The sequence below is a fragment of the Heteronotia binoei genome, chromosome 5 (assembly GCF_032191835.1).
Source record: "Heteronotia binoei isolate CCM8104 ecotype False Entrance Well chromosome 5, APGP_CSIRO_Hbin_v1, whole genome shotgun sequence".
Classification (NCBI taxonomy): domain Eukaryota; kingdom Metazoa; phylum Chordata; class Lepidosauria; order Squamata; family Gekkonidae; genus Heteronotia; species Heteronotia binoei.
Window position 1 is genome coordinate 69,323,761 of NC_083227.1, and position 51,715 is coordinate 69,375,475.

The 51,715-nt window shown below is 43.7% G+C and overlaps 1 protein-coding gene across 1 annotated transcript; it reads left to right on the forward strand.

The window, feature by feature from the left end:
• The first annotated feature begins 21,239 nt into the window (after positions 1–21,239).
• Positions 21,240–48,246, forward strand: ARL8B (ADP ribosylation factor like GTPase 8B). Its single transcript, XM_060239594.1, has 7 exons — positions 21,240–21,554; positions 37,605–37,685; positions 39,235–39,308; positions 42,638–42,731; positions 43,568–43,635; positions 44,660–44,730; positions 45,921–48,246. Exons 1-7 carry the CDS (start codon positions 21,432–21,434, stop codon positions 45,968–45,970), a joined length of 561 nt encoding a protein of 186 aa, XP_060095577.1. The 5' UTR covers positions 21,240–21,431; the 3' UTR covers positions 45,971–48,246.
• Positions 48,247–51,715: the final 3,469 nt, after the last annotated feature.

The following is a 51,715-nucleotide window of genomic DNA, read 5'->3' on the forward strand; positions in this document are numbered from 1 at the left end:
ATATGACCCAAACTAGGAACCAGGGTAGTTAATAAGCCACATATGTTATATGCTCTTTGTGGTAGAATCTTGTTAATACACTGATTCCAGAAAATAAGACAGACAACATAAAGACACAGCCTAGATCAGTGGTGGCCAAACTTGCTCAGCATAAGAGCCACACAGAAGAAACATCAGATGTTTGAGAGCTGCAAGACATGAACAAATATTACACATACGTCTTTATTAAAACTTTTCATATTTTCTTTGCACAGAAAGATAAAATACATATATATGCACTTTATAACACAACCATGCTAGGAGACTTTTTATAAAACAAAAGCTGGGAATAATAGTCTCCATAAGACCAGCATAGGGAAAGGTTAGGGAATTATTTTTTGGCACCAGTGGGAGAAGGAAACACACATGTTACCATAGCTTTTTTTGTAGAAAAAGCCCAGTAGGAACTCATTTGCATACTAGGCCACACCCCCTAATGCCAAACCAGCTGGAACGGCGTTCCTGTGCTTTCCTACTCAAAAAACCCTCTTCATATATATAAATCAATGACCACTATTTGCATCATTATGCATCTCTCTTTCCCTTGCACCAGGTTAGTAAATACAGCTCCTACAAGAGCTATGAAACTATGGGGGAACCCTGCACAACCCTCTTTAATTCTGTCCCTCCTTCCAGTGGCTCCCTTGGCTCTTGAGTTTTCTTTCCACACTCAAGGTCTCCAGGCAATCTCTGTAGTGGAAGAGAAGAGCTCGCAAGCCTGCCTGTTTTCCCCTCCTTCCTAGCTTTACACAAAGCAGAAATAGCTGCCTACATAGAGGCTGACTGAGGTCCCAATGCTAAGCATGGTTACTTGAGAGCAAGCCTGCATTAAGTTCCTCCTCAACCTCCAGGAGCTGCACAATATATATGAAAGAGCTGCATGGGGCTCCCCAGCCGCAGTTTGGCCACCCCTGGTAAAGATTAATAAACAGCTTCTCCAGAGGTGGCAGACAAATGAAAATCATGACATCTCCATTTCCTAGCTCTGAAAGTTTAAGTTTCTGAAGCACCAAAAATAGCCACCAAAGCAAAGAAATGGTCCTCCTCACACAAGCCTTACTTTCTGTGTCCCTAGATGTGAGGTAGGTGGCAACCAGAGACAGGGCTTTTCAGAGCTGACCTTTGAGCTTTGCCTGGCACATATTTTAATGTCGTTCAGGTGCCAGCCCAAAAAATTATTTCCCCACCCCACACCAACTTTTAACTGAGGAGCTGCATCTTTTTAGCTATTTTAAGGGTCTGTTTCCAGCTTGCCCTGTGGCGCAGAGTGTTAAAGCTGCAGTACCGCAGTCGTAAGCTCTGCTCACAACCCGAGTTTGATCCCTGGTAGAAGCTGGGTTTTCAGGTAGCCGGCTCGAGGTTGACTCAGCCTTCCATCCTTGAGGTCAGTAAAATGAGTACCCAGCTTGCTGTGGGGAAAGCGTAGATAACTGGGGAAGGCAACAGTAAACCACCCCGTAAAAAGTCTGCCATGAAAATGTTGTGAAAGCAACGTCACCCCAGAGTCGGAAATGACTCGTGCTTGCACAGGGGACCTTTCCTTTTTCCAGCTTGAGGGCTGTTTTTTATTATTGAAAGCCACTGGGTGGTTATTATAACTGTCTTAAGACTGATAATTCTTATCTTATTGTTAGGATTTCATTTTTAACATCTTGCGGGCTGCCTTGAGCCAGCCTCTAGAGAGGCAGCATATAAATTATTAATATAAATAAATAAATAAGCTCATCAGATGCCAAAAGAGAGCTGATAACGGTACCTAATAAGTCTTTGTTTGCCATATAAATCTGTTTGTGTTAATGTCTAGTTGTTTCTGACTTATGGCGACCTTATGAATGAATGACCTCCAAAACATCCTGTCATTAACGGCCATGCTCAGCTCTTGTAAACTGAGGGCTGTGGCTTCCTTGATTGAGTCCATCCATCTCCTGCAGGGTCTTTCTCTTTTCCTGCTGCCTTCAACTTTTCCTAGCATTACTGTGTCTTTTCCAGGGAGACTTGACCAAAGTACAATAGCCTCAGTTTAGTCATTTTAGCTTCAAGGTAAAGTTCAGGCTTGGTTTAATCTAGAACCCACTTGTGAAGGACCAAGTGAACACTGAGCTCTATGCTATGTGCAGTTTATTCACCAAGTGCTCGACCACAACCTGGCATAGTCCCAGAATCTGTTACAAAGAAGAGTTCTATACTTAAAACACTGCTGCCAGCTAGATCAGCTCCCCCTCTGATCGGAAGGCTGCGGGGGAGCATCTGTTGACACTCAAGGTCCTGGTCTGAGGAACTGGGGTTGTCTCTCTCTGCCCTCCGAGGTCTTTGGGAGCTTCCTCATCTGCTTCCAGCAGCAGCCTCCTCTCTTGGCTTGCCTCTCCTGCTTAAATCCTTCCTTTTCCCACCTGCTGTCTCACCACTCAGCTGCCTCTCCTTGTCTCTTAATTACAGCAGAGAAGCTGCAGACCTTGCAGCCTTCAGGGGCTTACTCTCCTATTAGCCCACTGCCTCCTTACACCACTTATGTATCTTTTTTGGCAGTCCACAGTGTTCCAAAAACTTTCCACCAACTTTCTTGGTGAATCAACTTTCTTCTTGCCAGTTTTTTTCACTGTCCAACTTTCACACCCATACATAATGAACAGGAATACTATAGTATGAATTTTCTTGAACTTGGTTGACAGCACCACATCTTGAAGAATCTTTTCTAGCTCCTTCAGGACTGCCTTTCTTAGTCTCAATCACCTGACATCTAGGTTGTAGCCTTCCTTTTGATTGATGATAGAGTGAAGGAATCTTGAACAATTTCAATTTCTTCATTGTCAGCCTTGAAGTTGTGAAATTTCCCAGCAGTCATTAACAGCCATGTCATTAACAGAAGACTTTTGTCTTCTTGATATTCAATAGTAATTCTGTTTTGGCATTTTTTGCTTTATCCTTCATCAGTAGTCATTTCAAAGCTTCACTATTTTTTGCCAGTAATGTGATTCCATATGCATATCTCAAACTGTTAATGTTCCATCAAGTGTTACTCCATCTTCATCTAAATTGAATCCAGCTTTCTTTCTGATATGTTCTGCATACAGATAGAAGAGATATGGAGATAAAATGCATCCCTGTTTGGCACTTTTGCCAACTGGAAACCATTCTGTTTCTCCATATTCTGTCCTAACAATAGCTTCTTGTCCAGAGTAAAGGTCACACATCAAAATAATCAGATGACACTGCACACCCATTTCTTTTAAAACCAACCATAACGTTTCATGACCCACACAGTCAAAATTTTTGCTGTGATCTATGAATCACATGTTAATTTTTTTCTGAAATTCTCTCATATGCTTAAGAACATAAGAGAAGCCATGTTGGATCAGGCCAATGGCCCATCCAGTTCGCTGTGTCACACAGTGGCCAAAAAAATTATATATATATATATATATATATATATACACACACATATATATATACACACTATGGCTAATAGCCACTGATGGACCTCTGCTCCATATTTTTATCTAACCCCCTCTTGAAGCTGGCTATGCTTGTAGCCGCTACCACCTCCTGTGGAAGTGAATTCCACATGTTAATAACCCTTTGGGTGAAGAAGTACTTCCTTTTATCCATTTTAACCCGACTGCTCAGCAATTTCATTGAATGCCCACGAGTTCTTGTATTGTGAGAAAGGGAGAAAAGGACTTCTTTCTCTGCTTTCTCCATCCCATGCATAATCTTGTAAACCTCTATCATGTCACCCCGCAGTCGACGTTTCTCCAAGCTAAAGAGCCCCAAGCGTTTTAACCTTTCTTCATAGGGAAAGTGTTCCAACACTTTAATCATTCTAGTTGCCCTTTTCTGGACTTTTTCCAATGCTATAATATTCTTTTTGAGGTGCGGTGACCAGAATTGCACACAGTATTCCAAATGAGACCGCACCATCGATTTATACAGGGGCATTATGATACTGGCTGATTTGTTTTCAATTCCCTTCCTAATAATTCCCAGCATGGCGTTGGCCTTTTTTATTGCAATCGCACACTGTCTTGACATTTTCAGTGAGTTATCTACCACGGCCCCAAGATCTCTCTCTTGGTCAGTCTCTGCCAGTTCACACCCCATCAACTTGTATTGGTAGCTGGGATTTTTGGCCCCAATGTGCATTACTTTGCACTTGGCCACTTTGAACCTCATCTGCCACGTTGATGCCCACTCACCCAGCCTCAACATATCCCTTTGGAGAGTCTCACGATCCTCTCTGGTTCTCACCACCCTGAACAATTTAGTGTCATCTGCAAACTTGGCCACTTCACTGCTTACTCCCAGCTCCAAATCATTTATGAACAAGTTAAAGAGCATGGGACTCAGTACTGAGCCCTGCGGCACCCCACTGCATATCGTCCTACACTGCGAAGACTGCCCATTTATACTCACTCTTTGCTTTCTATTAATTAGCCAGTTTTTGATCCTCAAGAGGACCTGTCCTTTTACTCCATGACTCTCGAGTTTCTTAAGGAGCCTTTGATGAGGAACTTTATCAAAAGCTTTCTGGAAGTCAAGGTAAACAACATCTATCGGGTCTCCTTTGTCCACATGTTTGTTCACCCCCTCAAAGAAATGTAACAGGTTAGCGAGGCAAGATCTTCCCTTACAGAACCCATGCTGAGTCTTCCTCAATAACTCGTGTTCATCAATGTGCCTACTCATTCTGTCCTTGATAATGGTTTCTACCAACTTTCCCGGTATTGAAGTCAGACTGACTGGCCTGTAATTTCCCGGATCTCCTCTGGAACCCTTTTAAAAGATGAGGTGACATTAGCTATCTTCCAGTCCTCAGAAACGGAGGCAGATTTCAATGAAAGATTAAATATTTTTGTCAGAAGATCCACAAGTTCAACTTTGAGTTCTTTCAGAACTCTTGGATGTATGCCACCCGGACCTGGTGACTTATTAGTTTTTAATTTATCTATCAGTTGTAGGACCTCCTCTCTTGTCACCACAATCTGACTCAAGATGTTTAACACCCCTTCCAAAATAAGTGGTTCTTGAGCAGGCAAACACTTCTCATCTTCTACAGTGAAGACGGAGGCAAAAAATGCATTCAGCTTCTCAGCTATTTCCTTACCCTCCTTCAGTAATCCTTTTACCCCTTGGTCAGCCAGTTTGGTGTAGTGGTTAAGTGTGCAGACTCTTATCTGGGAGAACCGGGTTTGATTCCCCACTCCTCCACTTGCACCTGCTGGAATGGCCTTGGTCAGCCATAGCTCTGGCAGAGGTTGTCCTTGAAAGGGCAGCAGCTGTGAGAGCCCTCTCCAGCCCCACCCACCTCACAGGGTGTTTGTTGCGGGGGAGGAAGGTAAAGGAGATTGTGAGCCGCTCTGAGACTCTTAGGAGTGGAGGGCGGGATATAAATCCAATATCTTCATCTTCTTCTTCTTCATCCAAGGGCCCCACTGCCTCCCTTGCTGGTTTCCTGCTTCTAATATATTTGAAGAAATTTTTATTGTTGGTCTTTATGGTTTTTGCAATATGCTCCTCATAGTCCCTTTTTGCCTTCCTGATCACAGTCTTGCATTTGATTTGCCACAGCCTCTGTTCCCTTTTATTAATCTCACTTGGACTAGCTTTCCACCGCTTAAAGGAGTCCTTCTTACCTTCCACAGCTTCCATTACTTTGTTTGTTAACCATGCAGGCCTTTTCTTATACCTGTTTGTGCCTTTCCTAACTTGTGGTATATATTTTACCTGAGCTTCTTGGATTGTAGTTTTAAATAGCCTCCAAGCTTCCCCAAGGGTTTTGACTGTATTTACCTTTCCTTTCAGTTTCCTCTTCACATGCCTCCTCATCTCTGAGAATTTACCCCTTTTAAAGTTAAACGTGATTGTGCTGGTCGTTTGGGGCAACTCTCTATTTATACAAATGTGAAATCAATAACGTTATGGTCACTGCTCCCAAGCGGTGCAATCACTTTTACATCTCTCACCAAGTCTTGGGCATTACTTAGGACCGAATCTAGGATTGCCCCACCCCTGGTAGGTTCTGTTACCATCTGCTCCATAGCACAGTCATTGAGAGCATCTAAAAACTCAATCTCTTTTTCTCGACCTGAACACATATTGACCCAATCAATCTGCAGGTAGTTAAAATCACCTATCATGACACAGTTTTTACATTTAGCCGCTATCTTTAATCCTTCCATCATATTATAATCATCCTCTATCTTTTGATTTGGTGGGCAATAACAAACTCCCATAGTTAAATTTCCTTTTGGGCGCTCTATTTCGACCCAAAGCATTTCTAGAAGGGAATCTAATTCTTTGACCTCAGTCTTACTGGACTGTACCCTCTCTGACATACAGAGCCACCCCACCTCCAACCCTTCCCTCCCTATTCTTCTGATATCTTATATCCAGGAATAACCGTGTCCCACTGATTCTCCTCAGTGGGACAAGTTTCTGAAATTCCACCAAGATTCTGAAATTCCCACAATGTCTATGTTTTCCCCAACACTAAACATTCCAACTCACCAATTTTACTTCAAACACTTCTAGCATTTGTATACAAACATCTATAATTTCCCAGGCAAGTTAGGCCCGCAACCTTCCTCCCGCCTTGAGACTTTGGCAGACATTTCATACCGTTTGTCACCATCTCAGTGGACAACTCTGATCCATTACCCGGTAGAAAAGTAACAGTTAACCCTTCATCTCTTTGAGATGAGTCCTCCCGAACCAGAGACATTTCATCTCCTGTCGGCTTTCCCCCAAGATTTAGTTTAAAAACTGCTCTGCCACCTTTTTTATTTTAAGCGCCAGCAGCCTGGTTCCATTTGGGGACAAGTGGAGACCGTCTCTTTTGTACAGCTCCTGCTTGTTCCAGAAAGCATCCCAGTGCCTAACAAACTTAAACCCTTCCTCCTTACACTATCGTCTCATCCACACATTGAGACTTCTAAATTGTGCCTGTCTCTCCAGCCCTGCACGTGGGACAGGTAGCACTTCTGAGAAGGCTACCTTGGAGGTCCTGGCCTTAAGTCTCCTGCCTAGCAGCCTAAACTTTTCCTCCAGGACCTCACGACTGCATTTCCCCACATCATTGGTGTCAACATGCACCATGACCACTGACTCCTCCCCAGCACTATCAGCCTATCTACTACACGGGTAATGTCTGCTACCTTTGCACCAGGCAGGCAAGTCACCATATGGTCAGCACGTGGTTTTGCCACCCAGCTGTCTACTTGCCTAAGGATCGAATCACCAACTACCAAGACCCCCCCTCTCTCCCTGCCCAGGGATGGTTCCTTGGCGCGAAAGGATTCCCGCTCACCAACTGAAGAAGAGGTCCCTTCTCAGGGTGCATTCCCCATATCCTCAGCACGGTGCCATGTTCCCTCTTGACCCTCATGCTCCCTGGCAGCAACGGGGCTGCCACGTTCAGAGCGGGGTTCATCTAATACGCTTCAGTAACCAATGTAAATTTGCTACATTATTTCTAGTGGCTCTTCCTTTTTCTGCATCCAGCTTGAAGATCTGGCATTTCCTATTCCATATATGGTAACAGTCTTTGTTGTAATATTTTGAATGCCACTTTACTAGAATGAGAAATTAATGTGATGGTCTAATAGCTGCTGCACTCTTTGACATCTCCTTTTTCAGAATACAGATAAGAGCGTTTCTAGTCTATGGGCCATTGTTTCATTCACCATATTTGTTGAAATATTCTTGTTAAGATTCTTGTTAGCTCTACTGTTAGCTTATCTACTCCTGTTGATTTGTTTCACCCAACTGCTTTCAGCATAGTTTTCATTTCACTTCTAAAACTGTAGGTTCTTCTTCAAAAGTCTCTTCTTTGAAGGAATCTGTTATCCTTTCATCTGTTCTGTATATTGTTCCCATCTTTTCTTTATTTTGTCATGTTCAATTATTGCATTTCCATGTTGGTCTTTCAGCGTGCCTAGCTGTGCTTTGAATTTCTCTTGATCTTATAGAACAGATCTCTTTTTCTTCCTTTTTTGTTGTTCTATTTCTTTACACCTATTATTATAATAGTTCTCTTTGTCTCTTGGTGCCAGTTGCTGGAACACTTTATGTAGACTTCTAATTCTATTTCTGTCACTTTTTAATTTTGCTTCTCATCCCTCTTTAGCAATTTTGTTTCATTAGTCATCCACTGTGGCTTTTCATTTCTTTTGGCTACAGGAATAGTCTTTTCACCTTCTTCCTTGATAATATCTCAGGATTCAACCCATAGCTCTTCTGGTTTACATTCACTTGAACTTAGTAATGCAAATCTGTTCTTTACATTCTTCAGGAATGTTGTTTTATGTATGTTGGCACTTTGAATGCTTTGGTGTTTTTGTTTAGCTTTATTCTGGGTTTTTTTTTAAATTAACAATTCATGATCTATTCTACAATCAGCTGCTGATCTTGTTTTAACAAAGCGAACAGATTTCTGATTATGCAATTTATTTGATTTCTATATTGTGTGATATCCATGTATACAATGATCTGTGTGACTGAATGAAATATGTTCGCAATGAACAAATTGTTGTCTTTGCAGAATTCTATGAGTTCCTCTCCTGCTTCATTTCCTGTTCCTAGTCCAAATCTTCTAACAATATTTTATTCTACTTTTGCATTCTAGCCACCTATGATAATCAGCACATTTTGTTTAGGTGTGTGATCAATTTCTTCCTGGACACTTGCATAAAAACTTTCAGTTTCTTCCTCAACAGCATTGGTACAAAAATTTGAATAATGGCTATGGTAATAGGCTTTCCATAAAGTCTGATTGATATTATTTGGCCAGACTTTGCATTACAGCCCTTGATTGCTTGTGCTACATCTTGCCTCACCATTGGAACTCTGTTTCTTCTGTATTTGTAATTTCCTGAGTAAGACACTTCGTAATTTTCTGACTGAAAACGTCCTGAACAGTCCACTTTTGTTCACTTGTTCCTAGGTCTAACCCCCTGTACAGTGCAGGAAAATCACATTATCTGCCTAGTTCACAGAATCTGCATTGCTGTCTGATGGCCATCTAGTCTCAGTTTAAAAACCTCCAAGGAAGGAGCCCACCACCTCCCAAGGAAGCCTGTTCCACTGAGGAACCACTCTGTCAGGTAGTTCTTAACGTTTAGCTGAAAACTCTTTTGATTTAATTTCAACCCACTGGGTCTGGTCTGACCTTCTGGGGCAACAGAAAACAACTCTGCACCATCCTCTATATGACTGCCCTTCAAGCAGGGCTGGATTAACTATTAGGCAAAGGAGGCACGCCTATGGGCCCCTATGCCTTTAGGGGCCTTGGGGCCAGTATTCTCCCCACCCCAGTTTCCCTCCGCGGCTAGTTTGCCTCTTCCCTCTTCACCTGACCCCTCCCCGTTGTTTCCTTCTTTGTCTGCCTGCCCCGCCTCCTCCCCACCTGCCAGCTCAGGCCCAGGGAAATCCATATCTGGAGCGAGAGAAAACCGCATCTGTGTTTGCCGGGCTTGCAAGACACTTTCAGCCAAGTCAAGCAGGGAGGAATGGGAAGCCATTGCAAAACTCTGTCTGGGCTCTGGTTGAGTGGTGGGCAGTGGGCACAGGACACTCCCCCCCCCTGCAGAAATCCAAATTGCCTGCAGCAAAAAAAAAGTGAGAAAGCCAGCCAGGAAAGCCAGCTCCGTCAGACTCACCTGCCCTTCAGCAGCGACTCAGCCCCTCTTCTGCATCTGGCAGCGCCAGGCCAGCCAACACTTTAACTCCTGGGGGGAGCTGGGTGCTACTTTTGCTGCAGGCTCAGCCCCCTAGCCAGAAATTTCTGGGTGGGGCCCAGGGCATAAAATTTTGGGTGGGGGGGGCCATGGAGGCTTGGCTGCAGCAGTGAAAATGGGGCCGCGAGGAGAGTGGGGGAGGTAGGGAAGAGCCCAGGGAGAGCGGCAGTGGGAAAAATGGGACCGTGGGAAGAGCGGGGGAGGCAGGGAAGAGCCCGAGGAGAGCGGCAGCGGGGAAAATGGGGCCACGGAGGAGGCAGGGAAGAGCCTGGGGAGAGCGGCAGTGGGGAAAATGGGGCTGCGGGGAGAGCGGGGGAGGCAGGGAAGAGCTGGAGGAGAGCAGCAGCGGGGAAAACGGGGCCGCGGAGAGAGCGGAGGAGGCAGGGAAGAGCCCGGGGAGAATGGCAGTGGGGAAAATGGGCCCGCGGCGAGAGTGGGGAGGCAAGGAAGAGCCCGGGGAGAGTGGCAGTGGGGAAAATGGGACCGTGGGGAGAGCAGAGGAGGCAGGGAAGAGCCGGAGGAGAGCGGCAGCGGGGAAAATGGGGCTGCGGAGGAGGCAGGGAAGAGCCTGGGGAGAGCGGCAGTGGGGAAAATGGGGGAGGCAGGGAAGAGCCGGAGGAGAGCAGTAGCGGGGAAAACAGAGCCACGGAGAGAGCGGAGGAGGCAGAGAAGAGCCCGGGGAGAGCAGCAGCGGCGAAAATGGGGCTGCGGGGAGATCGGGGGAGGCAGGAATGGGGTGGGAAGAGCCTGGGGAGAGTGGTGATGCGAAAATGGGGGAATGCCTTTTTAGCCACCGGTGCCTGCCAGCTGCAGCAGGAGGTGTGGGCAGTGGGGCGGGTGCTCCAACTCGGAGATAATTTGCGAGGGGGCCCCCAAGATTTCGACTGCCTAGGGGCCTCCACAGGGTTTAATCCAGCCCTGCCTTCAAGTACTTGAAGATGGTTATCATATTGCTTCTTAGCGGTCTCCTCTCCAGGCTAAACATATCTGGAGAGGAGACAACTGTCTTGTCATGGGGGTTTTGAGGTAAGAGATTATCAGAAGTGGTTTATCATTACCTTCTTCTGCACATAACTAAACTGGGTTCAGGTAGCCGGCTCAAGGTGGACTCAGCCTTCCAAGGTTGGTAAAATGAGTACCCAGCTTGCTGGGGGAAAAGTTTAGATGACTGGGGAAGGCAATGGCAATCCACCCCGTAAAAAGTCTGCTATGAAAACGTGAAAGCAACATCACCCGAGTCGGAAACGACTGGTGCTTGCCTTTACCTTTTCAACCAAGGTTACCTGTAATATCACTACCATTGTCTGTGATAGACCCTCCCCCAGCACTACTGCTGCTACCTAGTAGCTACCCTTCAAGGTTTTCTCTGCCCCCATCACCATTAAAACTGTCCATTCTCTTCTGCTGATGTGGCTGTTGAGTCCTGAAGAAGGTGTATCTCAGCTGTGACTTTTCTACACTGAATGACTCTGCTAAGAGTGTAGCCTCTTGACATTGTCTAAACTCATTACAGTATTGCTCTTAGGTTTGCAGTCACATGGTTTTAAATACCTACCTAAAAAGAGCCCTATACACATGGCCTATTGGGATACAGGGCCAATGTACAAGGAGGGGGAAGCAGGAACAAGTACTAAAGCACCACCCTCTCCTATACACACAGCATATACTCATGTACAAATTGTAGGCCTAGGGGAATGTTCATGATCACAGGGACAAAGTATTGTTCATGCAAGGATGCTCTGTCTATGTGGAACCTGGTAGAGAGCTTGGCCAATGTGCTCACTCTCACTTCCCCTCTATGCATGGGATCCCTGACATCAACAAGATTCAAAACTGAAACCAATGAAAACACTCCCCATTCTTTAAATGTTTTAATAACACTCATCAAAACAAATCTGCTGGGATGGGGGTGTGGTCTAGAAAGATCATCTGCTGTCAGAGGCCGATGGATCAGTAAGGTTTAATGATGCTCCTTGAGGGATTTATGTATGGCATGGAGGTAGGGCTGTCACAGCCCTGGCCAATCTCAGAAATAAGGAGGTGACCTGAGCAGCTTGACACAACCACTCCTTTATGTCCTCTCCTAATGACACAGCTCAGTCACAGTGCACTCCCCTAAATAGATTCACATCCTTCTAAGCTCACCGAATTCAGTGGACTGTTATTTGGCTGATGATGGCATGGTTTGTTCCCTGACATATAGGGCCCAGGACATCCTGGCACTAGATATAACTAAACAAAAGGTAGAGTTCATTTTAGGGCCTATTCTACTGCAGTGATGATGGTAAAGTGACCTATTCACTACCAGACCCACCATAGATAAAAAACCCTGTTTAGTGCAGATTCTTTGTGATAATTCCAGTGAACCTTTATCAGCCTGCTGTGAAAGGCTTGCCAGGCTCTTTGAAGTTAAAATGGCATCCCTTCCAATTGAGAGATTACTATTAACAGCAAGTCACTGCTAGAGGTTAGCAGAGCTCCAGATTGCCATGTGGCTTCAGATATTACAGCCCAAGATTGTGAGAGGGTTGGCGTATCACATGCTTGTTTGACCTTCTCAATGCTTGTCCTGCTGTTATGGCTACCTCTAGTTGAAGGGCAGTAACTGGTTGAGTCCAGGAGGTTTTAAGTTAAAAAAGCAAACAAAATTACTTAAATAACCAGCTTGATTCAGGATTATACTTGCTCCCCCCCCCCCACTTATTTAGCCTATTTAGTAAAGGGTGAGGTGACCTTGTTTGTTCAGGGACATTCTAGGACCTTTCCCTAGTTTACAAGCTTATGTATTTACAAGAATATACAGATAAATGGACGGGCAATATGTAACCCCAACTGCAACCCAATAAACAAGTCAAAATGCAGGAAGAATAAACCATGCTGAAGCAGAAAATGCCATACAGAGACATACATTCTCTGAGGAGAAAGCAACATTTAATAGCCTTTGAGTCTAGACAAAAGGTAAAATATAGGTATTTTAAAAACAAATATAGTCAATAAGGTACATTATGTTGTCGAAGGCTTTCACGGCTGGAGTTTATTAGTTGTAGATTTTCTGTATGGCCACAGTTGGCATAGTAGTACCTAACGTTTCACCAGCAGCTGTATTATGCCTCTGAGGATTCTAGTCACAGTTGCTGGCAAAACATCAGGTACTACTATGCCAAGACCATGGCCATACAGCCCGGAAAATCTACAACTAATAAGGTATATTTGACATATATTATGCATTAACATCAAAAACCATATGCATTAAAAAGTCCCAACACATACTGTGTTGGATCCCATGACTCAAGGAATAGATTGCAGATTCTTCCCACATTCCACTTTTGCCTGAAATCTTTTTTGACCCTGGGAAAGTTTATTCCTGGGCCATGGAACCCACATGGACTAATAGCCACATGGTCAGGAGGATGCAGTGGGGATGGGGAAAGGCAAAACTGCTTACTTCTTCTTCTCATATCAGCAGAATTCTGCTCGCAAGACTCCACAGCTTAGAGGGAACATTGGTTGTAATCCAAAGAGATCTCTAGCCACCACCTAGAGGCTGGCAACAGTACACTGCATCCTCTCAAACTGTGCTGCTGTTAATCCACATAGGTCCTGTGATCCTTGGAATCACCTTTCTTGGGATCAGAAAGGACTGCTGGGGAAGGGTAACACAGGAAAGATCTGTGACTATCAGTGCATTCTGCTAATGGAACACAGTGTGATCCAACCACATTACCCAAATAGGCCAGAGTTAGCAAAGGAGACAGAGTGAGAGGCGCATATCTGGGATTCTCTACCTATACCAGAATTTTTACCCTCAAGGGAACTCTCAAATAAACCAGACAGATGTTCAACTGGAAAGTTTTTTTATTAAAAAGAAAAACATTTCAGGTAGGGTTGCCAATCCCCAGTTGAGGGCAGGGGATCCTCCGGTTTGGAGGTCCTCCCCCTGCTTCAGAGTCTTCAGAAAGCGGCGGGGGGGGGGGGATGTCTGCTGGTCACTTCATGATTCCCTATGAAGAACAATTCCCACAGGATATAATGGAGAATTGATCTGTGTGTATCTGGGGCTCTGGGGAGGCTTTTTGAGGTAGAGGCACCAAATTTGCAGCATAGTATCTGATGCCTCTCCCCCAAGCACCCTCCAAGTTTTGAAAAGATTGGACCAGGGGGTCCAATTCTATGAGCCCCAAAAGAAGGTGCCCCTATCCTTCATTGTTTCTAATGGAGGGAAGGCATTTAAAAGGTGTGCAGTCCCTTTAAATGTGATGGCCAGAACTTCCTCTGGAGTTCAATTATGCTTGTCACAGACTTGCTCCTGGCTCCACCTCCAAGGTCCCCAGATATTTCTTGTATTGTACCTGGCAACCCTAATTTCAGGAGGCAAGAGAGAGAACAGCCCACAAAGTGGGGGTGTATGTGGTTGGTACCAGGAACACACACCTGTTGGGTAGCAGAGTGTCATAGTTATATGGTAAAATGAACCCTGAGGCAAGTTCATGGGCTTGGCAGAGAACAATGACAATGGTTTTTATTGGAGGTAGATAAAGATGTATAAGAGGCTGATGGCTCCATAAGCACCCAACAGGAAGGGCAACTGGGAAAGTGAATGAATTTAAGTGCTGATTAATGACTGATTAATCAAGGGTAATGGGTGAAGGGGAAATTGGGCTTGGGTGTTGATGGGATTATATTGACTGAATCAACAGATCTTGTGTGACCCATTGTTTTAAAGTCCTACATCACTCCAGGGAAAGGAGGTGGTAGTAGCTAGCTGGTCGCTCTGACTCATGTCTTGAAAATAGTTTTCCCAGACTGATGCCTGACTGGCATCCATTTTGACCCAAGCACTTAAGGTTTTGAGGTGATATTAGGAAGGGTGTTTCTATCTCTTTTAATCTATAAACTGCCCCCATGCGGATGGAGGGGTCTGACTACTAACAATCATATATAGTGACTCATAAAACACAAAACTAAAATGAAGAATCACAGGAGTTATTATATTTAATAGTAAAGAGGCTGGAAGCAGCAAAACTCAGGCTATCCATAGACAAGGGCAAAGGACTCTATATACTCAGAGGACTCCCAGATAAGCAAATATATATATAATTTTATAATCATAATAAGAAAACAGTGACCAGGCCTGAGGAAGACAATATGCTCCGTGAAGGAGATGAAATGTTAAGAGTAGTTGAAAGTTGGACAGGAGGAGACAGAATCAGTCTGCTCACTCTCTTGAGAAACTACAGAATCCTGGAGAGAAAATCCTGGAAGCAAGGGGATTTCTTAATTGTCGTCATTCCCCCTCGGCCCCGCCGCCGATTTCATGAAGACCCTACCCAGCTTGTAATATTAAAAAAATCAGTGATTCCAATAGGGTTGCCAAGTCCAATTCAAGAAATATCTGGGGACATTGGGGGTGGAGCCAGGAGCAAGGGTGTGACAAGCATAATTGAACTCCAAGGGAGTTCTGGCCATCATGTTTAAAGGGACAGCACACCTTTTTAAATGCCTTCCTTCCATAGGAAATAATGAAGGATAGGGGCACCTTCTTTTGGGGCTCATAGAATTGGACCCCCTGATCCAATCATTTTGAAACTTGAGGGGTATTTTGGGTAGAGGCACTAGATGCTATACTAAAAATTTGGTGACTCTACCTCAAAACACAGGCCCCTCAGATCTCCCGATACCTCCAGATCAATTCCCCATTATACCCTATGAGAATCGATCTCCACATAGGGAATAATAAAGTGCCCAGCAGACATTCCCCCCCCCCCCATTTCTGGCAACTTTGAAGCGAGGGATTGGCATCTCTACTCACAAGTTGCTACCAATTTCTTCAAAGTAACACAGACACACCATCCCAAGAGGAAGCCTTTCCAATCAGAGACTGAAGCCTCCGGATGTTGAAAGTCACATGGTGGCTGTGGGGGCGGGGCTTCCCCCCCTCCCCTGGCCAGCTGACTGGGGGCGGGAAGGAGCCTGGGAAAGCAGAAGAACCCCCCGCTGCGACCTAGATTCCAAGTAGAAAAGTTTCAAACCACTACTTTAATTGTGTAAAATGAAAACAGCCCAGGGCAGGGCTGTTAAACTTAAGGCCCACAGGCCAGAACAGGCCTCTCCAGAGCTCTTATCCTGCATGTGAGCAACTGATTACCTTTATTGAGAGAGTCAGTTTGGTGTAGTGGTTAAGTGTGTGGACTCTAATCTGGGAGAACTGGGTTTGATTCCCCACTCCTCCACTTGCAGCTGCTGGAATGACCTTGGGTCAGCCATAGCTTTCAAAGGAGTTGTCCTTGGAAGAGCAGCTGCTGTGAGAGCCCTCTCAGCCCCACCTACCTTACAGGGTGTCTGTTGGGGGGGGGAGGTAAAGGAGAATGTGACTGCTCTGAGACTCTGAGATTCAGAGTATAGGGCAGGATATAAATCCAATATCTTCTTCCAATTGTCAGATGCTGTGTATTATGTCCCTGTATACTGTCCCAGTGCTAATGTATAACAGGTGGTAGAAATGGGAGGCTGGGCATCAGGTAGATACTGTTAGGAAATCTTTAAAAGTGTTAATGTTTTAAGCATGTTTGTATTTTGAGTAAAAAATAATATCATTAATTGGGTTGGCTTGAGTCTTTATGAAGTTTGTATCTCTGGTACCAGACAGTATGTTTTATGGTATGTGTGGCCCAGCCCACCAAAGTGACATTTATGTCAGCTATGGCTCTTATAACAAATGAGTTTGACACTTCTGGCCTTGGTGCATCACAGACACTTTAGGGGCCCCAACAGGCATAACTGCATTTGAAATCGTAAGTGGAATGAGTTGGCTGTGCTTTTAGAATGCATTTGTGAACTTACAAATATTTCATTTTGTGAAGGTTTTACAGTGTGGTATATTGCATTCAAGACAACTAGCACTTTCACACATGCTAAAATAAAGCAGTGACCTTGCAAGTGGATTTTGCCATTTAACACAGTAAAATCCAGTTGCAAAGTGCATTGAAAGTAGATTGAAAATGCATTATTATGTCTGTGGGAGAAATGTATGGTAAAAACAGCCTTGATTCCTCCTCACCCTTTGCTTGCATTTATTTATTTATTTATTTATTCTATGACTTATATCCCGCCCTTCCCATAAAATGGCTCAGGGCGGCTCACAACAAACGATAAAACAATACACAAAGTGCAAAATTGTTACAGTTAAAAAGTCAAAACATTTAAAAACCTTAAAATCTTAACATTAAAACTATGCCGTATATGTCACTAAAGTCTGATAAGCCACATTAATCTAGTCAGGCGTAGGCTAGCCGGAAGAGGCTTGTCTTACAGGCCCTGCGGAACTGAGTAAGATCCCGCAGGGCCCTCACCTCTTCCGGCAGCTGGTTCCACCATGTGGGGGCCATTGTAGAGAAGGCCCTGTCTCTGGTTGTCTTGAGACGGACTTCTTTGGGCCCGGGGATGGTGAGAAGGTTTTGCGTCCCAGACCTCAGTACTCTCTGGGGAACGTGTGGGGAGAGACGGTCCTTCAGATAGGCAGGTCCCAGGCCATATAGGGCTTTAAAGGTAATAACCAGCACCTTGTACCGGACCCGGTATATTATTGGAGCCCGAAGACCCGGCCGAATGTGCCCCCACTTTGGGAGGCCCAATAACAGCCGGGCCGCGGCATTCTGCACCAGCTGCAATTTCCGGGTCCGGCACAGGGGCAGCCCCATGTAGAGGGCATTGCAGTAATCCAACCTCGAGGTGACCGTAGCATGGATCACTGTTGCTAGGTCGCCGCGGTCCAGGAAGGGGGCCAACTGCCTTGCCCGCCTAAGATGAAAAAACGCGGACTTGGCAGTGGCTGCTATCTGAGCCTCCATCTTTAGGGACGGCTCCAGTAGCACCCCCAAGCTTTTGACCCTGTCCACCGCCATCAGCGGCGCACCGTCAAAAGCTGGTAGGGGGATTTCCCCCCCTGGACCACGACGGCCCAAACAAAGGACCTCTGTCTTCGCAGGATTCAGTCTTAGTCCACTCAGTCTGAGCCATTCAGCCACGGCCTGTAGTGCCCGGTCCAGGTTTTCTGGGGCGCAGACTGGTCGGCCGTCCATAAGTAGATAGAGCTGGGTGTCATCCGCATACTGGTGACACCCCAGCCCATACCTTCGGGCAATCTGGGCAAGAGGTCGCATATAGATGTTAAATAACATCGGGGAGAGAACCGCTCCCTGAGGCACTCCACAATTAAGTGTGTGCCTCCGGGATAGCTCCCCCCCAATTGCGACCCTTTGTCCCCAACCTTCAAGGAAAGAGGAAAGCCACTGCAAGGCCAACCCCTGAATCCCCGCGTCGGCGAGGCGGCAAGTCAGTAACCGATGGTCGACCGTATCGAACGCCGCCGATAGGTCCAACAGCATCAGCACTGCCGAGCCACCCCGATCCAGATGCCGTTGAAGGTCATCTACCAGGGCAACCAACACCGTCTCCGTCCCGTGACCTGGGCGGAAGCCGGACTGGAGTGGGTCAAGGACGGAAGCGTCCTCCAGGAAAGTCTGTAGCTGCCTCGCCACTGCCCTCTCGATAAGTTTGCCCAAGAAGGGCAAATTTGAGACCGGCCTATAGTGTGCCAATTGGGCCGGGTCTAAAGATGGTTTTTTTAAGAGGGGACGGACCACAGCCTCTTTGAGCGGCGCTGGAAAGAGCCCTTCTGTCAGGGATCTGTTTATGATATCCCGTATAGGATATCTGAGATCCCCTTGGCAAGATTTAATAAGCCAGGAAGGGCATGGGTCCAATTTACAGGTTGTTGGGCGGGCAGTTGAGAGAATCCTGTCAACTTCCTCCAGGCTGAGGGGGCCAAAACCGTCCAGAATATGATCCGAAGACATGCTCGGGGCCTCGGTTGCGTTAACTGTCTCTAAGTTGACGGGGAGGTCGAGGCGGAGTGATGCGATCTTGTCCGCAAAATAATTCGCAAAAGCCTCACAGCCTATCTCCAATTCAAAAGAATTTGGTCTGCCCTGGGGCAGCGTAGTAAGATCCCGAATTATATCAAACAATTGTGCCGGGCGCGAAGTTGCGGACGCAATCTTATCCGCAAAGTATGTCTTCTTTGCGGATTTGATTGCCATCTCATAGGTCTTCAAACTCTCTCTATAAGATGTTCGGGTCGCTTCGTCTCGAGTACGCCGCCATTGCCTCTCTAGTCGTCTGAGATCCCGCTTCAATTGCCGCAGTTCCTGGTTAAACCAGGGAGACGGCTTAGGGCGGGGGCGCAGAGGACGCCTAGGCGTGATCTCCTCGATGGCCCTGGAGAGTCCATCGTTCCAGGACTCTACCAGATCATCCAGGGAGTCGCCAGTGGGCCAGGTATCCCGCAGAGCCGTCAGGAACCGTTCCGGGTCCATCAGGCTCCGCGGGCGAGCTAAAATACGCTCTCCGCCTAAACAGGTTTGGGGTGACATATCCATACAAGCCTTGAGGGCAAAGTGATCCGACCATGGCACTGCTTCCATTGCAATATCGTTCACTTGTACTCCAGCCGCGAAGACCAGGTCTAACATGTGTCCCGCCTGGTGAGTGGGTGTTGTAACAACCTGGGAGAGGCCTAGTGTCGCCATGGATGACACTAGGTCCGTCGCCTGGCTGGAGGCCGCGTCGTCGGCATGGACATTGAAGTCGCCCAAGACCAATAGCCTTGGGCACTCCAGCGCCCAGCCCGCCACGGCCTCCACCAGGGATGGTAAGGCGACGGCTGGTGCGTTAGGCGGTCGGTACACCAGCCAGATCGCCAACCCCTCCCCAACATCCCACATCAGGCCGGCACATTCAACACCCGGAATCTCCGGGGCCGGGAGAGCCCTAAAGGAGTAAGCCTCTCGTATGAGTAATGCCACTCCTCCCCCCCGCCCGCTAGTCCGGGACTGGTGAAAGACCGAGTAGCCTGGGGGGGTCATCTGGGAGAGAGCGACGGTCTCCCCATCTCGCACCCAGGTCTCGGTCACGCAGGCCAGGTCCGCGTCCTGCTCCAGCAGATAGTCCCGAAGGACAGTGGTCTTATTATTGATGGACCTGGCGTTGCACAACACCAGTGTCGGAGGCGGGTGAATTCGTCTGGTCCCACTACCTGTCACCATCGGGATGGGACGCAGGCTGGAAGGTGGTCGAGCACTCTCATGTCTCAGCCTCCTTTATTTATTTGATTTGATTTATATCTATTGTCTGCTCTGCTTCCAGATGTTGTCTGCTCTGCTTTGAGATTGGTCCAAAGGGCAGATGCTTCCAGGGAGGGTATACTCTAGGAGTGCCAACTCTGGGTTGGGAAATTCCTGGAGATTTGGGGGCAGAGTCTGCGATGGGAGCTCCATAGGAATATGATGTCATAGAGTCCAAACCCACCCACCCACACCAACAGCAATTTTCTGCAGAGGAACTGATCTCCATAGTCTGAAGATCAGTTGTAATCCCAGGAGAACTCTAGACCTTACTTGGAGGATAGCAACTCTAACATACTCTTTGGCTGACTGCCACTGCTGAGGCTGTGCAAGAGGACATACCCTCTTGCTTTAGTTCCCTTTGGCATGGGGGGCTCTGCCACCCTTTTCAGTTGTGGTACTCCAACTATGTATACAAAGTGTTACCCATAATCCTTCTGATATGTCTTGTGAATATGGCAACACATACCTTACGCACATATAAATTACATCTGTAAACTTATAACATACTTATACTCTGAAGGCCTAAATGGTAGAAATGCAGCAGGGGTGGCCAAATTTGCTTAATGTAAGAGCCACATAGAATACGTGTCAGATGTATGAGAGCCTCAAGACATGAATGTCTAAAAGCCATATGTCTAAGAGCTAGAAGAAAAAAAGGAAGACAGGCAGGCAAATAGGCAGAGAAGGGAGGGAGGACAGAGTGGAAAGAAAGCAACTTTAACTTTAAATGCATTTTCCAAGCTGCCAGCTGGCTTGGTTTGGAGAACTGATTTAAAGGGAGAAAGCAGAACATGTTTAAATTTTACTGTGATCAAGGAAGGGTAATAAGAACTGGGTATTTTTCTTTTTTAAAAAAAGTCACTACACACACTTAGTAATACACTTTTAATCCACTTTCGATGCACTTTCCACCTGGATTTTACTGTATGAACTGGCAAAATCTAGTTGGAAAGTGCATTGGATGTGGATTGAATGTGCATTATTCAGTGTGTGTGTGACCACAGCGTAGTAGCAGTACTAATTCGATATTACATAAGCACTACAGCCAAGTTGATTCAAAGCATACCGCTTCTCTTAATATAAAAAGCTATGGAATGGGTCAGACTCACATAGCTTCTGGTGCAGTCACCATAGTTCCGCCTCCTCTCTCTGTGCTCTTAAAGCCGCTTTAAGGCTATTGTGAGAAGCTAGACGGAGAACTTTAACTCACAGCCCCCACCCTTCCTCAAGCTCCTGCCGGTATTGCCTGTAAGTCCTCCCCACGTGGCGTCCCTCACTTCGCCGGCAGAGGCCGCTGTGAGGCCGGGCTCCCAGCGGCTGACGGGGCGGGACCACTCTTGCCCCCACGGCGAGCAGTCATATGACCACGGCACCGGGAGCGAAAGGGAGCAGCTGCAGCCGGCCCGAGGCGCGGTCGTGAGAAGTGGAACGAAGGCAGGCGGAGGAGTGAAACCGTACCCGGGTTGCTGCCGCCGCCATGCTGGCGTTGTTGTCCCGGTTGCTGGACTGGTTCCGGTCGCTGTTCTGGAAGGAGGAGATGGAATTGACGCTGGTGGGGCTGCAGTACTCGGGCAAGACCACCTTCGTCAACGTCATCGCGGTGAGAGCCTCCCGGGTGGCGCTGCTGGCCTCTCGTGGGACTCCCCCTTCCTGGGGGCTGTCTCTGTTTCGCCCCTTTCTTTCTTCGAACTCCCTTCCCCCTCCCGGCTCGGAGTCTAGCCCTCTATTTCTTTCCCTGTTTTTGCTGTGGACCCTCCGTTTAATGCACGCAACAGAGTCAAGTGGACCATGCTTTCCCCGTGACTCTTGATTCCTTGAAGCTGCAAGTTGCATATCTGGGGAAAAAATAATCCTTGCACATAAAATCACACGCAGCCTCTCGTTACCGTACGAAGCTTTCTATATTTTACGGGTCTTGCCCCCCACCCCGTTCAGTTTTTGTTCTTGTGGTGGTGGAACGTTAAGGCACGCATTCTTTATCTCCTGGAGGGGTACAATCCAGGGAACTCTTCTTTCCCTCTTAAATCCTTTAATTGTAGGTACAAGTTAGGCCTCTGTCAGATGTCTCTAGGATGGGTGGGGCTGGGACTTGAGAGATGGTCTCCTTATCCAGTCGCCGGCCTGAACATAAGCACGGAGTAGGGAGCTTTTTGAAGAAGGGAGGTTGATGTCCTCTTGGGTTGGGCAAGTCTTCACAGCAAGCACTTGTTGGGATGGGCACGCAAGGTCAGGAGCTTTGACTCCCCCTCCCAGCAGCACTTGTGATCCTGACTCCCGTTGTGGGTGTGGCCTTCCCCAAGATAACATTTTTGTATGTTTCCAGTGAGTTGTGAAAGCCTTGAGATGTGATGTCCTTGTGGGCCTGCCTTTTCTGTGCCCATCCTCTGAAGAACTGTGCCTTCTCTGTGTTACTAACCTTTAGGCAGTGGGTGCCACTAGTGCCACATCATGCATTTAGAGTATGATTCTGAGGTGTCTCCTGTGAAGTTAAGCAGCCTGGGAATCCTCTGTATTCCGTCTTGAAGAGTGGGGTGGAAATGTCCTTAAGTTATTCAACTACCACTTGGTTGCATATTTAAAATCCTTTTGCTTGCCTTTCCCAGATGAAGTTGGGGTATTGTTAGGAGAGGAGAGAATTTCTGTCTACTTCATCTTGGGTGAGGATGTAGATCCTGTAGGACAGCCGCTTTGGAAGTGGTAATGATTTCTGAGCAAATCCTGATCATGTTCCCAGTGAGTTCAAGGGCATTTACTTCCAAGGAAGTTTTCATAGGATTTCAAAGTTAATCTGGACCCCTGACACTATATTTCTTAGTACTAATGTTGTGCATTGAAGCACATCTATATATGGCAGGGATTCTAATTGTTTGAAGAAATAGTGAATTTGCGGAATGGGAATTGTTCTAAAATAATAAGAATTAATAGGACTTGATCAAAGAGACCAGGTTTGTATTGTTTGAATTTTCTGGTAGGTCAGAAGAACTTTTTGCTTAGTGCAGCAACAACAAAAGGATTGTGTCCAGGTTATGAAAATCCTTGTTTGTGATGACATGTGGCATGCTTACATTGTGAACCTACCTTCAGAACATGATTCTTCAGCTTAACCATTAACTTATATCTGCTAAAACTGGCTCAGCAAGGGCCTTTTTATTGTCTTTTGAAATTACACATTGAAGCACTGTAATAAATGCTATTCTTTCCTGACCTAGTATGTTTGTGTTATTTCACGATGTATAGTGCTGTCCACTAGATTAAAGCTGCAAACTTGGTGTCTGTCTGCAGGTACTGAGTAAACCAGTATTGTTGTGTTAGTACACTTTAGATCGGGGTGTCAAACTCATTTGTTATGAGGGCCAGATCTGACATAAATGAGACCTTGTTGGGCTGGGCCGTGTGTGTCATAAAATGTAATGCCAGGTAGTGGAGACACAAACTTTATAAAGGACACAAACACAAATATTTTTTTAAAAAAATCCTTTAAATAAAACATGCTTAAAAGATTGGCACTCTTGCGATATTTTGTTTAACAGTCTGATAATTGAAGGAAGCAAGAGAGAGGGTGAAGGAAGCAGATGTGCTTGTAGGCCTGATAGGAGCCCTTGAGGGGGGGCTGATTTGGCCCCCAGGCTGCATGTTTGACACCCCTGCTTTAGATCTTTGAATACTTTTGTTAGGCTTACTGTTGCAGTGAGCTATTGCCGTCAGTGCTGTAGCTTTTAACCAGTAATTTGTTGTAAAGAGGCTTATTATGACTAAGATGCATATTATGGCCTAGCAGTACAGGTTCCTTGCAGGCCTGGGAAAATACTTCATGGTTTGTGCCGGCTTGCTAAGCCAGTTTCATATAACGAGTTTTGCCTTTCTTCTGAGAGCTTGCCTGGAAACATGGGGAATCTTAGGTGCTTCTCCAGTGTGAGCACTTAAAATTAAGAACAAGCAAGGATTAGTCTGCAGAACAAACTGTTCTTAAAGCATTGATGGGAAGTGTGTGGACGTTGATTTATGGGTGGCTGATATTTTCACAGTGGTACTCATGCTTGGCCATCAACAAGATCAATTTAAATCATTCACATTGCTAGAAAATATTGGCAAATGCTTTCACACTTCCCTTGTGTTTGTCAACTACAATTATACTTGTGTAGTTTGGTGATCAGTGCAATCCTAAGAACACTTTCCTGTGAGCAGTCTCTAATGAGTAAACTTGCTGTGGACTGAACTATATGTCCCTTAAGTGATCTGGGAGTTTTTGGATCTTTCCCTCAGTGAGACATTTGTGTTCTGATTCAGAAACTATATTGCAGTACTCTTTGTCCACATGGAGTGGGATATGAAATAGCTTTGCAATAGAAGGTGCAGGTACATCCTCAGCTTAAAGTGCATGAGTATGAGCTGCCATGTGTTGGCTCTTTACAGAGGACATTATATGCATTGTGATTAATGACCGTTGAAGGGAAACAGACATGAGGATGCTGGCCCCACCCTTAACCATAATTGCTGGTTTGTGAGCACAGAAGCCCTTTACACATGGTGTTATGTGCACAAAAGGGGCGTGGTTGCAAGCAGACTGGTCCCTCCTCCCTCCCACATGTCATCATATGAGAATGGAGTATGGGGGGATAGAGGGTAGAAGTGTTCCCTCTGAATTAGTGTGAGCTAGCTCATAGTTTTTTAGCCTTGGCTCACACAGTTTTTTTAGCCTTGGCGCGCACAGTTTTGTCATAACTCAGGAAGGATAGCCCCAGAGCAAATTAATTAATGCAGTAGCCAAATCAATTGCTTGCAACTTTAATGCCAGTAGCTCATGAAGTAGAATTTTTGCTCATAAGACTCCAGAACATTGGAAAATGCCTTCCTTGTATCAGGGATGTTGGGAAAAAAGCAGTATTTCTGATCACAAGGAAGGATTTTGTACATGCATGGACTTCGTGTTCACAAGCAGGCAGTCATGTGAGGCCACCAGACTTTTCCTGTTTCTCCTTGACATCAGTTGCTTTCTCCCCTTATAACGTCATTTGTAACACTAGAAAAGAGCAAGAGTCCGGTAGTGCCTTAAAGAATAACAAAATTTGTGGCAGGGTATGAGCTTTTGTGAGTCTTTAAGATGCTGATGGACTCTTGCTCTTTTCTACTGCAACAGACATGGCTACCGATTTTGATCTAATGTCATTTGTGGACGCTCACAAGATAGGGGGGTCACTGGGAGATAGCAGGCTAACATATGGCCTAATTGTTGATGAGATTCTTGCTGAGAAAGCTGTCCATAATGGACCAATATTCTTAAGTGAGAATCCATTCTCAAGCTCGCATGTATTGGATTATAGTTATGCCTTAGTTGTTAAGAGACCGTAAAAAGCTTCTAGTTGAAGAAAATCCATACAAGACTCAAGTTAGGTTAACTCTTGTTTGATTAGACTGCACATCATTCAAAGAATTGAATGCCACTGTTGGAGTACATGAGGAGTAGCCTGCTAGGGTGGGCTGTTAGTTGTAAAAGGCTGATTGTGTTCTTGAGTGCTACAACAAGGTGCTGCAAACAATCATATTTGTTTTGAAAAATACTAAACGCACAAAATGATGAGGGTGACAAATCTTTCTGAGCTTCTTAAAATTCTGTGTACTGTTTCTCTTTCAGAGTACATCTCTTTGCTGATTTAATAAACTACTTGATTGTGAATCTTAATTTATATAAGAAACATATTATCACCTGGCATTGTTAAGCTGAACATTTTTATTTTGGACAGTTCATATTCAGGTGATTGTGAAGGAGACTCTGTAGTGTTGCTCTTTCTGTAAATTAAACAGCCTGTAAAATTCTCAGCTAATTTAGCAGAAATTAGTATTCTGGAATGTCATACCCTGTTCTGGGATGACATTAGCTAGAATGATACATCTCAAAGCATTATTTTTCCAAAATTCTCCTGGGAACTAGTCTCAGAGGTTAGGCACCCCAGGGATCACCTGTCACTTTTCAGACCATGATTAATAAAATTCAGGTATTTTATCCTGCTTTTCTCCTCAGAGCTTGGAGCAGATTACAAAATACAATAATTAGAAAGAACTACACCTTGGGCACTACAGGCTCTTGGGTGTTTGCCCTTTTGGCTTCCACCTCTGGCTGCTCCTAGACTATTAATATTGCAATAGGTAGGAAGGTGGAAGTTGGGCTTGATCCACTCCAGCTGGCAGTTGTGTTCCCAAGAATTCTGCTCTGGCTGATTAAGGGAAGATAGACTTCTTATTTTGGAAGTAGCAGCTTGTGAGCAAATATAATGGTGTCAGGCAAGTAAAAAGAAATAAGCAGGTAGCGCTGATTGGCTTTCAGCTACCAAACTCAGTTTGTACTACCTTTGTTGGTGTTCTTTGAACATTCTTGTGCTGTCAAGGAAGCTTGATCTCTTATTTAGAATTAGCATATGTGCAGGAGGGTATTACGCAGGAATTGGAAGCAAAATTAGTTAAACTTAGAATGAGGGGAACAGTAGAGGTTCTCATGTTAGAAGGAAGGAGGTGGAGAGGAGGAGTGGTTCTGCCATGAGGTAATGTGGGCCTACGACTGTCCTTGCATATTTGTAAGACTGAAATAGTATCTTCTGCAATTTCATTGGTTAGATTCAGATGGGTAGCTGTATTGGTCTGAAGCAGTAGAACAAATTTTGAGTCTGGTGGCACCTTTAAGGCCAGTGAAGATTTATTCAAGATATATAAGCTTTTGTGTGCATGCACACTTCTTTAGATGCATTAGCATGAATGGACATGAAAGCTTATACCTTGGATAAAATTTTGTTGGTCTTAAAGGTGCCACTGGACTCAAATTTCAGTGGTTTTCAGCATTAAAACAGCATTAAATTGTATCAGTTCTCCAATGTGTATATCCAGTGTATCAAGTAGCTTCTGATTAGTGGCAGCCTGATGAATTAATGACCAAAATGTCCTATTGTTAATAACCTTGCTCAGATTGGAACCTGAGGGCCATGGCTTCCTTGATTGAGTCAGTTCATCTCTTGTTGGGTCTTAGTCTTTAACTGTTACCTTCAACTTTTTAAAGTGCTATTGTCTTTTCCAAGTAAATCTTATCTTCTCATAATGTACCAAAGTAGCCTCAGTGTAGTCATTTTAGCTTTGTGGGACAGTTGAGGCTTGATGTGATCTAGAACCACTTATTTGTCTTTTTGGTGGCCCATGGTATCTTTAACATTCTCTTCCAACACCACAATTCAAATCCATCAACTTTCTTCCCCTCAGCTTTCTTTATTGACCAGTTTTCACACCCATACATAATAATGGGGAATACTGTGGAATAAATTATCTTGGTCTTAGTCACTAGCAATACATCCTTACGCTTAATCTTTCCTATCTCCTTTATGGCTGCCCTTCTCATTCTCCTTTGATTGCAGTCTCATTTTTGGTTGGTGATGGAGCCAAGGAATAGAAAATCTTTCACAATTTCAGTTTTTTATCATGATTTTTTTCATCACCATAAGGTTATGTAGTTCCCCAGTTGTCCTTGATATTCAGCTGTAATCCTGCTTTGATAGTGTCTGATAGAGGTCGCATATCAAAACAGACGACACAGCACACCCATTTCTTTTAAACCCAACCATAACTTTTCATAATCCGCACAGTCAAAACCCATCTATGAAGAACATGTTGATTCCCCCCCCCTGAAATTCTCTCATATGCTTCAGTAACCAATGTAAATTTGCTATATGATTTTTAGTGGCTCTTCCCTTTTCTGAATTCAGCTTGAAGATCTGGCATTTCTCATTCCATATATGGTAAACAGTTGTAAGATTTTGGGCATTGTTTTACTTATGGGAGAACTTAATGCAATGGTCTGATAGTAGGGATGGACATGAACCAGGAAAATGTGGTTTGGTTTGTGGTGTACCCAGTTGGCAAACTGCAAACCATCATGAACTTCTAGCTGTCAAACTGATTTGGTTCATGATGTGGTAAAATGGTCCCCTGGCACACTAGAGGCATTAAACTCACATGGAATATCTAGCTAACTCTCCTCTACCTGGTCTCCAAGCTTGGTGAGAATTGGATTTTTGGGGTCTAAATGATGACCCACCAAAGAAGGTGCCCCCAGGAAAGTGCTTTTTGAGGAAATGACAGACAAAGATTCAGGAGTGTATAAAATGGACTCTGTGCAAGATAGGGACACTAAACTCGCAGGGGATCTCCAACTGACAAGATCTGCTCTTCAAGTTCCTCCACCCTGTTGCTTTGAAGTTGACATTTTGATTGAGCAGAGATAGTCTGTCTGGAAATGTGTCAGTTGATGCACTGACAGCAACAGCTTGAAAGTTTGTGGAAAGTTCATGCTGGTTGACCTGTCATAAACTTCAGTTCCAAACTGGCCACATTTTGTAATTAACATTTCATAAACTGGCTCATGCCCATCCCTATCCTATAGTTGCTGAAATTTTTTGATGTCTCCTTTTTTTAGAACAGAAATGTAGATGGTGTTTCCAGTCCGTAGGCCATTGTTTTGTTTTCCATATTAGTGTATTCTTAAGATTTTGATGGGCTCTGTTTCTGTGGCTTGGAATAACTTTATTGATATCCCGTCTACTCCTAGTGTTTTGTTTCTCTCAGTTGCTGTAAGTGCAGCTTTCACTTCTAAAACTATAGTTATAGTGCTGTATAATATAGTTCTACATGCTATGGTCCTAGTATTGCATTATTAACTGCATTTTTGGGAAAGGAAGAACCATGGAACTCAGTAAGGCTTGTTTCTGCATAGGCAGTCAAATCTTTCACTACTTGTTTGTTATAGTGGAAGGTTTTATCACTGTATGGAGTAAGTTCTTGCCTCATCATTAGTTAAACTTGGATCATGACTTGTTTTCTCTGATAGCATGACTCATTGAAGATGATATAATGAAGTTGTCGTCTGGATGCTGATGCAAGATGCTACCCCATCTATCCAAACTGGGAATATTTTAAGATTGCCAGTATTTCACTAAACAAAATCTTTTCTGTTTGTACAAAACAACTAAAAATACATCTATACCCAATGATGAAGGACAGAAAAACTTCCTGATATACCAGCCTTTCATTATAATTTTGTGACACAATGAATCTTCTGAAATAGAAAATTTCCAGAGGAAAAATAAAACATCAGAAAATTTTAGACTTTTCTTCGCATGACAAAAAGTAGGGGATGCTGCATTAAACTCTATGCAGGCTGTACAATTTTACTGAATGTGGTGGTATTGCTTGGAGCTGTCAGAGTTTGTTGAAGATTTCCATGCTGTGTTTTGCCTTAATCTTGTATCCAAGGTGGTTAGGTACATATTCTAAAGTCTTGTTCTTGGTCATAGAACAACAATATCACCATGCAACATACTGAAATACAGTTTAGTATTGTTTATCAGTACTTTATACTGACTAGCCACAAGCTTCTGTAATACAGCATATTTTTAACTGTGACCTCAACAAGTTGTAGGCTCAGAATTCTTCACTTCAGTTTTCAGTTCTGAAACTTGCTTTCATCCAAAATGGTGGAAAAAATCATATGAAATGAGTTCAGCTTCAGGCTTGTATGACTTCAAGAGAATAGGGGAAAATTGCACTGTGATTTGTAGGAAAACTTTGGCTAATCAGAAACTCTTCAGAAGACTATTTATGTCCATCTCATCTTCTCTGAACGGAAAGATATTTTTGATGGATCTCTCATGATTGTTGAAAACAAACACTAGTGTGTTTGCCTTGGTCATTGAGCAGGCATGACTTGCCAGCATCACTATGACTCTGTAAGTAGCAGATTTTGATCAGCAGCCATGTTTCTAAACTGGAAGCACAAGAATCTTCACTTCAGAAGGCATGGGCACACCGACAAATTCCCAAGTGACGTGAAGGGCTAATTCAAACCTGTAGCTTCCATCACTGTAATCTGTGATGTACCAGTTCTTCTAGAGTTTGTAGCAAGCTGCTTCTTATAACTGAGGGAGCTGCCTTTACTTTCAGAGAGGTTCAGTCTTTGCAAGTACACATTTTGTAATTCTGTCCCATTTTAAATCTTAATCTCAAATTGTACCTGTCTGCAGGCAGTTCAGTGTGTGAAAGGCTGTGGGTGGATTCAACTGGTGAATAGTGGAGCCAGGTTGGGCGGCGGCAGCAGCAACCTGTATGGACAGTGAGGCTTCAACTCAAGTAGCTTGTACAACTAACTGAAATGTAGTCTGACCAGGAGGTGGCTGTTTGCAGTTACACCAGTTTTGTGTGTAATATGTTGAATCATTCATAGGACTAGTCACATGCTAAGGATATTCTTTTTTGCTGATTTTATTGCCTGCCTTGCTACTAAAGTTTTCATACCTTTTCAGAGAGGGGAGGGAGAAAAAAACCCTCATGTGTAAAGCAGATTGCCAGGAAATGCTGTTGCCCCAACAGTGGTCACTTCAGTGTTAGCCAGTCTGGTGAACTGACCTCTCAGGGTTTCATTTTTACATTCAGCTGTGGGCAACATTAGCTCTGATCTAATTGAATGCACTGAGATGACTTCTGTTCTTGAGATCAACTATCTAGGGACAATGCATAATCCATAATTTATCTAGAAAATATATATGCCACCTCTCCAGAGATGATGTGGAGGTTAACATCTAGGCACCTCTTAGGGTCTTTGCAGAACCCTTATGCTGCTCAGAGAAGCTTAATGTGTTAATGTCAGAACTTCCACTAAGGCTGTTGGAATAAGTATCTGTTGCAAGAGTTTAAATAGCTGCTATTACAAAATAGTGAATTGAGCAAGAGAACTGTTCTTCTGGCAGTGCAGCAGTTATCAGTGTGGGAAATTAGAGTGCTCGGTAACGCTTTGCAAATGTCTTCTTCCAGTGATGTCCTGCTGGATAAGCACTTTACTCTTACGTTGGGTCATGTGCTAGAATACCGTAATCCTTAACTATCAACCAGACAACTTGCAGAAACTTCTGCAGTTTATGCTTTGTATATTGGCACTTATGGAGCTCATCCTTATGATGGTGGTAGCTGGAAGCAGAATGGAAGCAAGCAAGCCACACAGCATTTAATATATCACTATGTTCTCCTCCCCACCTAGAACCACCACCCCCAGAAGAAATTCCCATTACTTTAGGCAAAATCCTGCCATAGGTTTAAATTGTAAATAAATCCTATTCTCAAAGATTCTGCCGGGGGAGGGGGGGAGAAGGGGGTTTGGTTCACTTTGGCTTACTGCCTAATTTCCTGTTCTCAGTTCCCTTATCTTTTAGAAGTGTTATAATGCTATAATGAAACAATATGAACAGATACTTATCAATTGATTGCTCCATGGTAAAGAACAAGAAGTAATGAAAGTGGGAACATAAGGAAAGGATAAGAATGTCTTTGGGCAGTACCTTCAGAAAACTAAGTTATCCCTTTTGGCTGTCCATATTGGATAACTAAACTTGCATTTTATGTCAATAGCCACAAATCAAGTCTAATTTATGGAAGATAACAGGGAAAACACAAGAATATAATAGGTTTGCTGTGACATATTTTAGATTCTATTTAAGTGAAGTAAACAAGTCCTGACAGTTACAGGCTAAACAACCAATATGAAAACATTCTTCATTGCACTTATCTTTTATGTAAGTTTTTATTATCTAGGTAGGTGTACTATGAACAATGTTATAGTGGCGGTAGTGTTAGACTTGAGCAGACTAGAGCTGAAATCCTGTTCATCTAGGAAAGTGACTACGTAGTGTAATCTCTCTACCTAATGTTCATTGCAGGAAATACATGAACCTCAATAAATCTAGATTCCTGGAGAAAAGGTAATAATATCCAAGAGTTCTCAATGATAGCTATACATGCATAAGAGAACAAATTCTGTGTCCTATGTAAAGGTCAGATAACTTTCTACAGGATTATATATGTTCACAATGCATGCCAAACAGTCACAAAGTAAATGCTAATCTTTTTAGTAGACTCTTTGTTTTTATGCTGGGTCATTTGTGCTGTGGTTAAATTAGAGTGTTTTTTTAAAAAGTGTACTATGTATTTGGTAGGAACTTATTCAGTAACTAGGGGAGGGACGGTGGCTCAGTGGTATCCCTGGCATCTCCAACTAAAAAGGGTCCAGGCAAATAGGTGTGAAAAAACTCAGCTTGAGACCCTGGAGAGAAGCTGCCAATCTGAGTAGACAATACTGACTTGGATGGACCCAGGGTCTGATTCAGTATAAGGCAACTTCATATATGTTCATAAGGAATTACAATATCTGAAAGGGTCTGTTGTAGAGAAGTATATTGCAAAACAAAAGTATAATCCTACCTATTTTTTTGGGGGGGGTGCCTCATGGCTCTTTTTTTCTGCGGGAAATGCTGTGGAATTGAGTTGTGCAAACTTCTCAAAAAACGTTTAAAAGTTCATGAGGAATATATGTGTGTTTCTCCTTCATATCTCTCTTGAGAGTTCCAGCCCCTCCCCTTTTTTAGGGAAAAAGCCCTGCTCCAAAGTAAGGCAAGTACAACTTTGGTTTCTTGTAAACAGAACTGTGACACTTGTAGCCATATATAATCATCATAATTGCTGAGGTAACCTTCATTCAAATTATGCAGAGGGAGCAGGTCTCTGCTCATTTTTCTGGATGTGTCACAAAATAAATTGTCAGATCTTTCTTAATCACCTGGAAATGATGCTATGTGGTCCGACTCCTTCCCAGCAGACTGGCGTTACATGGTAGCAGTGACTTTCACTCTGTCATGTGGCAGAGGGTCTTCTCCTCCTCCTCCTGTCAAGTCACAGCTGATTTATGGCAGCCCCATGGGGTTTCAAAGCAAGAGATGCTGAGAGGTGAATTGTAGAGTTGGAAGGGACCTCCAGGGTCATCTAGTCCAACCCCTTGCACAATGCAGGACATTCACAAATACATCCCCCTTCCACTCCCCTAGTGACTGACTCCTGTTCCATGCCCAGAAGATGGCAAAAAAAATACCCTCCAGGATCTTTGGCTAAACTGATCTGGAGAAAAATTGCTTCCTGACCCCAAAATGTTACTCAGCATTTCCCTGGGCACGTATGAAAGGCAGCTTAGCATTGCCTGCCTCTGAAACAGCATTCTCCAAGAATTATATGATTCAGTTTGGGGTATGTCTGCTACAACACTTAGATGCTCAGCTTGGGGGTGGTGTACAATACTGCAGATTGTGGCACTTCAGTGTGGCTCAACAGCCCTAATGTCCACAATTTGATGTCCAATGTAATACAACAATGAGCACAATCAGTGGATGTATTAAACCCACTCTGACCTATTGGCTACCTGCATTGTGCCACATTGCTCTCCCACATCTCCAAAGACAAGACGCTTTTCTTCGTGAATATTGAAAACAGAGTTACCTGGCTGTCCAGACTTAAGATCCCGACACCCAACAGTAGGATCAGCACAAATCCTGGAATCACAGCATTTTAGTCTAGGTATCCATAATCTGATAAACAAAGAGAGGCCCTTAAAATTTGACTTGCCATGTAAAGTACAGAAGATGTTTGGCAGTTGTGTAGACCTCTTGTTTAAATGGGGCAAAATTCCAGGACCCAAATATGATTGTGGTACAGCCCGCCAAATTATTTTCCATCTGTCACAGGAATCATGCCTTCCTGGAAGATGTAATAGAGCTCTGATCTCTCCCCGATTGAGTGGGTTGAAAATTTCGATATTAGTATTTAGGGGGATTTCCCAGTTGGTCTGCAATACCTGTTGTATCAGCTTGGTTCCATATTTTATATTATATGCTTCCTTTGCCATATGACAAATAGATGAAGAAGAGATTGGATTTATACTCTGCCCTTCACTTGGAATCTCAGTGGTTTACAGTCTCTTTTCACTTCCCACAACAGGCACCCTGTGAGGTAGGTGGCGCTGAGAGAGCTGTGACAGAAACTGCTTTTGAGAGGAACAGCTCTGAGAGAGTTATGAGTTACCAAGGTCACCCAGCAGCTGCATGTGGAGGAGTGGAGAATAAAACCTGATTCTCCCGGATAAGAGCCTACACACTTAACCACCACTACACCAAATAATAGACAGACTGCTCCACACTTGCTTGCCATATTCATGGTTTCATTTATTCTTTTATGTAGTCAACCAGTAGGAGCAGCCCAATCTCTGCATGCCTAAGCAGTTATGGGTCGGATAAGTGCTGAAAAACTGAAGCCTAATCCACAGCAGAGCAAGATTTATGATAGACTAGTCTAAAATTGGAGAACTGCCAGTTTTACATATCCAGAATGGGGTTATATTATCATTAACATGCAAGAAATGTGGCTCAGAACTTTTCCTGAACTTTGCCTTGTCACTGACTCTCAGGTTGCTGTGATGGTCAGAAGTACTTCATTTAGCTGGTGAGCTAACAGTGAGCAGTTTTCTGGGAGAAATTTGCACTCAGTCATACATGCTGTGTTAACTTTTTGTATTGATTATTGAAACATTTTCTACATGAAGTTGCTTTCTGGAGAGGACTGAGAAACAGCTAATAGAGAACGCTTAGCATTGCCTCCTGAGATGAATGATGGTATGGAGGCTTACAGATTGTTGTGGACAGAATGACTTGAGTTGTAGAGACTCTGAGTTAACTGAGGACTGTTCTATCTCTTTGTAGCAGTGGTTAAACTTAGTAAGACAAGCAAAGTGCATGTACGGTGGAGTGAAGGATGGGATGGAAAGCAGAAATCAAGGGAAATTAGGGAAATGGAAACTGATTCAGTCTACAAATGTGAACAATTTAAAATTTTGCTAGTCCTGTTTCTCTAAAGAGATATATAGGCTTAAAAAACTGCTATTAGCTCTAGAACTTCTGGAATAGATTTCCAATGCTGATAATAAAAGAATACGCTTAGACTAAGACTTTGCTTAGCACTACCCTGCCTTGTTTCAATCTTGGAAGTAGAGTTACGTGAGCTGAATGGTAGTTTTGTTTAACAAAGGAGATTGATAGTTTGGCACCAGTTGAAAGTGTATCTTAAACTGGATACATCTTGTAAATAGACCTTCATTTTGGCAAGTGTGAGCGAACTTGGTGAAAGAGAATTCATTTCAATAGAGGGATATTCCATCATAAGATTTAAAGCATGGCCTATACCAGGCCTATTCCTGCATCGCAGCTTGCTTTTGTACAGTCCCTCCAGCTTCCAGGGAAAGCCAGTACTCCTTTCCCTTGATTGCCTGAGGGCTCCTCCACCTTTGGAAGAGAGCCAGAGACAGAGATGGAGTTCAGTGGCACCTTTAAGACCAACACTGTTTTATTCTGGGTGCAAGCTTTTGTGTGCATACAAAGGGGCTGGGGAGGTGGGAGGGAAAGAAAGAGCCAGAGAGAGCATTCCAAAGAAAGAGAGAGAGAGCTTTAAGACCAACAGTGTTATTCCAGGTACACATTTGCGTGTATGTGCACACTTCTTCAGAATGAGAGGGAGAAAGAGCCAGAGAGAGAGAGCCCCCTGGTACTTGGAGAGATCCCCCTTTCTGATTCTAACAGATGGAGGGGAAAGAAACCTAAAAGCACAGCTTGTGCTCTTTATTAGTGGAAGGGAGCAGGAGTCCAGTAGCACCTTAATGACAAACAAAATTTGTGGCAGGGCAAGAATTTTCATGAGCTCACTTCTTCAGATATAGCTAGAATGCGAATCCATCTGTCCTTGTATCTTGGAGAGTGAAGTGATTTCAGACTCCAAATGACAATAGCAGGCAGTGGTAACGAGAAAAGAAACCTGGGTTTCAGTTCAGTCCAGGAAACTGCATTGTCTTGAGCTTCATTATAAGTTGCAATTCAGCAGTCTCTCTTTCTAACCTCCCTTTGAAATTCCATTGTAAGAGAATTGCTACACATAGATCAACAAGTGAATGTCCTGGAGGGTTAAAATGTTCTCCCACTGGTTTTTTGAATGTTGTGGTTTCTAATAGCAATAGAAAGAGTAAAAGTCCATTAGCACTTCAAAGACTAACAAAATTTGTGGTAGGATATGAGCTTTTGTGAGTCACTGCTCACTACTTCAGATTTACTTCCATTTATTCTTTGCATCCTCCTGTACCAGATTGAGACCTAGGTTTCCTGTCTCATTACCAATGCTGTTATCTCCTCACCTACTACCCCTCTGCATATCACAGCTAATCCATTCAAAGCTGCTTTTGCTGTTCAGCCTCTGAAATCATCTTTATAAAGTTTGTCTCCAGTACCTCGTGTTATATTTTATGGCACACATGACCCAGCCTGACAAAGTGACATTTATGTCAGATCTGGCCCTTGTAACAAATGAGTGCGACACCTCTGGCCTATACTATTTCTGTCTGTGCTTGCCAGTTCTGTAAGCTACTAGTTTCCCCAGCAACGTTGAACAACCTTTGCCAACTTTATTTCCTTCAAAGCATTGTGGTCTTGAAGTACTAGGTTTATCATAGTTTGGTAGCATACTTAATATGTTCCATCTGTTCTTCTTTAAACTCTGTGGAGGCAAGTTGGATGGAATTATTCTTGTAGTATATGCTTATTCTTCCTGAAAGCCTGGCTCTCACATCTGAAGCCTTTACTGAAGATCCATGTAGATGTTCTACTGCAAGTCTTGACCAAGTTTTTAAGATGTATGTAATATGTAAAGCTTAGCACTTGCAGTTAGCCTTTTGGAAATTCTGCTTTTCACCTTTCAAGTTTTGCACTGTGGAATTCCCCTGTAGTTTTTTGAGCATTTGCCTGAAATAAAGTTTTGAGTGCCATGTATTTGCAGTTGATGGTGCAGGTGCCGGACTGTTTCTCTCGTGTTCCACTTTGTTTTAATAGCACTAGCATGAAGAAGTCTTTTGATGTCTCATAGGATAGGTATATTATATTGCAGGAGAATAATGCATACCAGGTTGCACTTCCATAGCCCTATTTCCATTGCACCAATCCACAAGAGATTCGTTACTGTAACTGTGGTTCAGGGAGAACAGAACACAGTCTATGGTATTCCTCCTCTGCTGAAAAAAATGTTGAAATGTGGTCCATGATTCATGCTGTAGCACACTATATTGACACTTTAGAACTTGCGAAACATTCCCCAGTTCATCGGGTCTAGAGACATCTTGAAGCTGACTATCAAGCTGGATATGTGGAAATTGTGCAATTTGTGATGCTAGTATATTTTCGCATGCAAAGCTGTTCAGGTTCTTCCAGATGTTATCTTGTCACCTCAGGTACTTGGGAGGACTTCTTTTTGGGTTTGTACCCAGTTTCAAAAAGCTGAGGCATTTTTCTGACTTGGGTGGCTAGTGCAATTTCTTAACATGCTTGTTAGCTTATGACTCCTTGGGAGGGGTATGCTTGACTTTTGCTGTAATATTGGGGAGTGGAAATGCTTTCCATGCTTGCATCTTGAATTAAAAGTCAACAGGAATCTGCACAGGATTCAGCATGTGCCAATTACTCCTCTTGTGTCATACCTTTGATTTTCATTGTCTCACATACAATACTTCTTGGTATTCTACATTCAGATTTCTTTCAACTGTAAGAAGAAACATTGTTAGCTATTCTGCATTTTAAATAACTGTGGTGTAGCATTGCAGCCATCAAAAAGTGAACAGTAGGCATAGATGTGTGTTTTAAAATCCTGTGAAGCTTCTTGAGAGACCCAGTGCCTGTTGTCCTGCTGATGAGTATATTTTCTGTTTTCTTCTCAGTCAGGTCAGTTCAGTGAAGATATGATTCCTACAGTGGGCTTCAACATGCGGAAAGTTACGAAGGGTAACGTCACAATAAAGGTTGGTACAATTCAGTGCAAAGGCCGATTTGTTAAACTGCTGATATTGCTGTTTGGAATGCACATGAGCACAGGCTGAGGTTAGAAGGAATAAAGGAAAATCATCCCTCTTAAACCCACTTTTTTGTTAGTCCATATGTAATTTACATAGCTACACATTGCACACATCCATGATTTTTATTACTTGCTACAATTACAGAGAACATAGAATATCAAACTGCTTATTAAGCCTATCATGTACAGACTTGTACAATAATTCTGTAGTATGTCCCTTAACTGTTCACTTGGTGTCTTTTTAACAAAACTCCTTTGGGGTCAAGTCTGTTATAATTTAGAACTCCTCAGTCCTGTGCTGCAGATCGTACACTAAATAGAAAGTGAACAATATCTTTAATACTCCGTCTGCAAAGCACTTCATTTCTCCATGTTTCTCTCTGCGTCTGCGGTCCCTTCCAGCTCCTGGAGAGATCATTCCTAGGGACATGGGACTGCATAGCCAACCATATGCATTTGTAGGAACTGGAGTAAAGATGACACTGATGTCAAATTGGTTCTTGTTCTTTGACAAGTGCATAACTACTGAGAAAAGGGATCAGTTTCATTCCCTTATTCCTCCTGGTTCTAGCCTACCAGTGCTTACAGCTGTTCCTCAGCACAGATCCTGTGATCCAAGGAATGATCATCCCAGGGGTCAGTATGATCTGCAGGAAAGAAAAGGCACATTAGAGAGGTCTGTGTTCATTCACACACAGATGGCAGGATACTGCTGGGTAGATCTGTTTATCAGTTGTTGTGTTTATAGTTAAGGATTGTGCTCCTTTCAAGGACTTGAAAAGAAACCTTAGGGTGGCATTTGCTGGCCCCCAACTAATGGAAGAGGAGTGTCAGGGTAGCAGAGGAACAGCATCTGGTGTATCTTTTCTGCCTCCCAAAATTGGCTGCCGAGAGTAGGCTTGTTTAGTCCTTGCCACTTGTCAGGAATGTTGGGTATAAAGATGCTGTCATCACCATTGGTGTGGTATGTGTATGTAGCAGTATGTTTTTGGGCTGTAAAACTCAATACAGAAAACTAGTGACTCATCCAGGTCAGCTCATGATCTTCAGGAAGAGGTACTCCTGCTAACTAAATAACATTCAGGGGGCCTGTTGGCTTGGATTCTGTGGAACACTTTGGCAAACAGGAAGATTTAGGTCAGTGTAGTGCAATTCTATCCCTTCCCCCCAATGTTGCTCTTTCTCCTCCCCCACCCCCCAGCAGCATTTCAGGGGGCATTGGGACTGCAGCAGGAAGGGGGAGGTGAGAAAATTGTGCTGTGCTGATGGAAACCCTTCTGTTGGTGGAAATGATCTATGGGGTTTAAGGCGTTGAGACAGTTACAGATGTCAGCATCTTTGGATATGGATGTCCTGCTTTCTGTACAGTAAGAAGCAGAAGCTCAGCACAGGTTACTCTTGAAGTAGATCATTTTCAGATTTCATTTTCATTTTGTTATGCTTCTTAAATTTTAAATGGAGCTTCTCTCTTCCTCCCCTCACCCATATTTAAAAAGATCTGGGATATAGGAGGACAGCCACGTTTCCGAAGCATGTGGGAGCGCTACTGCAGAGGAGTTAATGCTATTGTGTAAGTATTTGTGGTTGCTTTTTATGCTGTGTTATAAAGCATCTAGGTTTTTTGGTGTTCCCCAGATATTTAATATACAGCTATATTCTATTCTTTGCCTGTTCAGGGATAAGCTTTCATTGCAAGCTATGCAGAACTAGGTTCTTCACCTTTTGCAGAGTTCAGTTATTACATTGATTTTTAGTCTCTAGAGAAGAAAAAACTCTGTTCTGTAAATTTGATCATAATGGCTTGGCTCCAGTATAGCATGAGGAGAAATGGGTGAAAGAAATGCCGTTATCTAATTTTCCCTTTCCTGCTGCATTCCACTGCATTCCTTGAAATGCTGTTCCCAGGAAGCATATACTGCGGAAGAGCTCTAGGGGTGCAGTGGACAGTTGAATTGGTGAAAACGCACCTTCTCCAGAAAAAAGACATTTCTGCCATGGTAGACAAGATATGGATTCAAATCCAATGTGTTCTGCAATCTCAGTTTTCCTAGAGACAAAACTGATATTTATAAGCAATATAAAATACAGAAGACTTGTCTGGGCTTGAATTCCGGCAGTAAATTTCCAGTTTTGGTACAATGTATCATAGCTGCAGCTGTGCCATTAAAATTCCTTGCTTGCCTATTTCAGGATTTTGACAAGGCTATTATCCATAACTAGGAATAAGGCCAGTGGTGGAGAAAAATAAAGTGGGCTCTAGGAGGCTCTGTGTGTGCCCCCCCCTGCTGTCTACTCACCCAAGTGAAGGCATTCATTCCCCCCTAATCTCTGCCATCTGGAGAGCAGTTGTAATTCTGAGTGATCTCCATCCCTCACCTGGAGATTGGCAGCAGTGGTTCCCCAGGAGGAAATAGCTGGATTGGAAGGTGGAGTCTATGGCATTGAAACTGTGTGAGGTCCCACCCCTCCTCAAATGCCACCCTCTCCAGGCAGCACCCCTTAAATCTCCAGGAATTTCCTAACCTGAAGTTGGCAACCCTATCTCCTTCCCTTTATGTGCCCCTCTTGACTTCAGCTTTTTATCACCTCCCCCCTCCCTACAGACTGTACATAGGAAAAGGACAGTTTTTCTCCACAGTGAGAGGAGGCAGAGAAGCTTACATCATTCTCCTCTACCCCCTTTGATCTGCCCCAGAAGGCTAGAAGTTTGTGACTGGTCCAAACTCACCCAGTCAGCTTCTGCAACAAGAACCTGTGTCTGACAGACTCCACTCTGAAGCCCTAACTCCTTTGCCCTCCTCAAACTCTGCCACAGAATTTCCAGGAATTTTCTGCAACCTGGAACTGGCAGCCTTAGTCAGGCGTGGCCCAGATGAGTTCTCCCTCAGAGGCCTTTAGAGATATCTTTCAGACCAACATTCTTTCTCTGATAATGTTGTTGTTAAGCAAAGGACTTCATATTCTCTCTGTCTCTCACTTTTCCTCCCTGTCTCTCTATATCTGGCCTGCTGGTACAGGACACCACTTTCCCCCCTCTGTGGCTGTTTCCCTTCCAGAGGAGGATAGGGAAGAGTCCTCAGCCAATCAAGAGAAAGCCTTCCCTCCTCCTCCCTCCTTTATCTACTAATGGACGGCCGACTTGACTACGTCCCAGAAAACCTGGACCTAGCATTGCAGGCCGTGGCAGGTTGGCTCAGGCTAAGTGGGCTGAAGTTGAATCCAACGAAGACAGAGGTCTTTTGCTTGGGCCGCGGTGCCCCGGGAAGGGAAATCCCCCTTCCGGTTTTTGACGGTGTGCTGCCGAAAGCGGCCCACAGGGTCAAGAGCTTGGGGGTTCTTCTGGAGCCTTCATTATCAGTGGAGGCACAGATAGTGGCCACTGCCAAGTCTACGTTCTTTCACCTTCGACGGGCGAAGCAGTTGGCCCCCTTCCTGGAGCGCCGGGACCTAGCAACGGTGATCCATACTACTGTCACCTCGAGACTGGACTACTGTAACGCCCTCTACATGGGGCTGCCCTTGTGCCAAACTCGGCGGCTGCAGCTGGTGCAGAACGGGGCGGCTAGGCTGCTGTTGGGGCTCCCAAGATGAGAGCACATACAGCCGGGTCCACGCGGACTGCACTAGCTGCCAGTGGTGTACCGAGTCCGTTACAAAGTGCTGGTTATCACCTTTAAAGCCCTATATGGCCGAGGACCTGCCTACTTGAGGGACCGTCTCTCCCCATATGAACCCCAGAGAGCGCTGAGGTCAGCTGGAAAGAACCAGCTGAATATCCCTGGGCCAAGGGAGGCCAGATTGAAGACCACCCGGGATCGGGCCTTCTCCATTGCAGCCCCACTGCTGTGGAATCAACTCCCGGAGGAGGTACGGGCCCTGCGATGTTTAGACCAATTCCGCAGGGCCTGTAAGACCTACCTCTTCAAAATAGCCTTCACCTAATACCGAGTCAAGAAAGTCTCGCTGGACATGTTTTAGCCACTGAATTTTATTAAAGACCTAAGTTATAGCACCACAATGTTAATTTTAATGTAAGTTGTTAATGATTTAATGATGATTTTATAATTGTAACTGTAATTACTATGTATGGTTTTATTGTATTTTATATTCGTATGCTGTGAGCCGCCCTGAGCCTGCTCTGGCGGGGAGGGCGGGATACAAATAAAAAGTATTAGTATTATTATTATTATAGCCAATCGTAAGAAGGCTTTCTCTATGGCTCTTTCCTTCCTCCTCTGTCCCTCATCTGCAAAACTGTGTGACAGGCAGCTTAGCCAGTGGGAGAGCAGGGAGAGCCAGCAACTGCCAGAACCAAGGTTGGTTGCCTTTTACTGACAGAATCAGCTTGGCTTGGCTGGCTAGCAACAGCCACTCGGGCAGGAGAGTGGAGTGGAGCCAACCAATGAGTTGTCCCTCAAAGGCCAAAAAAGGACTTGAAAGGGTCTTCCCCCACTGCCTTTTACTTAGAGAACCAAGGCTGGTTGCTTTTTACTGAGAGAAGCAAGATTAGTTGCCTAGCAGCAGCCACTGCCTAACAGTTTCTGCAGAGGGCCAGTCCTCATCTGTCCTGGGGCTAGCGGTAGATGGGGGAGATTAGAGTCAGCCAGTGCAATGCAAGAGCAGTTGATTGATGGTTTGATCGGCCAAAGGTTGATGCACAGTCCCAACCAATCAGGGTGCTCTGTTTTGCCCCCACCATAGGGGATTTATATATGATGATGATTCTTAGTCACTGCTTTTGAAGTTAATACTTGATTTGTAACTTGCTAAGGCCTGTTACAGCATACTGCATTTAGTTAGCCATCTCCTTGTAGCTGTATGTGGGTTCTGTTTCTCTGGCTAGGATTGGACAGGACTGTCATGTTACATACATGATTTGTACTCTAATTCCTTTTACAGGTATATGGTTGATGCTGCAGATCGTGAGAAAATAGAAGCATCTAGAAATGAGCTGCATAATTTACTAGACAAACCACAGCTACAAGGAATTCCTGTGAGTAGTAGAAATCTCATGTGACGATGACACACAAGGCTTACAAACAGGATGAAAGTTTGTAAATGTTACTTAGAAAGAGATGCAGCTTTGCATAGTCATTAGTCACACATGTGCCCCTTTCAGTGTCAAAGTGTAAGCTGCTAATGTGAGAAGCTGGGTTTTTTTTAACCCTCTGTGATGTGTTACATATGTTAGTTCTTAAGACAATGAGCTGGGTTGTTCTGGCCATTAGTGACTAAATACCAAAAGAGGAAGTTAAAACTGCTTGCTTGTACTTGGAACGACAAAGTCATGACATTTTTTATTTAAAGTATTTATTAGTTGCCTTTCTTCTTTCTGGAGCTCAAGGCAGGCTACAACATAGATAAAACATACAAAATAAAATATCTTAACTTAAAAAACCAAAATTTAAAATAATAGCTCAAGACTGCTAGCAAATTTAGTCAAATGTGATTCTACTTATGATGATGTGGCCTTGTTGTAGAACAGCTGGTCTTTCCTGTTTTTGCTGCACTGTGCAGCAAATTATCCCCTCTGTAGCTAAATAGAGATGAACAACATCCAGGTAGTTGTGTGTGTGTGTGGGGGGGGGGGGAAATCAGGGAGAGTGTACATAAATGTTCTATGTGCTAAAGCATAACTATCCTACTTTGATCTGTAGCAAAATTTCCAGAGGTTGCTACACCATATCTAGACAAGAAATATTGAAATGAAGTTCCTTTCTCTGACTCTCTTGATTGCAAGGAATTCATCAATGTCTTCTTTAAATACAATGTAAGCTGCTTTGATCATTCGGAGAGGCAAGATGCAATTAACTGTTTTCTTTTTTTAAGGTTCTAGTGCTTGGAAACAAGAGAGACCTTCCTAGTGCTTTGGATGAGAAGCAACTTATTGAAAAAATGTAAGTCATATGAACATATGAAGCTGCCTTATACTGAAGCAGACCCTTGGTCCATCAAAGTCAGTATTATCTACTCAGACTGGCAGTGGCTTTCCGGGGTCTCAAGCTGAGGTTTTTCATGCTTACTTGCCTGGACTCTTTTTAGCTGGAGATGCTGGGGATTGAACCTGGGACTTTCTGCTTACCAAGCAGATGCTCTACCACCGAGCCACTGTCCCTCCCCATGAAGCAGACATTCTTTAAGGTGCTCCATGCTGTTCCTTTCCACTTATAAAAGTTTATGTGGTTATAAATGTGATGTGGAACAGTGATACTCACTGCATGGCTTATCAACCAAGAAAGCCATATGACTGTTATATGCCCTGTGCACTACCCTACTAAATGTACACAATAAGATAGTTATTAATTTTAAACATGTAACTAATTGCTTAGCTACCATAGTGCCTCTGTGCATGTCTCGCTTCACCATTGTTCAGCCTTAGTCAGCCCTTGTCTATCTGGAGTGAAGTTTAGAGCTTCCATCTCTGCTGCCTTGCTCTCTCCTCAGCATGAGGCATAGCAGCTCAGAAGAGAGAATGAGACTGTCAAGGTGCCTGACGGTGCTGGATGACTGCAGAGACTGCAGAGTGGGATCGGGGCGGGGAGGAATGTGTTTGGAGAGGAAGGACTCTTTACTTACATCCCTACTATGGGACCCATAGGTCATGGAGGGTCTCATCTTACTCCTGTCATTATAGCAGCAGCTTAAGGTGGGAACCACAAGCCTTACTAGGTGATAGCCTTATTCTCTTTCTCTGGGATGTTGGTCGGGTGCATGTTGGTTGAACAGTGCTCAGAAGAGTCACATGTGGCTCCTTAGCTGCAGAGCTTTACTGCTGTAGAAAGTAGCTTGATTTGCGTTTTCTGGGAAGCATAGTGATTGCCTTTAATATGTATTATTATTTCACAGTGTGGCTAGCCAAACGATAACTGAAGCTTTACAAAAGGCTATTGTCGACTTGTTTATCTGCTACTTCTCTTCCAGGAACCTGGCTGCTATTCAAGACAGAGAAATTTGCTGCTACTCCATTTCCTGCAAAGAAAAGGACAATATAGGTAATTAACATGCTGAAACAGTAGTAGCAACTGGAAGCAGAAACTGGATACGTAGGTCACTGTTGCCAAGGATGTATGCATTTAACAACCACTTGCTAATATGAATTATAACATAATGTATATTTGACTTCTGCTTTGTACATTCTTTGTGATTTACACTGTCCTATTCTACACAAGTATAATACGGGAGAAATAGGCAGTGTTATTCACAACAGTTCTGAGCCCAAAATATTGTGATTGAGAGTAGTGCCTTTGTGGTGAGGCATGTTTCTCTTAGATTACAGCTAATTGGTGGGTGGCAAGTATCGGTTCCCCCTTGGCCTACAGCAACTGACTCAATCTGTGGAAGTTCTATGGGATAAAGGAGGTTTATGTTCTTACAGTTTCTAAGGTTGGGATCTACTTTGTACTTGCCAGTAGGTTTGATTTAAATCAGTGGGTTCTCCTTGTAAGTAGAGCCAATCCAAGGAAGTGCCCAGTGATTTATTACACATGAAGCTTGCCCCATACTGACTCTGGCTACTGGACCATTTAGTTCACTATTGTCTGCTCTGACTGGCAGCAGCACTCTAAGATCTCAAGAGCCTTTCAGATCATTTGATACTGCATGGGAGGTGTCAGCAAATGAATTTCTACATGCAAAAGAAGTACTGTGCCACCTCCCTTAAGGGGTGAGGTACCAACACATCCTCTACCCTCAGTCTTTTCCGCCACATTTCTTTAGCACATGTAAGTATTCTAGTTACCTAGCTGTGAATGAGCCAGTTTTATTTAGCGTACCCCATTATAAGGCTAAAAGTAGCAGTTCAGAGATGTGACAAACCCTGAAATACTGGGCGAGCCAAAATGGTTCAGATGAATTTGCTGACCTGTTTCTGAAGTGGAAAGAAGGGTATTATGGTCCTGTTTGCAACCCTTATGGGGCTTTGAAGGTCTTTGAAATGAATTTCCATCATGGTGAATCGGCCATCACAGTGAATCAGCCACTAGGAACACAAGTCTGTCACATGTAGGTTTTATGTACAACTGAAATTAATGGAGACATGATAGAATGTGGGGGAGGACATTTCCTTAAACTGCGTAGGTTTTAACCCAAAAAAGCATAAACAAACTGGTTCTTTTAAAACTTGTATTTTCACCTGCAGTAGTAGGTTATTTTAAGCCAACTGACCAATGTTGCTCTTTCCTAGATATCACACTTCAGTGGCTTATTCAGCACTCAAAGTCTAGAAGAAGCTGAAATCTTGCCGATAACTCCCCAGTTGGCCATAATTGCAATTGTCTACTCCCTCCATGATGAAACGTTACCCAGGATAGCCCTCCTGTATCCAAGGAATTGCCTTTTTTCACAGTTCATGCCTCATGTGCACTGCTGAAGACTTATATTCCTACTTCTGTCATAAAGAATTGCCTAGAGTTGTCATGAGTTGTGCAGACGTTTTTAAGTTCATCTAAACTGCGGCCGTGGGTGCTTTTTAAAAAAAAAAAAGGAGAGAAAGAAAGCAACCATTAAAAGCATATTTCTGCTCTGGTTGTCCTGAGCTAGATTTTTTTATATTTGATTTTCAGCAGACTTATTTAATTCTTGTATTTAGTGGCTCATTGAAGATGCTGACCATGAGGGTTTTAGCACCACTTCTGTGCTTAAAGCTTTTTCAAACACTGTTTAAATGGGGTATTTAACTTGTCTCTCAGATGCATGTGAAATGTATTGTAAAATGGTTTGCAATGGAGAGTGCCAGGCACTAGATATTAAATCACTAAATAATTTATGCTCTTTCAAACTGTATACTAGTCTCATCCCAATGAATTAGAAAAACCACACTCATATTTTGTATCTGCTGTTCATTGCTAATAAAATTTCTTAGCCCATATATAATGAAGGGGAATATGGAACAGAGTACCTAAAATAAAAGCTTTCAAAAGTTAGACACCAAAGTAGGTAAAACAGATTTTAAGCGCCTGTGGCTAGATTAACAATCCCACTTTGTTCTTGGAATGTTTTGCAAAGACTCTACAGCTGCATGACATTTGACTAACTGGTGATTGTTGGTGTCCCACTGATTCCCAGCACAAGAAATTCTGTATCACTGTCTGGTTTGTCCTTTCCTCTGTTCATGGAATAGCTTTGCACAATTGCACTTGGTGCTAGGAAACACCTAGGCTATTTGTGACAACTCTAGATCTGCCTTCTCTTTTGATGTGTAATCATGTGTAAAGTCCACAGGCTGTGAAATGCTAAATGGCATCCTGGACCTCAAGAGAATCAGTGAACTGATCTGTTTCTTGGTTAGCTTCTACAGTATAGAGATGTACGAACTGAAAACTGTAACAGTTCTCTTGTGCTTTTACCTTCTTGGCAGTGTCAATATTTAAAGGGACTGTTCTTAAGGCTGGTTTTGTTCATACAGTAATGTTAATGTACCCCACTGTGTGCATATAAATATATGGGATACCTGCTTGCGTTGCCTTTCACTGTGTGGTGTTTGTTTTTTTAAAACAGCACTTGCATGTACTCGACTGGAATGCTACACTTTTACAATCTTTGTTTAATACAGCTTCGATATACCTGGGGGTATGTTCATACTGTATGCCTGAAGTGTTCAGAGGGCAAGTTTGAAGTAGAAAGCCTTTCATATTGGCCCAGGTGCTTTATCTCTGTACCAAGTGTAGTGTGATTCCCCGTGCTACCTTTCATTTGTTGTGAAACACTTCTAATTTTGTACATGCATCTCCGTGTTACCCTTAAGGGCTTTTTGCTGGAAGTCAACAGATCCCACATTACAGTTGTATATGGGATGTCTGTACAAAGCTGTCACAGTTTTGTCAGATGCTGAGAGGTATGCAAGCTGGGATAATGAAGCAACTGTCAATCTATCCTAGAGTGTGTGGCAGCAAACATTACAACTGTTGTGTGCGAGTTCTTTTACCAAGTTACAGCAGCTTTGTCATTGGTATTGGACCAAGCTAACACACACACTTTGATTTATATTGCCATGGCCTTACTGTTCCATACCAATTACTGCACTATTGCATAAACACTATGCTGCCTCCACTTGCAAACCAAGCTTTGCATTTTAACTGCAGTGTGCTTCAATAAATCCTGTAATCTTGTTGGTGCTGTAGAGAAGGGTTAATAACTTGCTACTGTATCAGTTCACTGTGGACTTCTATACTTGCTAGAGCATCTCTGCTTATGCCTAAGATAAGAATGTTGAACTAGAACATGTCAGCCTTTCCTGTGGGAATCAAATTACTGTCTAGGTAATTGGCCTATTGCTGAACTTAATGTGTGTTTGAGGGGAAGGGGATATTCAGTGTATACTTCACTGCTTTCAGCATTTGACATTCAGAAACCACTACCAATTTTTTAACCTGTGCATTAATCTCTGCATGTTAACAACTTATACATTTACCAAACTTTGTAAATATGTGAATTTTTTTATTTGGGTGGATTGCATTTTGTTGGTTTGCTGCTCTTCAGCTTTATCCAATAAACTTACATTTTCAGGGTCATGTTGACATGTATGTAACTTGACTCTTCAAGGTCTGTTATGACTGCTTGTGCAAACTTTTGAAAGTTGCCAAGCCTCCTACTTGGTTTTGAGTTTCTTCTAATGAAACCTCAGTTGTTAGTGTCCATAGTGGCTAGAACATTGACTAACCCTCAAAGTTGTACTCTTTGCTCTATGAGGGGGTGGGGGGACAGGCCCTAAAGTTAGTGTCAAAAGTATCTAGCCTCATTCCTGTATTATACTTCTGTAATTGAAAATGATGAAATGTTGATCGTTGTTAGTAATGACTTCCAGGGGATAGTGTGCAATAGGACTAGAAAAAAATACAAATACCATAGCTTCTTAGAACTGAAGATAAATTGCTTGTAACAACACTTACCAGATTTTTGTCCTCTCATATATTTTTAAGTTTGTAGACTCATTAAGTGAAGGGAGTTTTTAACCAAGAGCTAGAAGAAAGTTGCTGCTTGTTCAAAATCAGTGGGAGCTGGGTAGAGATTTTTGGGCCATTTTATTATTCAAATTTATATTCTGTCCTCTGTGCAAGTGGGCTCAGAGTGGATCACACCATAAAATCAACATACATAACAATTTGCTTTGATAAAACAGTATACATTCATTTAAAATACAGGGATTTCCAGCTGGACTTAATTGGTCTCCAACTTCATAAACTGGACTACATACAGTAGTGGGTGATACTTCAATAATATCAGTAGTATCAGCAGGGCTAAGATTTTCTTGGATGCCTGGTTGTCTCAACCAAAGGCCTGCTGGAACAGTTCTGTTTTACAGGCCCTGCGGAATGGCAATAAATCCCACAGGGTCCTGATTTCTGCCAGGAGCATGTTCCATCAGGGCCAAGGCCGAAAAAGCCCTGGCCCTGGTCGAAGTTAAATGGAGGTCCTTTGGGCTGGAGACAACCAGAAAATCTTGATCAACAGAGCACAAGGCCCTCCAGGGCACATACAGGGAGAGGCAGTCCCAGGCCACACAAGGCTTTAAAGGTTAATACCAAATCTTGAAATGGATCCAGTACTCAATTGTAGCCAGTGTAGTTGTTGGATCACCAGCCAAATGTGGGCTCACACTGGCAATTGCATTAACAGGTGTGCTGCCACATTCTGCACCAGCTGAAGTTTCTGGATCAGTCAAAAGGGCAAGCCTGCGTAGAGTGAGTTACAGTAGTCAAGTCTGGCAGTGACTATTGCATAGGTTACTGTAGCCGAGTCCTGAGTGGAGAGGTAAGGTGCCAGTTGTTTAACCTGCTGAAGACAATAAAAAGATTTGGCTACTGCAGTGACCTGAGCCTCCATAGAAAGTGAGACAACCAGGATCATCTCCAGGCTTCTCATTCTAGGTAGGCACAAGCACTTAACCATCCAAGGTGTGTAGTCTGATTTCCAATCCAACCCCCCCCCCCCCCCGCGCAAACTCAGATACAGGACCTTGTGAGAGAGCCAGGGTCAGCAGGCAAAGGAGACCACCTTGAATCTTGTCACGTTTTTCCAATACCTCAGGATAATTAAATTTACCTTGTCAGAAATAAGAGATGGCACAGATAGTGTGTTTAAAGTTCAAATCAAATTATAAAAGCTTAATTATATACAGGAAGGCTGGGAAAGGAGAAAATATCAGTGGTTGATATATTAAGAACAGTTGGCAGGCAGAAAATCAAAATAATAAACTCAGGCTGTTATTACATGAGACAGACTATTTCCCTCATACTGGATAACACTAATGAGTAAAAAGACTTTTATGATGGTTTTGGCTTTTCAAGATATATCCATACACTATTTCACTCCCTGAGAGGACTGACTGAACCTGTGACAGAATTTCCCACTACACACCCTTTCCCCTAGCCAACTAGGTATCCTGACTGAAGAGCTGTACCCTGGACTGACACCGTTGAGGGCTGTTCACAATGACACCTCATACACTTATGCCAAGTCTCTCTTAACTGATAGGATATCTGTCTTCTGGGATCTTCACACAGCCGCAAGAACCTTTGGTCCCTCTCATTGTGTGTGTTTTGTGATCTTTGTTATAACCAGGAGTCTGCTCTTTTGACTCTGACAGATCTCAGTAGAGCCTTGAAGTCGCACCCTGCCTTGTGACACTCTGTGCCACAGCCTTGAGAGTCTCCTCAGAAAAAGGCCACTGTTAGCCCTTTCTAACAAACAGGATCTCTCACAGACAAGAGCTCTAATAAATCACCAGCCCTGTCTCAAATGGCCTGAACTGCTGTCTCACCCAGACTTCTCTTAGTCTGATCTCCACCAGAGCTAAACTGGAATTGTTCTGAACGCTAGCACAATCTGCTCTCAACTGAGGAGAGTTCACTCTCCCTGCCCCCTTTAACTTGCTACATTGGTTACCATGGAGGTGGCTAGCCAATCATAGTGAGTGTCTCAACTGTCACTCATGCAGACTGCTTTCAGTCCATTACAGACCTCCATCTTAGTTGGACTGTGCTTCAACCATCCAGCCACAGTCTCTAAAGCCCTATAGCCAAAGACTGGAGCAGAGTGCTCTTGTGGAAGTGGTCTAGGTGGAGGAACTTGACTGTCAGTGAAAATGCTCGGCTTGAATTTTTGACACTGTGCTGAAACTTGAACAAGAACCACTGTGGAGCATGCTAATCTATTTGAAATTCTGTGTGGGGCATGCCAGTTGCCTACCACAAAGGTACTATTACAAAAAAAGAAAGGAAAAAATCCTGAGTTGGTCTTCAGCCTTAATAATTCCATCACTAGGTATTAGTGAGGCTAAACCCTAATGGTTGAAGAATTAACATACTGTTTCCAGGGGAGATTATTTTGTTCATAAGCTCTTCACAAAGCTAGAGGGAATTAATCCTTCATGGGTCTCCGGCTCGAAGTCCATTCAAGGCATCCCACTTTAATGATGTAAATGTGGGTTCATTCTTATGTCAGAAGTTAACACTTCTAAAGCAAGTGAGTGCTGTACCAAGACTACTGCAAAATTAGGGTATTAGTATGCTACAGAGTTATTCAACAAAGAAAGCAGTAATAGTACATTTAGTTTAACAGCGCTGTCTTCTGGGTGGTGGACTTGGAAACAATAATGAACCAGCTTCTGGCTCCAGCCGGCTCCAGGTTGACTCAGCCTTCCATCCTTCCGAGGTCGGTAAAATGAGTACCCAGCTTGCTGGGGGGAACGTGTAGATGACTGGGGAAGGCAATAGCAAACCACCCCATAAAAAGTCTGCTGTGAAAACATAAAAGCAATGTCACCCCAGGGTCAAAAATGACTGGTGCTTGCACAGGGGACTACCTTTACCTTTTATGCTACAGAGTTATTCAACAAAGTGCTACAGAGCTATTCAACAAAGAAAGCTGTAATAGTACATTCAGTTTAACAGCGCTATCTTCTGGGTGGTGGACTTGGAAACAATAATAAAATCTTGATCAACCATTTAGGAAGAAGGTAAGTATAACTTAGTTTATGTC

Excerpts from the sequence above, each read along its gene's own strand:
- ARL8B (XM_060239594.1), top strand. The coding sequence starts at position 21,432 with ATGCTGGCGTTGTTGTCCCGGTTGCTGGACTGGTTCCGGTCGCTGTTC. Across the intron at positions 37,686-39,234 it reads AGGGTAACGTCACAATAAAG|ATCTGGGATATAGGAGGACA; the intron begins GTTGGTACAATT and ends ATATTTAAAAAG. Across the intron at positions 43,636-44,659 it reads AAGCAACTTATTGAAAAAAT|GAACCTGGCTGCTATTCAAG; the intron begins GTAAGTCATATG and ends CTTCTCTTCCAG.